General features: G+C 35.2%; 4 protein-coding genes and 1 long non-coding RNA gene across 5 annotated transcripts; 4 read left to right on the top strand and 1 right to left on the bottom strand.

The window, feature by feature from the left end:
• Window positions 1–8,337: 8,337 nt before the first annotated feature.
• Window positions 8,338–10,084, top strand: LOC132624996 (uncharacterized). The gene is made up of 3 exons (XR_009576605.1): window positions 8,338–8,523; window positions 8,879–8,934; window positions 9,802–10,084. It is a non-coding gene; the product is annotated as an uncharacterized LOC132624996 (long non-coding RNA).
• A 7,104-nt stretch (window positions 10,085–17,188) lies between these two features.
• On the top strand, window positions 17,189–18,357 carry LOC132624517 (LRR receptor-like serine/threonine-protein kinase GSO1). The gene is made up of 3 exons (XM_060339284.1): window positions 17,189–17,762; window positions 17,813–18,097; window positions 18,227–18,357. The coding sequence occupies exons 1-3, from the start codon at window positions 17,189–17,191 to the stop codon at window positions 18,355–18,357; spliced, it is 990 nt and encodes a 329-aa protein (XP_060195267.1).
• A 10,095-nt stretch (window positions 18,358–28,452) lies between these two features.
• LOC132624518 (probable leucine-rich repeat receptor-like protein kinase At1g35710) lies at window positions 28,453–34,731 on the top strand. Its single transcript, XM_060339285.1, has 3 exons — window positions 28,453–29,639; window positions 34,162–34,305; window positions 34,439–34,731. Exons 1-3 carry the CDS (start codon window positions 28,739–28,741, stop codon window positions 34,729–34,731), a joined length of 1,338 nt encoding a protein of 445 aa, XP_060195268.1. The 5' UTR covers window positions 28,453–28,738.
• A 2,555-nt stretch (window positions 34,732–37,286) lies between these two features.
• On the top strand, window positions 37,287–40,444 carry LOC132623705 (receptor kinase-like protein Xa21). Its single transcript, XM_060338493.1, has 3 exons — window positions 37,287–39,129; window positions 39,498–39,862; window positions 40,306–40,444. The coding sequence occupies exons 1-2, from the start codon at window positions 37,566–37,568 to the stop codon at window positions 39,839–39,841; spliced, it is 1,908 nt and encodes a 635-aa protein (XP_060194476.1). The 5' UTR covers window positions 37,287–37,565; the 3' UTR covers window positions 39,842–39,862; window positions 40,306–40,444.
• Window positions 40,445–40,702: 258 nt separating this feature from the next.
• LOC132623706 (uncharacterized) lies at window positions 40,703–56,661 on the bottom strand. The gene is made up of 4 exons (XM_060338494.1): window positions 56,088–56,661; window positions 42,572–42,693; window positions 42,047–42,198; window positions 40,703–40,908 (listed from the first exon to the last, which is right to left on the bottom strand). The coding sequence occupies exons 2-4, from the start codon at window positions 42,625–42,627 to the stop codon at window positions 40,703–40,705; spliced, it is 414 nt and encodes a 137-aa protein (XP_060194477.1). The 5' UTR covers window positions 42,628–42,693; window positions 56,088–56,661.
• Window positions 56,662–72,089: the final 15,428 nt, after the last annotated feature.

Below are 72,089 nucleotides of genomic sequence, written 5' to 3' on the forward strand. Positions count from 1 at the left end.
AACACAACAAATAGATATCGAAAGCAGGTTCTTTCAGCTTTTCAAACAATAAAGAAGACTCAGAGAAAGATCACAAGTTCGCCAAGATCTTGTCAAACCTTACTACTGACTAGTAGACTTAAAACTACTTCTTTTTTGAGATGGTTACAGTAGTAGACTTAACTTTAGTCACGACTCTGTAACTTTTTGCCCAAACTATTTTACCTAAACGGATGCTGATTTGCAAAAAGAAAAGGACGTTGTTCTAGAGTTATTTTTGTAGTAATTGGAGTAAAATTAACCATTAGGGCATTTTAGAATTCACTTCGTTAGTGACAGGTAGTGAGGGCAATTTAACCTTCATCACATGTCTTGGGCCAGAATCATTAAATCCTATTAAAGGCTACCCAAGATTCTACTTCTTCAATCTTTGCCCAGTCCCTATAAAAGAGATGCTCTTTAGGGGATTGGATCCCCTCCAGCATTAGTGTGTCCAGTAATCTTCAGTATAGGCTTTGATAAGTAACATCTGTCCACTTTAAATTTTAAGGATTTAGATCTATGCAAGTTAACAACCACTTTAACCATAGTTAGAGAGTCGAAATCCGTTCCATATTTACAACATTAGAGAATCTCCATAGAGAATTTAAAAAGTCTTAAATCCTCCCTCTAATTCACAACGGTCCCACCCACCATCCCAAAAAATTGTCACGTTTTGATCCTCGAGAGTCAAAGTACGTGAACTTTTGATCAACATTTGAGATGTCATTTTGTTCACCGTATTGATAGGAGAAGAATTGCAACTTATATAAATTTTCATATAATTTTTGAATATTTAAAATTAAATTTTAAAATAGTAAATTAATCTAATCCAATTTAACTTAAAAATTTAGTCAGATTGACTCTCTATAAGCAAAATGTGACAAGTATTTCGGGAGAGAGTAATTTATTGTGGATGGGTATCTTGGAATCTTACCATAACTTGATATGAGGTCATTTTCCAATGAAAGAGATTATGATAGGCTAAGGTTTGTATTCTTCTAAGCTTGGAAATAAACGGTATTATAGAAGCAGCAATAATAATTTTTATACGTCGTATGAGTGCAATGCTGCAGTTTAATTACATAAAACAAATATTTTTTCAGCAATATAGAGGAAATGGATTAAGTAAATGAAAGGTGGAATGCATTTTTTTTTTTTGGGTGAATTACGACATATACTGTGAGTGTGAGGTTTAGGAGTAACAAGTGAACAACCAAGGTAAACTTTGGTTAAAGTGGTTGTTAACTTGCACAAATTTGGTTAACGTGGTTGTTAACTTACATAGATCTAAATCCTTAAAATTTATGGGAGAACAACCTATATGTACATAAGAATAGAGTATATTTACGAAATATGACGATATTTTTCAGTTTACAGAACATATCAATAGATTTCTTACAAAAAATATACGAAAATTTTGTGTACGAAAACTGTATGAAATGTGTATATCTCGCTCAAAGCTTAAAATTTTTGCGCATAATTTTGTGTATGAAAACTGTATGAATATGTATATCTCATTCAAGGCTTAAAACTTTTGCTCATTTTTTTGTTTATGAAAACTGTATGAAATATGTATATCTCGCGCAAGGCTTAGAATTCTCATATTTTTCATGTATGAGAACTGTATAAAAAAGATATGAATTTTGTATTTAACTGTATAAATTTTGTAAAAAGTTCATGTTAGGTTTTTGAAATTTAATACAACTACAACAATATTGTATACAACTTTCATACAATATTCATACAATTTTTTTTGTGTATGAGGTTGTTTTCTTGATGACTGTGATTTTGACCTCCATCTTCTTTCATGTGAATTTTTCAGATGCATAAAACTAAATGTTGATTCACTTATTTTCCATCAGGAAAGTCCTGCTAGGGCCAATGGTCATAATTTTAATGTGGGCAACCCTAACAATGAAGTTACCATGCGCCAGCTATCACCCATGTTCCAAAATTCAATTTTGAGCAAAACCCAAATATTTTTCTGCCTAATTATGACTGAAAATCGGCGAAGCAAGACAGTGAAAGCTTGAAATACAATAAATTGCACAAAATCCATAAACTATTTTGCCCAAAAGAAGTAGAAAATCTGCACCCTAAATGGAGTTCCAGGTTCTTGGTATGATTGAAAATGAAAACGCAGATTCATGATATACTATGAAAATCTCACCACAAACACAGATTCACAACTATTGTTTTGAAAAAAAATGGAATGAAATTGGGAAAAGGGGAAGGGAAGGGTGGCGGGAGGGAAAATGGGAAGGGGAGGGGAGGGGAAGGGTGGGCAACAAAAGGGGAAGGGAAAGGTGGGCTTTTATTTTTTTTAGATTCATTATGTTTTGTAATTAAGTTGATATATTTTGTAAATAAGAAAAAGTATCCTTATGTTTTGTAATATAGAGTCTTAAGTAGTCTTATTAGGTCATTTTCCCAAAATTTAAAGTGGACAGATGTTATTTCTCAAAGCCTATACCGGAGATTACTGGACACACTAATACTTGAGGGGATCCAATCCCGCTCTTTAGAGCTCGTGTTCTTGGCATATAAATAAGAGAAGTGAATATTTCAAAGACAATTAAGTCATTCACTTAAAGATGCCTTATTTCGCATTACCTTTTACTTCGTGAACTTGTACTGCATAATTGACTTCCAACAATTTCCAAAGCACAGTAAGCAAACCAAGGCGATTATAAGATTTCAAGACACAAGAAATGAGTTACTCTCATTATTATTTTTCTAAAAGATGAGACATCATCAAATGAAGCCTGAGTTAGTAGCAAAAACTTCCAGCGCACACAGTTGGAATAAGAACTACTCTATTTCTGTGACTTGTATATCGACAAGCACTTAAAGTAAACAGCCACGATTCTATCATAAAACATAAGAGGTCGATTAGTATGCTGGACAAACATAAATAGTTCTGAGATAAAAATTTAGTACTGCCTTATCTCTTGTTTGGTTTACTAATTCTGGGATAAGTTATATACCAGGATTAGAAATAGTACCGGTATAAGTTGGTCGAATAGTAGTACCAAGATTAGTGATAAAACAATGAAAATGATACCCCTAAAGTCCCTCAATCCCTTTTTCTACTAAATAAAGTAGAGGGTATTTCTGTAAACAAATAACTTCTTCTTAAAAATAATACAATAGATGTAATTTTTAATACAACTAACCAAACAGTCAATAAGAAATAATACACGCATAACTAATCTCAACATAATTAATCCCAGTATAACTTGTCTTCAAACCAAACGACCCTTAAGAGAGTTACTCTTCCGTCAGAGATACAACAAAAGGAGGAAACTACATAGAAATAAAATTACTTATTGCTGCAAAATAAGGTGGAGGGTATTTTTGTAAACAAACAACTTCTCAAAAATTATACTACAATAGATATAATTTTCAATACAACAAACTGAACAGGCAATAACAAATAATATCAGAATAACTAATTCCACTGTAACTAATGCCTACATAACTTATCTTCAAACCAAACAACCCCTAAGAAGAGTTACTCTTTCATAAGAGATGCAACAAAAAGAGGAAATTGCTTTCAAAAAATTACTTACTGCTGCATATTCTTAACTATTTGCTTCTAATTATCTCAACTGGCAAGTTTAAAAGCATCAATAAACAGACCATAAGTAAAACCCATCTTAAAATTGTTCAATAGAGCAATAGGAAATGTCACCTTAGGCCTACTATAGTAAAACCGTGTCACGTATTCAGTAGTTAAAACACAAACTACAGCAACAATCACATCATTAACTCCTAATGCTCCAAATGATTAAGAAATTGTCTGTGCCACATAAAATCCACCAAGCAATGATATACCTCCAAACAGTGCTCTTCTTGAAGGGGCTTTAAAGTAATTTCTTGAAGTTTCAGGTACGATACAAATAATGTCAATTAGTCGCCAAGGTCCTCGTTCATTATCTTGTACGGCTTGAATTTTGAATGATCTTGGTGATGATTTTGACCTAGGTAATGCCCTAATTTTTGGAGTTATGGAGTATTGGATTAGGGTTGTAGATGGAAAAGATAGAGAATGGGTCATTTGATATTTATGCGATTAAATGGAAGAGAATATAGGATGGATGATTTAGGAACTATTGGTTGAACAATGTATAAAAGATGGAGGAATAAGAACATGAAAGAAACCCAATCCTCAATGCCCATCTTTTGTTTTCCTTAAATATCCCTGTTACAGCACTAGTAGCAAATAGCAAGGAGCAACACATTTAACTTGGTATTTTTTTGTCCTTTTGGAAATACAATTATTGAAATACCCATTCTGATTTGCGGGTGGGTCGATTGGGGGTAAAAGACTTACCCACATGGAATGTTTATCTCAAACCAATGGATATATGCTATGTGTTTGATTACAACAACATACCCAGTGACATCTCACAATGTAGGATTTGGGGAAAGTGGAGTGTACGCAAACCTCAATCCACCTTAAAAGGTAGGGAAGCTGTTTCCGAAAGCCCTCGTCTCAAGAGAGAACAAGGCAAAAAGGTCAGATAAGGGGACAAGCATATCAAAACAATATGAAAATGAGAAATAACAAAAGCGAGAAAGTCATGATAAAACAGTCCGGAAAAAAAAGGAGCAGTAGCTACCATAGATAAATAATATAATCGAAGTACAAGACCCAACAAATATAAGCAGAAATCAAAGGGCAATAAACGAATGAGTAAAATTACGACTACTAGTACGAAAGAATAAGCGAGACTACCTACTAGCCTTCTATCCTAATCTGAGTTCTTCACAACCTCCTATCTAAGGTAAACTTTTTAGCTTCATACATAGACTATTTATTTATATTATGTTCCGTTTATATTCTACTAGTATAAGTACCCGCGCGATGCGCGCTTAATATTAAAAAGAATTAATCATAATAAACTATTATCTTATCATATGAGAACCTGTCTAACTTAGCTTTCATTTTTGTTCTGTAGATAATTTAAGAATAAACTTTTATGATACAACAACTTGAATAACATGATTCAAAACAAATAACAATATATACTGATTGACTTACAACAATTTAATTCATCCAACTGACAAAGAATATATTCCTTTACGTTATACAATAAATATAGGAAAAGAGAACTTTAATCTCGTTTTAAATTTTGTGATAAATATAATACGCTTTTTGCTATTAAGAAATATTAATGTATTGTGTTCTGATAATAAATAAGCTATAAAATGTCTTTACCAATTGTGCATATCTTGGGTGGTAGTTATTTTATCATAATCCATTGACATATCTAAGAATGCTAAATATATGAAATCATAAAAGTGATAACTATTACAATAGGAAAAGGGTCAAAAATGTCCCTTTACTTTGGAAAAAGGGCTAAAAATATCCTCCGTTATAAATTTGGATAAAAAATAACCCTTCCGTTATTAAAATTTTCAACTATACCTTTGTCTTAACGGAAATCCTCAAATCCCCAAAATAACCCGATTTCATTTTTAAACCCGCTTCATTTAAATCCGATCCATTACATAAAAACCCATATGCAACCAACTTGTTCCGAGTTCTACATCTGGAGCCACTAGGAACAGGAGCGGGTAACCCATATGGATTTTTATTTAGTTGGGTCGGATATAAATGGAGCAGGTTTAAAAATACAATCGGGTTATTTTGGGGATTCCCGTTAAGACAGAGGTATATTTGAGAACTTCAATGACGAGAGGGGTAATTTTTACCCAAATTTGTAATGGAAAATATTTTTAGCCCTTTTCCCAAAGTAGAGGAGTATTTTTGACCATTTTCCCATTAAAATATTAATATAAATTGTTTATTATAATAAGTAACTATCGGTTGTATTAGTTAATAGTTAATTAATTATAAATTATATGTGTCAAAATGTTGTTCTCCCCCTTGGCTGAAGGAGATGGCTTTTTCCTCTCTTTTTAATAATACTACGTGAAAAACTAAAATATTTTTATTAACTCTTATCAAATATCTTTTATGTGGAAAGTGACACTTTTTACATTTTCATTGTCAATGTATATAAACACTGCTGTTAAATGGCATCTTCATTTTGCAAGATGGTGGTATTTATTTTTTATGCGTAGCAAAACACTATAGAGAAATTTAAACAGTTTATTCTTTAGAAACAAAAATTTTGCACGGTTCAAAAGTCAAAGGATGTGCTTTTGAATGGCATCTTAATTTGGTGCAGTTCTCCAAATACCGTAATGGCGTCTTATTTCTACTGCAGTTAAATGTTGCCTTTTGATTGCTGCATCAATTCACGCTTCTTGAATTTCAATTCGCTGAGAAAAACTCAACCACCTAATTCTTAAAAGCATACCGGACACTAAAAATTTACATAAAATAGGAGAGGATACATTGCCAAATGGGCGGAGCCACCTTAGGCAAAGGGTGGTCAGGTGCACACCCTTTGCCGAAAATTACACGGTGTACATAGGTTAAATATTAGTTATTATGAGTATATATTTAATTTGCACAACCTTAACACAAGTGAGAAAATTTGCACACTCTTCGCTAAATTCCTGGCTCCGCCCGTGCATTGCTAGGCACTAGCTTTGACGCTAAAGGCCAAAGAAGATAAATGGACTAGTCATGTATGCTTATTTTCACGAGTATACTTCTAGCAGCTAGTAGATTAGTAAGTAATACATACAGAAGGAATTGCACATGAAATAAACACACTCGTAGAACTATTTCATGTCAGTTTCGAATACTGACTTTGTTAAGACCTGAAGAACACGGAAATAACCTTTTATTTTTATCTGATGAGGCAAGAGAAACATGACTTTGTAATGTAGTACTATATGTGGGGACATGTCAAATTGGCAAAGCACAGGAATAGAAGATAAGTTATGTAGGCTGATGTCAATGATCAAACATGTGCACACACTAAATGACCAAAATATATAATTCATAATAGCAAGCTCCTTTCTACATCTTAATTACTGCCTCATTTGTTTCTTTGCATTTAGAGTAGCGCATATTACAAATTTCAATCCGCATAGTTCAATAATTCCTAATACTATATGAGTTTGAATGAGAATACTCAAATCTTAAGAATAACCCTTTCTGCTAATAATAAAGGCTAAACTGATATGAAAGAATTCTGAAGAAAATTTTGCTTTTGCTCTTTAAATATCGAGGTAGCAAAACAAAAAGTTGAGAAATTAATCCCTTCTTTCTTCTGTTTTTAAGGTCCTAAAGAAGGGAAAAGTTTGTGTATTAGGCCGATGACACACAGTATATCACGATGGTGTAGAATTGATTTGGTAAACTATCTACATATGATTCATTTAGAAGGTTATAAGGTTTTCATCATGGTCCTTTCTATTGTTTCTATTGCTCCAACAGTTCAAATAAAATAATGAACCACCAATTCTTTGAAGGAGGAATTAAGCCATACTTCTCTAACATTTAAAAATTAATAGCCAATCATTCAAGTAAAAGAGTGAGCATATCTCTCTGTGTCTCTCCCAATGAGTGTGTGGAGAGATGTCACAGTGCACCACTACCCCTCCCTTGAAATATATAGGACAGTTTTCAAGTTCATCCAAATCTATAGAATCCTAGTAAATTGAATCACTTACTCCAATTATAGAGAATTTTAGCAACAGAATAGCCAGATGTTTTATCCATGTGAACAAAGGATATCCAAAAAGTTTATCAAAGTGAGCAAGTTTTTCATTTTGTTTTCTATCCTAATACTTTATAAATACATAACAGTTAGAAACGTCCATTACCTGCTTAGAAAAAATATCGATCACAACTATTTGAGAAGGAGCACATCGATTTCTCGTGACAACAAATGCATCCAGAATCTCTCAAACTTACTCATCTCTGGCTCTGAGACAATCGAATAACAATAAAGTGGATGCTCCTTTGTTGTCAAGGGGTATAATAATGTGATATTGTTACACCTCGTGTTTTCGTGCGTTGTCGTATCGTAAGGTTGCTAACATGGTAAGAAGGTATTTTTTTTTTGAGGTATTTAAATAGTATGATAGTTGTACGTTAAGTTTTGAAGTCAAATGAGTTGTGATACGGAAGTCGACAAAGGTCATCGTAAGTTACGTTTGTAAATTTCACTGAAATTTGGGTCAGATGTGAAAGAGCTTTTCTCCCAATATACTTGGAGTTATGGGGTGATCCACCTATCAAATCGAAGGTCTACGAGTCTAGTTTCAGAAATTCGCATTTCCGTACATGGGTGCAAACTGCCACAGGGCAGTGGGCCCAACTTAAGTGATATATATAGAGCCCCCAACGTTTTAGGCCCCCATTTTCATCAATATTAAACCCTAGAACAGCCTTTATACTCTCCCAAATTTGTTCTCCATCAATCACAACTAAGTTCAAAGGCAAATCAAGTGATTACAACATAAGGAATCACATGACAATCATAGAATCGTAGATTTCTCGTTGTTTCGATTTTCGGAAGGAAGCTTCATCTTGAAATAACTTAAGTTGCAGAGTATTATTCAACTTTTGAGGTATGATTTAACCTTCTTTTCATCTCTTTGAGCCTTACAAGCAATTAAACCTAGAAATTAGGTAGAAACTCCCATAGAATAAGCTTTTGCAAATTCTTATGAACTCTTATGGACTTGGCTTGATTGTTGGGATGTTTTATAAAGTTTTAACATGTTGCTTGGAGTTATGGTGATGTGGATAGGATTGTACTGGTGAGGGGGAGTAGGAAAGTAAATTTTTGTAGCATTTTGTGGGAAAATTGAGCTACAAAAGAGCCTACGAACTTATGCCCGCGAGTTGCTTGCTTAAATGTCTAAGTGAAGACTTTCATGAGCTATAAGTTTGATTTGATCTTGAATAGTTCGTTTTGTGTAGGTATCGTTCATAAGGTATTCAAGGACCCGGAAGACGCGTATCGCTCTATCAACGAGGTATGTAGGGTCCTTCTTTATATGTTTCGGCATGACTAGAACTCTAATGATCGTTCATTGGATTGTTTCATCGAATTCGAACTGCTCCACTTCCAATTGATAAATATGATTAAATCTTCCCTTTTCTCATGAGTAACTCACATAGAAGAAGATTTAAGTATTCTCATCCTTCCTTGTTCGTCGCTCAAAGAGAATTAAAATTCTTTTGTTCGTTCTTTTTCCGACGTTCATATTGATCATGGTTACTGATAGCTTGAACATAACGTTTACTTTAAACAAATCCATACTACGTAACTTCCATGTTTCTTGTGCTGGCTGTCTCGTAATTGGAAACCAAAGGACGTAGGGACAATAACGATAGTCGAAGGATAACGACAATAGGTCACTTCGATTCTTGTCATGATATCTCTTCTGAGGTCGGTCTTGCATTGCACTTATTTATATATGTGTTTATTTTCATTACCGAGCCGCGCTATAGTCGGCCGGGTAGGCACTTATATGTGCACCTAGACGTGTTTCTTCTTTACCGAGCCGTGTTATAAGCGGCCGGGTAGGCACGTAGCTGTGCATCGCCACTGATCAGTTGGGCAGAGATGATGTTGTGATGATGAGCTCACCCCACAGAGGGATTTATTATTATTGTTATGTGATATGATATATACCTCCACAGTGAGGAATGATTTTACGGGCACGCATTTACATTTATGTTGTGGTTATGGTCACCCTCAGTGGCTTTGAACAGAGTCTCAGGTTATTTGTAAATCTCTTCTCATATTATTTACATTATTTGTGCTTTTGCTTACCGCCCTACATATTTAGTACATATTTCGTACTGACGCCTTTTGTGCGCTGTGTTCATGCCCACAGGTGCTGATAGACAGGCCGGCGTGCCTCCGTAGTAGGACACCGAGATCAGCGGTTGAGTGTCGCACTCCACTTCTTCGGAGTTGCTGGTTGTGAGTCTATAGGTACAGATGCATATGTATATGTATAGTTTTGGGGTACGTCGGGGCCCTATCCCGACCTTTGATATTATTGTGTTGCTCTTTTAGAGGCTTGCAGACCAGTTGTCAGTGTATATATGTTTTGCATAGCCTTGTCGGCCCCCTGTACAGTTGGCATGACTATATAGTCTTGTTGGCCTTAGCTATATATATAGAGAGAGAGGTTGCTGTTGGGTTCTTCTGCGTGCAGGATTGTACATTTGGTTCTTGTTAGTGTCATATTGCAGCCTTGTCGGCCTACTATTCATATTACATGTCACAGATGCCATGGTTGGTTCGCTCAGGCCTTCGGGTGCCGAGTGCCGGCCACACTCCCCGAGGTTGGGGTGTGACAGATATTCTGCAATCATAAAAAAATCAGCACGGAACAATAATGAAACAACTAAAGAGAAGTATTTTAACTAACATTAATGCCTCCAACATCTTCCAAATATTTGATAATCTCTTTAATTTAGTCAGTCAATCACATAAAGCTATTTCCTTGATCAAAATAAGCACGCAGTATCACCGGTATGAAGCCAATTATATATTGCCAACAATAATGGATTTCATAACCTTTACATTATTCATGTGTCTGAAAATTAAAATGTGAAATATAAATTTGTTTATTTGTTTAGAGAACACAAATAGCAACACCGAAATATTTAGAGAAAAGATTTACCTTCTGGTGGTTGGCCACTACAAAAATAGAGACTAAAAGATGAACGAAATTAAAGATTTATTTTCTGCGCATTGGCTGCTATAGAAGTGGAGACAATGCAAAAAGCAGGCAGCCTGTTGAGCGTTGTTTGCAGATTTGATTCTTTTTCATCATTGCTGGGACATCAACGCTTCACTTTGACATTAAAATTTGGAAATATTTATGTCCATGCTACCAAGTTTTTTCAGCACATTTGCCATATCCTGAACAATTAAGCTTTTGGTAGAAGCACGATACGTGAATGCTTGGTATTATCCAGAAAGATGATGAAGGCTTATCAAAATTCTGAAAAAAGATAGAATGATGAAGATAAACAGAGAAGTAGGATTATCAAGCGAATTTCCTTTGTGTTCACTGGATAAATTAAAAACGCCGTAAATAGAATATGAACCATGTAAATTTCAACAGGAATTTGATAAACTACAATACACAAATTTCAACAAACACAAGCAGTAAAATTATCTATATATACATTTAATAAAAAAATATGAGAGTTGTACATGTTACCCTTTCATCCCGTAAAATCAACTCTATGGAAAAAGAAACATGAAGTCATCTTTGCAAAGTTGTTGTATTTAGGAGAAGTTATTAGCAGAGATTACAGATTGGAAAACTGAAAGAAGAATCCACATAACTAATACGAGAACGTGTTTAAAAAGCACTTATTGAATCAGTTTTTTTTTTTTTTTTTATTGAATCAGTTTAGGATTGTTCTACGATGTGTTTTTTTTTTTTTTTTTACTTATTTCCTGATTACCTTGACGTGTGACCATCAATTTTCTTTTCATTATTTATTCTCTTATTTTTTTTTCTTTTTTAAAATATAAATTTTCTGGTGATGACACTGGTCATCCTATCATGTTTTTCTCTTATATTGATAGATATATAATCATTTATATGCTACCTTAGAGGTGGCAATTTGAACTCATATTTAGAAAATTAGTCCATTTTACCCACATGTTAGTGAGTTGGATCACTCATATTCCAGGTGGTAAATATGGGCTTCAAGTCTCTCTTTAACCCATAAAAATATGGGCAAATATGGATAAAATATGGGTATCCATAGAAGAACACACTAGATCAATAACAACTCATTTTGACAATGAGAAATTTCTTTTTTGCCTCCCACCTCAACCCTTACCCCACCAACCATCCTGCCATGCCCCCCACCCCCACACACTTTTTTTTTTATTTCATACACTTTATTTTTCTTTTATAAAAAGCTTATAAAAAAGGAGAATTTTTTTTTCTTACCTCGCACTCCAATCCCTACCCCAGCCCCCCAAAATTCAATTTCATATATTTTACCTTTATAAAATTTTATAAAAAATGGAAAAAAAATTCTTACCCCCCACCCCACCCCTCCACGACCCCCCCCCCCCACCCTACAAATTTCAATATATTTTACTTTTATAAAAAATGAAAAAAAAATCTTACCCTCACCCCCCCCCCAAAAAAAATCAATTTCAAATATTTTACTTTTATAAAAGTTTTATAAAAAATAAAAAACAAATCTTACACCCCCACCCCCTCCACGACCCCCCCCCCCCCCCCTCCCCCAATCCCAAATTTCAATTTTCATATATATATATTACTTCTATAAAAAAATTATAAATAATGGAAAATAATTTCTGGTCCCCCACCCCACCCCCTTCCCTACCTGCACCCCCCCCCCCCCTAAAAAATCAATTTCATATATTTTAATTTTATAAAAAAATTATAAAAAATGAAAAAAAAAAAAAAATCTTACCCCCACCCCACCCCCTCCACGACCCCCTGAAATTCATATGAAAAAATTAATTTAACTTGACAAAAGAAAAAAGTTATAAACATACACTTGAAAAAATATTACACTGGTATGATATGGGTTAACCCATAACCAACCCAATCATTTATCACCAACCCATATTTACCCACATAAAATATGGACGGTTTGAAACCCAACCCATTTTTGTTCAAACTATTTTCTACCAAACCCACCCATTTGTCACCCCTATGCTACCTGCATAATATCTGCTTTATAAAGGTTTTGTACAATACATTTAATAGCCTTAGAGCCTGTTTGGATGAGCTTATTTTAAGCAGCTTATAAGCTAAAAAAAATAAGTTGGGGTAGCCCAACTTTTTTTTTTTTTTTGGCTTATAAGCTGTTTGCAGCAAACAACTTATAAGCTGCTTTAGATAAGCTAAGTCAAACGGGCCCAATTATTTTTTTGAGCTTATTTTAAGCACAAAATGACTTTAAGTTGGCCAGTCAAACACTCAAAAAAACTGAAAACAGCTTATAAGCAACCTATAAGTCAATCCAAACAGGCTCTTAATCATAAGTTTATTTTTCTCAACTACTATTTATCTTTACTTAAACGTCTCACTTAATTAACTTCAATAATTGGAATAGTAAGGATAGATTTAGAAAAAAGTAATAAATAACTTCATATTTTTATGAAATTTAAAACATTTTAAAATAAATTAAGTTTACTAAAAAGTATAACAGGAGACAAAGTTTAACAATAACACAAAGTAGCAAACATGAAATTCGAAAGGAAAAAAAAGGATTAGTAGAGATTTTTTTCTATAATTGTTACACCTCGTAAATTTTCGCGTCATCGTAAGCAAACTAATGTGACTCCAGAGAGGTTGTGATATCCCAAAAAAGTTAAGGAAAACCTTTAATAAGTGTTAAACAAGTATTTAAAGGTTTCGGGATCAAGCGAATCGAAGAAATTAGGTTCGTTGAAATTTGGAAAAACTTGGCAAAATTTTGGACAGAAATTTTGGTCCAACTTGGGAGGGATATATCTCCTAGAATATGAGGGGTTACGGAATCCATAACCTATGTAAATTGAAGTTCAGCGAGTCTTCTTTTCAATGCAACTGACATATCGTATTTCTGTGAAGTGGGGAGGAAAATACGGCCCGTATAATAAAGTACGTCCCGTACTTTTTGGGCGTATTTTGCAAAAATTTCTAGAAACTTAAAAATTTTGCCCCCAAAGTTCGTGACACTGAAGTACGTGATGAACAGTAACACGTACTATTTCCGGGATTTTCAGAAATTGAGGCAGTGGAATGTTTTTTTCCCAACTTTTAAATACCCATTTCCACGACTTGGATCTCATTTTTCACCCAAAATCAAACCCTAAATTCTCTCTAAGCTCCCCTTAACACCCATAAACACACCAAATCATTCCAAATCAAATCAAGAGAAGATCAACCTTGAAAACCTAGTTTGGTTTATGGAAGTTGGGTGTTCTTGCTTTCACTCGGAGTTGTGGGGATTAAGTATTGGAGCAAGTTGTGTGAGTTAAAATTCTTCAAATACAATGTATGTTCTTCATCTCATCTCTTGTGTTAATTAAGTGGATGTGAAGGTGTAGCAAGTCTTAAAAGTGGAAAGAGTTATGGGAAAAATTTCAAATATGAATATTGATAATATTTTGAGTGTAAATTAACTTGAGCTATAATTGTTAGCATATTATGAGTATAATTTTGTTACGAGGAGTAATAATGATGTTGAGAAAGTGTTGTATACAAGAGTACAAGGGATTGTATTGAATTTGTTGTTATGGATTGTTTATGAAAAGAAGTTTTGGGATGGAATTGAGTATAATTTGAATATAATCTTTTGATTATGGAATTGTTGATATTGTGATTTTGGGAGTTGGTTTTGAGTTGGAGGAAATAGAAGATATAAGGGGAAATGCTGCTCAATTTTCGTTAACTCATTTATTAATTTAGTTTGACCATATGAGCGTTTCAATGACTTACTTTTAGCGCGAATCATATTGAATGTAGATTTACAAGCTTGGAAGGATGAGCGTTGAGTAGTTAAGGAGACGATAAGGTATGTTAAAGCTAGTCCCCTTCTTTCAAAGGCATGACTCCTATCTTATGATTTCTTTTCTATGCTTCCATGACCTTCTTACATTCCAAAGTTGAAAATCTAAGATTTCTAAGAGCATCCTATGAGAAAGAGATGAGATATGTTCTATGATAATGACGATGATTATGATGATTTTATTCATCGAGATTCTAAAGCTTATGAAATGATGCTATAATGAGATTAATGATCCTAATGCATGATTTTCTTGATATGACTCATTGTTTTTATCTCACCTCATGATAATAGTTCCTTCAAGGTGAGACATAGAGATGATGAATGTTTCATAATACAATCGGAGGTCACCGACCTTACGTCACTCCGATATGATTGTAGCTTTGATTATATATATATATATATGATTATACCGGGCCTAGTTGGCCGGGCAGACACCACTACGCTGGGCGTAAGTGGGTGGCTTATGGATGATGATAGTTACACCGGGCCTAATTGGTCGGGCAGTCACCACTAGTGGGCGGCGTGAGGTGACTATCCTGGACGCGGGTTAGTAATGATATATGACTCAGACAGCTTACTTATATACATATATGTTATGATGTAGTTTGAAAAGTAAAAGTTGGCATGCATGGTTTCTACCTTAAGAGGCAATTACATGTGCAGGTTATTTCTTTATCTCATGTCCCTTATCTCTTTATTATGTCATCATTCATGCCTTACATACCCAGTACATTGCTCGTACTGACGTCCTTTCTTTTATGGATGTTGTGTTCATGCCCACATGTAGGCAGGGAGACGGATTGGATACCTAGAAGCTCTATTAGCAGTCTTATAGGAGCACTCCACTTCTCCCGAGTTGCCACTTGTTGGTATATTCTTTTGTGTACATATTTGGGGCATAGCGGGGTCTTGTCTCGTCCTTATGATTCCAGTATACCAGTAGAGGCTCGTAGGTACATGTGTGTGGGCAGTAGCAGGGGCGGAGCCACATTGGCTCCGGGGGGTTCATCCGAACCCCCTCGGTGAAAAATTACAGTGTATTTTCAAAGTTAAAATTATTTTGTTATGTATATATAGTAGATGTTGAACCCCCTGACTTCTTCGTGTATTTACCTTTTAAAATTTTTGAACCCCCTAGATGAAAATCCTGGCTCTGCCACTGGGTATTACATGTCTTATGATCCTATTAGTGCATATTCTGTGCATCATTTTGTAGCCTTGTGGGTCTATGTTTATATGTATATATATGTTTGGGAGGTAAATGAAGGTTGTCTCGTAATGGGTTTTATGTTGAGAACGGTGTATGTTCAGGTTGAATGTGATGATAAGTGAGTTAGGTGGTGCTCGGTAGGGTAGCTCCGAGTACCCGTCATGGCCCTCTAGTCGGGTCATGACAGTAATACTATGTAATATCAGGTTTTTCTTTTTCTATTAGGATCCTATTTATAAATTTGGGCCTGATTGGCTTTATATTATTTTTCCTATTTTTTAATTTATTTTTTTGTTAAAATATTGGGGTAGGGAAAGTGGAAATCCAAGCTCACCAATAAAATGAAAGTTCATTCCCTAAGTTTCTCATTAAATCAATTTTATACTCAAAATTAGTGTTTGGCTCGAGTAACTAACAATTTTTTTGATTAATTCAATCAAATATCTAACTAATAGTAAGAACCATGATACAACGCAAACGTGCGTATTAAGAATCAAAAATACAAACCAAACGTGGCTGGTGGTACTCTATTCGTAGGGTATGGAAGAGCCCACATCTACCGGCCATTGTCATCCCTAAACTCTAAAATAAGTATTCTACCATGAAACAAGCTATCAATTTTTTATTTTGTTTTTGAGTTTAAGTTGAGTGAACTGACATGAGACATAGTATAAAAAAAATTACACCAAGCCTAATTTGGTAATGTAGAGATTAAACTTACAATTTCATGAAGACTTTGTAACTTGATGATGCAGTTTTTTGTAGGGAAAATTTCTTAATCTATTTCAGTAAATTTTTTATTTTGCTCATTACCACTCATTGACATGTTCATATTAGTATCTGATTTTTTAAGGTTCAAAGTCCAAGAATTGATTGTCTGTATCTCAGCTTCTCTATCCAATAATTTGACTTAGTATCTCCTATTCCTTAGCTGTTTCTGTTCATTCCATTAATATCATCTGTAAAATAAGGGAAATTAGATAATAGTAAATCATTGGTTAATTTGTACTCCTCTTTGACAAATTGCTAGGTTTGATTAAAGAATTCTGATGTTCTCGACCGGGGTAGTCTTAGTTATTAAGTTAAACATATGAATATACTGAAGAGTTACCCAGGTATAACCAAGAAATGGGAAAAGCCATGTCATGTTTGTCCAAAAGGGTGACTATAGTCTTACAAATAGTATTAAATTAAGAAGGAATTAACAATCAGTATTGACTATCATTTGGCCTGTTTCTATGCTTTCTATTTTTATATGTTGAGGAATCTTCGAGACAAATGCAAATGAATTCAAGTCCACTATGTTTCAACGATCGAAAAATATGTTAAATTTCAACTCTAACGTCATCATTGTTTGTCAACTTCCTCCATTTCTCTTTATTGACCCTGAAATGATAACTGCTTGAATTCTTTATTCATTTAAAAAAAACATTTAGTGGTAATGGGGGTTTATGCCTTGGTGTTTACTGGAACACACACACTATTCTAACATAAACACAACCATGAAGAGCAAAACCAATTTCCTGTTCCCTCTTGTAGTTTCAATATGGCATCATTGTCTGATATTATCAGCTACTGCAGAAGTCAATCTCAAAACTGATGAAGTTTCTCCTCTTGCTTTGAAATCCTATGTTACTTCTGATACTTTCAATATCTTGACAAGCAACTGGACCTCAACTACTTCTGTTTGCAATTGGATTGGAGTAACATGCAGCTCTCGCCATCAAAGAGTCACAGCCTTGGATATATCCAACATGGGACTAATAGGCACCATCCCTTCTCACTTGGGAAATTTGTCTTTCCTGGTTTCCCTCGATATCAGTAGCAATGTTTTCCATGGAATTCTGCCTCGAGAGTTAGCTAATTTGTGCAGATTAGAGTTTTTAAATGTCACTTCGAATAAGTTCACTGGACATATTCCCTCATGGTTCTCTCTTTTTCCAAAACTCCAGCACTTGCATCTGGCGCTTAACAGTTTCACAGGCATTATTCCACCGGCCATTTATAATGCTTCCAAGCTTGAGAGTTTAGTGTTGGGATTTAATCAATTACAAGGGGAAATTCCGAATGAAATTGGTAACCTTCGGAACTTGACATGTTTGAGCTTGGGATCAATCAGCTAACAGGCTCTGTACCACTTAGCTTGTACAACCACTTAGAACGTTTGGTTCTGACAAACAATAGTTTGTCGGGGAACCTTCCTGTTGATATATGCTCGAATCTCCCAGAACTTACGGTGCTTGCACTTTCTGACAATGAATTTGATGGTCAAATTCCTTTGGGAATTGACAAGTGCTCAAAGCTTCAAATTCTGTCATTGTCATTCAGCAAGTTCAGTGGATTGATACCTAAACAGATTGGGTATTTGAATGATTTGTCTGTTTTATATCTTGATCGCAATGACTTGATTGGTGAGTTATACATATTTGCTTTCTCGTTCCTTCTTTGTGCATACATGAAAACTATTTCTCGAGTCCTGTCTGTACTCCTTAATTGCTCTATTGCAGAAATGGACTTTCTGTTTATGATTTAATTTGCAGGTGAAATTCCAGAAGAGATTGAAAATCTCCGTAATCTAGAGATATTGGATGCACAGAACTGTAGCCTTAGTGGTCCTTTACCATCTTCAACCTTTATGGCAACGAGCTCTTTGGCACAAGTGAGATTCTGAGTAGGGGTTCAAATTATTTCGAAAAGAGCATCCTTCAAAATCCACAAAATATGATTCCCGATTAGACCTGATTTGATTACATGGTTGTGTAAAAATGATTGGTTATTATGTACAAAGAATTATAAAATGTAATATTCGAGCAAAGAATAATGAATGTGAATGTTATGTAGTAATATGTGAATATACGTGCATGTATGAAAATATATACAACAAGATAGAAAAGTAAAGTATAAAAATTATTGTGTTTATGAACAAATATATAAGAATAATCTTTGAGTTTTTAAAAGAATTAGAATTCAAAGTATAGAAGAAAAAACCCGTAAAGAATGACTCAAAGAATGAAAGTTGGTCTATAAAGGATAAGTAGCCACTGAAACATTTAATTGAAAAATAAATAAAGTATAGAAAGAAGGGGAGTAAAATGTGAACAATATTAGCTAATAAAATTAATTATTAATGGACTGAAGAATGAATGTAACATAAAAGATTTAAAAAAAAATGACTGAATGTAATGATTTTTTTTTTGTTGGTTTCAAAGGAAATGAGCGCTTAAAAGATATTTACAAATGTTTAAGAGAATTAATTTAAAAGACTGATTTTAGTAAACAAACATAAGATACGCAATGTCAAGAATATTAACAAATATGCGTAGAATTTTATAAATAAGATGTGATATAAGGAAAGCATATAAGTGAAATAAAATAATGACCTAATGTTTGCCTAAAACACGTAGTGAACTTTAAATAAAAAATGTGTAACATTAATAAATAAATATCACCAACCGGCACCCCAAAAAGTAAAGTTTCACTATATTTTATGCTTTGTATAATTTTAAGAACATAAAAGTAAATACAAATAGAAATCCGAAAAGATCTTCGAGAGTCGTCTTCCGGAAGTAACTCTGGATACTTGCATAAAACTTAATAAAAATATTAGTAATGGATAAATATTTTACTAAATGAATTAAAGAAACGACAATAAATATATATTGCGATTTAAAAAAAAAAACCGTCTTATGTGCAGGGAAGGCCTCGAAAATCGATGAAAATTTCTTCATCGGCCATAGTATTTGTTTAATATTAAAAAATAACAATAACAAAAATAAAATCATTGAGTCATCATCAGCGTACTATCCAACCTAACAAAAGAAAATACTCATAATTCTTTTAGCCATATTTGCAAAACAATGGCATAACCTAAGTAGTAAACAAGCAAGGAATAATGGTGGAGGAAAATGGATGATGGAACAAAGTTCCACAAATGATAACAAATTCCAAATGAAACATTCTCCAACAAATTTATGAGCTGCAAATAAAAAGGGCAAGATAGTCATTCAAGGCAGTGAGGACCACTATAACTGCGGTGAGCATCGGAGCAAGTGAGGTCTGGAATAGTAACAAAATGAGAAGGGAAATTATGAAGAATCTATTGGTGATGTAGTATAAATAATCCACGTATGTATACATATACACACCTTACATATGTATACATATATGGATTATTTATACTACATCACTAAAAGGGTAAGACATCGGATTGGAGTCTCGATGTATCACTATGTTGGGTTCGAGCCTCATCGAATTATGGCGCAACATTCCTATATATGGGTAAGACGTTGAGTTTGAGCCAATGCACCATATTGATGATATAATGATGACTAAAGAAAACTAACGTGCTTTTATTTAAAAGTAATGGCCCGCCCAATTGGGTCTGTTACATTCCGTTATGTGAATTTGGTAGCAGTTCATAATACGTTTGAAAGAAGACAAATGGTTGAATGTATGGACATGCACTTGGAGGGACATAATAATAACAATCATCATTGTGGTAATAATAAGAAGAACATTATGGGTTCTTAAATGGTCCTTCTAGAAGCGAAGGTAATTTTTATCATCAATATGGTATTAAAGATAATTGGGCACGCGGTTGTCATGCGACCTAATTTGTTTTTTTTTTTAAATCCTCCATCAAAAGAAAAGAATACAATTTCAAAATGATGTCGAGATTAGTCTATGAATATGATAAAAACAATGGGCTTATAATACAAAATTTATGAAGCACGTATATATAACTATAGTTCATTCCTTGAAGAGAATGTGACTTTTAAAAAAATATATTTTTATTACATAGGGATAGGAAAAGGGGATTACAATGTGGGGATTCGAACCCTCACTAATAAGGTGAGAGTTCAAGTAGCCAACCAACTGAGTTACTAGATCCCTACAAGAGAATGTGACTTGTGATAAGTGTCACACCCCCCTTTTTTTTCACAAAAATGAGATTTATTTATGTTAAGTTCAAAAGGGTTTTCAAATCGAAAGTGACGAAAATTGTGTTTCGAAAAGAGATTTTATTTAGAAAAAAAAAGTCGCCACGTGGCATCGAGTTTTGGTGTGCCAAGTCACCGTAAAATCAATATCCCTTTCAAAACAAGTTTGATTCTAAAAACTGATCATCGACAAAAATTCCGGTTAAGAAATTCTGTTGACCGAGGGGAAGGTGTGAGGCATCCCTTGAGTCTCGTGATTTTAGCACGATCGCTTTAATTAACTCGTATTGACTTAAATAGAAACTCAACCAGGTAAACTCAAACAATCACAAGAGCACGCGCACAAGAAAAATTTGAAGAATAAAGTCTGAATTATTACAACCCGAAATTAAAAAAAAATGTGAGAAAATTAAACCTAAACTACACTAGGCTAAACTATACTAAGCCATCCCCGACATCCCGGGGTCTTCCCCGCGAACGGCAACCATTTTTTACATTAAATTTTCTTCCGAGACATCCCACCCGGAAAATGTATACATGGAATTTGAAAGTGAATAAAAGCAAACAAACAATTAAACCGGCCTATTAATTTGCCTAGCAACGCACACTTATATGATTCTAACGCATCAAGAGTATTAAAATAAAAACAGTGCAATTACTCAAAAGCCAATTTTAGAATATTCATAGCCCAATTAATAATTGATGAAGCAAAATAAAATGCTAATCACTGCAATCTTGGGATAGGGAACATAATCCATAGCGAGAAGATTCAAGACATTGTAATCATGGAATATGAAGGCATTCAATCCAACTATCATAACACGACAAATTGACCCAGATATTCATTAAAACTATCAAATATGAAATAAAGAGAGAAATGGACCTCAAATGAAACTTCTCGTAAGTCTTCTTGAATATAAAAGTATTCTGGATCAGAACGCCTCAAACCAAAACCTTACCAGTGACATCGACTCGCCGGAAAACGACCAAAACAACAATCTGTTACCCTTTTTCCGTTCAGATCCGAATCAAGCGGACTCAAATTCAACTCAAAAAATTTCAACTAGACTCCATTAATGAAAATTTGCTTAAGAGAAAATGGGTGTTGAAGTGATTTAACGATGGGTGTGGATTAGTGAGCTACGGTGGTGTTTGGTGGTGGTTGGGTTATTGGGTAGAAAAATGGGTGAAGAAGAAAACGAAAATGGGTCTCTTTGTATGTATTATATATATTTTTTTTTTGATCTGTGTATGATATATATTTATGTGCTGGTGGTCTGTGGTGGAGAAGAGGGAAAAGGGAGGCGGTGATGGATGGTTTCCGGTGGGAACAAGAAATGGAGCAGAATCAGATGATGAAAATGCCCTTCTTTTTTCTTCTCCTTGTCCGTGTCTCTATCTCTATAATAGTTATACGAGCTCTGTGCTAAATCCGGGCCCAAACTTAAGATATAAAAGTAGATATTTTAATTAAATAAATATAATTTGTGTTAGTACAAGTGTACAACAATAACAATAATAATCATACACCCATTGTAGTCTCATAAGTGGGTAATTACGTTAATAATAATTAAATTTCATATAAGTATATTTTCAATATATGAAAGCAAAATTTTCATTCTACTCCTTTAATATTTTAACTTCCATTTTGATAAAATTATTTACTTCAAATCAAATGTGGAGTCAGAATTTGACATTTATAAGTTATGTATCCTAATTTTCTGAAGTTATTTGGTTCTAAATAAATAATCTATACATAGTTAATGAACTTTTAAGACAAATACATAATTTAACTTGTGCAGCGGATGGAGCTGCTCCTCTTAGGGATTAGGGGTTCGAACATGGATATGAAAAAAATCTTTGGAGGAAGCGCTTCCCCGAATAGGCGCGATACAGTACGAATTATCTGGATTAATTGGGCTTAAATGCGGATATCGAGCACCAAACAGAAAATTAAAGAACATGAAAAATGAGGAAAGAGGTTCGATAGCTTTTGAAAAGTAGACCTTAAAAACAAAAACAAAAAAAATTAAAAAAATTGACTTAAATAAATAAGATTAGGACCTAAAAATAATTAATTAAAAAAATTTAAAAAAAATTAGAAATTCTTGTAAGGACTACAAAAGTCCCTAAGTTTGCTCTTATATATAGCAGTAATATGATCTGAATGTGAGTGCATTTATTTGTGGGAAAATTGAGTGAAGAAGGAGTGGGCCCCCCAATTTATTTATGTCTTTTTTATGTGAAAGAGCTGTGTGTGTCTATTTCTACTAGTCATGTGAGGCTGGGCTTACTCAAGATATAAAAATATATATTTTAATTAAAAAATATAATTTGTATTAGTATAAGTGTACAACAACAATAATCATATATCAATTGTAGTCCCACAAGTGGGTAATTATGTTAGTAATAATTAAATTTCATATAAGTATATTTTCAATATATGAAAGCAAACTTTTGTTTCACTCCTTTAATATTTTTACTTTCATTTTGATGAAATTATTTACTTCAAATCAAATACGGAGCCAGAATTTGACATTTATAAGTTATGTATCCTAATTTTCTGAAGTTATTTAGTTCTAAATAAATAATGTATACATAGTTAATAAACTTTAAGACAAATACATAATTTAACTTGTGCAGCGGATGGAGCTGCTCCTCCCTTAATTAGGGATTGGGGGTTCGAACATGAATATGAAAAAAATCTTTGGAGGGAGCGCTTTCCCTGAATAGGCGCGATACAGTGCGAATTATCTGGATTAATTGAGCTCAAATGCGGATATCGAGCATCAAACAGAAAATAAAAGAACATGAAAAATGAGGTAGGAGGTTCGATAGTTTTTTAAAATTAGACTTTGAAAACAAAAAAAAATTGACTTAAACAAATAAAATTAGGATTTAAAAGTAATTAATTAAAAAAAATTAAAAAAATTAAAAATTCTTGTGAGGATTACAAAAGTCCCTAAATTTATTTTTATATATAGTAGTAATATGTATGGTATGGTCCCCAAAAATAGAAAAAGATTCCCTTTCTATATTGTGGTGTGCTGTGTGTATTCCCCTAGTCAGGTGTCCCACTTTTCTCTTTTTTTTATTTTTTTTTTATTTTAAGAGAGCTCAAACCTAGAGAAATGTCTTCCCCCTCTTTGTCATCTTATCCACTTTCCCCTTCGTGTTAATGTAAAACAAAAAATATTTAATAACTATTTCTAGATAACTAAAGATATACTATTTAACAAAAAATAACTAGCTAAACAAAAATTAAATCCTTAAAAAAAATTGTAATTTTCATTCTTTTGAACCCCAACTTCTACTCTAGAAATAGCAAATATTTTTATTCTTTTTTATTTTCGCAAATAATCCTACTAAATGAAAAATAGAATAAAATCGACACATCAAAATTAAAATTAAAAGAAATATTTTGACACTATAAGGTGAAACACTCGGGGAGGGTAAAAAATTACGTGTCTACAATAAGCATCGTGAATGCTCGCCGATTTTGAAAGTGAAATGTGAATACATTATGGATAAGACCGTGCTCATCTATATGGTTGAATAAATACAACACAACTCACCCTTACGGAAGGTTTGAGAAAAAAAATACTTTGGCATAAATGGTCATTTGGTCACGTACTTTTAGTACGTCGCAAATATTGTGGTATGCCTTATCATGAATTATCAAAGGGCAAAAGTAAGAAATAAGTCTTACTTAGAAAGGTTTTGACCATGATCATAAAGACAATTACTCCCTAAAAGGAGACGTTCACCATATGGTGGTATTATGAAATGTGTGGTACTACATAATTAATTGGGAGCTCCGAACGGGCTAATTTGTTACTATCCGGAGGAATGAAATTATTTATAATATTGGTGTTGTAGTAAGTCTCAAGCGAAACTTTTTAAGTTTCAAAGGCATTGGCCAAATATGAATTATATTGAGACTATAAATTATGGGAAGGTTTAATATCTTCATATTACTACAACTACAACGGGTAAACAAAATGTATGTGAAAATGTTGCCCGTTTTCCTCCGAATTTGTACCACATAAATACAAGCATGATGGAATCACATGCTAAGGAGGTTGGCATGACCGGTTGGCCATCCTAGTTGAAATGTGATGCGAAAATAATTGAGAATTCATGTGGTTATATATTGAAGAAATAAAAGATTCGTCAAGAATTCTCTTGTGCTGCTTGTTCTCGTGATGACAAATTGATTAATTTACCAACTAAGGTTGGGATTGTATCCCATGATTTTGGAACCTATAAAATGTGATATTTATGGGCCTAGTCACGTGTTATGTGGACCGGTTTACTAATATATGGTTTTAATAGATGGATTTATATTATGGTCACATGTGCATATGATATCAACTTGCAATTATGCAAGGTTGTTTGCTCAATTTTTAAATTATGAGCACGATTTCAAATTAAGAAATGATGTTAATAATATTGGTTTATAGCTAAGTTGGTTTAGCAGAAATTTTATGCCTCCAATTATAGCTAAACAATTGGTTATGAAAACAAACTCCCAAAAATAAATTTGGGATGAGATATATAATTTAATATATAGCAGCACTTGTACGCATCAAGCCAACAAGTTATAAAATTTCCCCTATCACAATTGGTTCAGGGTCAGGAACCAAATAATTCCCATCTAAGAATTTGAATGTGCGGTATATGATTGAATTGCTCCACCATAACGCACAAATATAGGTCCCCAAATGAGGTTGGGAGGTAAATGTTAGATTTCCTAACATTAGGAGGAGAGATGATAAGTGGCTGCAAAAGAAGGTATATGCAATGAATTATCACTGGTATGATCCTCGTTGAAAAGATAACTCACGTTAACTACCAGTCGCATTTATTGACCCAAAAGTGAATATTATATTCCAGCTGCAAATGCTCTAATTCCAATTAGAATTAAACTCCGTGAAGGATAGAGTCTATGGAGATAGACCGACCGGTTCCAAAGATTATACTCCTTGAAGAAGGAGTGGAGCAAATGATCAAGATGGTCTTACTAATGGGGCAGTTGATTTAAAATAGCACCACGATATAATATTTCATACAACCTTTGTATAGGTTCAGTTACCTGAAAATGATGAAAAATAAAGAGGTCTAAATAAGTTATGTCGTATTGGAACCGATATCAAATGACCATAGACGGTATCTTTGAAATAATGTAGCGCTCAACATTATAATGACGATGAGGATCTTGAATTCAAATCTATCAAAGAATGTGGACAGATATAACGATTGGCCAAATAAAAATACGCAGTTCAAGTATATTTTGTTTCACTTGGAAAAGTGATATTTTGGAACTATAATCCGAGGACCTCGAGGTATAACGTCAGTGGGGTACAAATGAATTCTTGTGCGAAAAATAAAATGAGAAATGAAAATCGTAAATATAAAGTACGGCTTGTGCCTTGTGGCATAAAGGTTTTTTGCAAAAGTCCTGACATTATTGTATGGAGATGTATGTATTCTCCTGTGATAGATGCAATGGGTTTTCTTATCAGTCTGGCAATATATAAAATTTTTGAATGCGTGAATTGTTGTCTATATGGCTACATAGACACCGAAAGAAAATCCGTAGGGATTTAAATTGGTTTAAAGCATTTAAGGTTTACGAAAATAAAGCTTCAACAAATCTTTATATAGGTTAAAGCGATTCCATTGAGTTACTCAATGGTTGTGATGTCGCTAAATATAAATGAACATCATTTTGACCTCATGATATGATGAGTATGTTGTATTGCATACTGCAAAAGAAATTATTAATATAGATTTGTTTATCCTAACAAATATTATAAAGGTTTTGTTAGTTATGTAAAATGCAGGGCATTGTTTTTATTATTACATGAAGTTTGTTCTTCAAGCGAGATACCGATTTTCATGTGATAGCTACTTACAAAGCAAGTCAGGCATGTGTCTAGCTGAGATTAATAATTCAACACATTTTGCAATAGTATAATGTTTTTTCGGAAATGAAGATTTCAACAATATTGTACGAAGCTTGCATAGCTTAATTGAAAGAAGGATATAACAAAGGAGACAAAATACATCACATTCCTCAAAGTTCATTTTCAGACATGATCTTCAACAGAAAGGTGAATAAGTTTTCAACAAATACGCTCGATTGATAAGTTGACGAATATGTTCACTAAAGCATTACCAACCTCGACATTTGAGAAGCAGATGTACAAGATTTGGATGTGTTGTCTCCAAGAATTAAGTGATACTTTAATCAGGAGGAGTATAATACGCGTTGTTCTCTTTTTCCCTTAACTGAGGTTTTGTCCCATCGGGTTTTCCTGGCAAGGTTTTTAATGAGACAGCTAACAATTCGTATTACAAGATATGCGTACTCTTTTTCCTTCACTAGGATTTTTTTTCACTGGGTTTTTCCTAGTAAGATTTTAACGTGACACATTATCTATTAAGACATGGACATTCAAGGGGAAGTGTTATGAAATAATAAGTGTGAATGTCCACCACTCTAGAAATAAATTCCCACCTCCTCCATGATCTCAAAGGTTTAATGTAGTGTCTTCCACTTCACCCATGCTCTTCCCCACATTCTCATATGTTGAATGTCATATTTATAGCTACCATTTTATATGCCTCTATGCACCACTATAAATAGAGGCATACGAATTCATATTGTATACACTTGAACATACTTGGGTGAATGAAAAAGCTCTCTTCTCTTGTCTCTCTTTATCTCTTTATTGTTCTTGCTTTCATCTTTTAATATATTATACTAACTCTTTTAGATTGATTTTAGAACAATATGATGGATGTGCCCCAATAAAAGAAATATCCGCTAAATTAAATTTGACATGCGTGGATGAAGTTGTGTGGATTTCTTTCATCCGGCTTGGTGACGTGTCCTCACGAGATTGACTACTAAATCTTTTGACACGGTTTGATCCATATTTAAAATAATTACTTCTTATTTCCTATACTGACGGACTGTATTAAAATATAACTAAATACATATAACAACAAAGATGTAAGTATTATTATGCAATTAAAAAAATTGTTATAGATACTTGAAAAATGTATTGTGCTTTAAAGAATAAAAAATAATTACTTACTAAAATAAAATTATACTTTCATGCTGTGTATGTGTAGATGGCTGTGAACAGTAATGATTATTGAAATTATTTAAATGACAATAAATTGATAAAAATCCTAATATTTGCAGAAATAAGGATGATTATCAATAAATTGTGTTAAAATTGAAAAAACGTGTATTTTGTGTTATCTAACAATCAGGAAGCCTTGAGACGTTAAATTTCAAGAACGCTGAGCCAAAATTGGATATCAACAATAATTAGTTTGTGGACCAAGATTAGTATGCTATTGGATAACCTGAGAGAAATGATCAGCTTCAAGGTAATATGTCAAAGACGGACAGTTTTTTTTATTTTTTATTTTTTATTTTTTTCCCTCCCTCATTTAGGAGGATTTATAGTGTTTTCACACTTCCTCTCCAGTGTGACTCGAACTCATGACCTACCGGTCGTGGGTGGAGGTGCTTAACCACTGAGCCATTGTCCAAAGACGGACAGTCAAGTCACACTTCATAGGAAAATAAGAAAAAGAACGTGTAATAGACTCCGTGGAATATTCTAACCCCTTTTTTAGGGCTAACTCTCAGAAGACTTAGTAGGCGTTTGGCCATAAGAATTATTCATTTTATTCCGAATTTTTTTTTCACTTTTCAGCATTTGGCCATAAGAATTTCGAATACAACTTGAAGTTGTATTCCGGAATATCAAAAAGTGAAATTTGTTACATTTCACCAAAAACTACAATTTTAAAAACTATGACAAAACACAATTTCAATTCCAACTCCAACTCCAAAACTTCAAAAAAAGTGAAATTTATTTTTTGGTTTCTATGGACAAACGGGGCCTTAGTAAGGTCCATAAGACTTCTTCATCTGGAAAATTTACATCCCCTTATTCACGCATTGCTTTGCTCTCTTTCCTTGACAATAAGGTACTCATTGCTTAGCAACCTTTTATCCCTATTATAGCCGAACCCTTCAGTCCTTATTTTTATACTTACTACAAACATCAGTACTCAGTTGTATCCATGGAGAAAGCTAGCTCTTTTCTTCTTTCTTTTGTCTTGCAATTACTCTATTTCTTAGTGGCATGCATTGCCACAAACATAAGCACTGATCAATCTGCTCTTCTAGCCTTCAAAGCCAGAGTTACTCTAAATTCTTCTCATCCCTTATCCCAAAATTGGTCTTCTCAAGCTTCCGTATGTGATTGGTTTGGAGTCACTTGCGGCTCTCGCCACCATAGGGTGACTGCACTAAATGTATCCGACATGGACATTCATGGGTCCATTCCGCCACAGTTGGGAAACCTCTCGTGTCTTGTTTCTGTCGATGTTAGCAGAAATTATTTACATGGAGACCTTCCTCAAGATTTGTCTCGTTTACGTGGATTGAAGGTGATGAATCTCGGGTACAATAATTTCAGTGGCGAGATACCAACATGGTTAGGTTTCTTTTCTGATCTTCAAATGTTAAATCTTGATAACAACAAATTCACGGGTATACCTCCTGCTTCTATTTCTAACCTATCCAAGTTAGAAACTCTCAGTGTTATCCGCAATCGTCTTCAAGGCAGTATCCCAAAGGAGATTGGGAACCTTCAGAGTCTAAAGGAGTTGACTTTATTAGAAAACAACCTTACTGGCTCTATCCCCTTCTCCATTTTCAACATTTCCAAGGTGCAGCTCACACATAATCAATTATCAGGGAGTCTTCCTGTAGATATATGCCGACGCTGTCTTCAAAAAATCAAGAGCATTTCAATAATTTCCAACCAGTTGAGTGGTCACATTCCAGCTGGTTTGTCTAACTGCACGGAACTGTATGAATTGAGATTGTCATACAATAAGTTCAATGGGACCATTCCACCAGAAATAGTAAACTTGGAGAGGCTTGAGTTCTTAAGCCTTGGGGGGAACAACTTGCAAGGTACATACTTGAGGCTTTCTCAATTAGAATAACATTGTATTTTACTACGTCGTGTTGCTCTGACGCTTATAATAATACTAGATGAGGTTTGCCCGTGCATAGCACGGACCCAACATTTTGAATTTGGATATAGTTTAATTTTTGTCTAATCTTTAGTTTAATTTGCGTCTATCTTTAGTTGCACCTATTATTTAAACACTAAAATAATTTTTTCCTGGCCATTAATACTTTAATAAACTGTATAACATAGTGTTATAGAATAAAAAGCAGAGATGATTGGCTTTAATGGAGAGCAATGTATACAAAATACAATAAAAATAGTTGATTCAAGCTATTTAATGGTACACAAAATAATGAATTGCACATCTTGAAGGTATACAACTACATATACTTACCAAATTTTGTAAGTATCTTATTTAAATAAGTATGCAGTGTAGTATCTTTTTAAATAGATATTTTTCGAGTAATATTTAGACCACATGGACAAACAAGGTAAATTTCCCTAGAATAAAGTCATTGAGTAAGTGTTTCTTATGCAGAGGATAATGAAATTTTTTCATGAACGAAAATAATGAAACACATTAAAGAAGTGGGGTCTCCATTTCTTCTAAGCACCAAGAGGTTTTTAGTATATACAACCTATAGATATACTAAATTTTTAGAAAACACTAATATCTTCATAGCGAATTTTCCTATGAGGAGTTTTGGTACATCTGCTTCGAACACTAACTAATTTTTTTTCCTCATAGGTACAAATATAAATATCGAAATTATCCACTATATATCTATTTAAGTTATACTAATTTCTCATTTTATGGCAATCTTTAAGCATATATATTCACATAACATACTTCAAAACTTAATCTAACCAGTAACCATAACCTTGTCCTACATTTTTCAATTATAAGGGAATGATAAATTTCAAAATTTTAGTAAACATGTGATTATTGTTAGAATTAAAGGAAAATAGTAACTTAATTGACTTTCCTTTACCACCATTGAATTACCATTAATTCATATTTGAATGAAAATGAAGTATATAAAGAGCCCTCTAAATATAATATTTTTTTAATGAAAAGCCTTCCTGAGTCTGCAAAATTCCTTAAAACTTCAATAAACAAAAAATAAAGGATTATTATATGCGACAATTTTTTCCAATGCCTTCTCTGTTCAAATTTTCTACAGAAGTTACCAAACAAATAATTCCAAATTGTTTTTATACATTTGTTAGTAGAAGTTCATAACAGTATTTATTGGGCAAAAATTAATAATTTAAGGAACTTGGAGTATTGAAAGTATATATGAATACAGGAACTGCTATATCTAGTCTAATATAAAAAATTTATGATTTTACTTTGTAAACAATGGGGTTGAAAATGTGGGAGTGGAAACTGGAAAAAATTTAACCAAAAAAAAAAAAAAGGAAACTGAAAACAAAGAGTTGTCAGCCACAAAATGGGCCCACTGTGAAATTGCAAAGAGAACACGTAAACTACAAAGAAAGAGGTGGCCAATGAATTGTTTGAAAAGGAGATGCTGACGCTGACTTTACCATTTAATAGTTGAAATTACAAGAATGCCCTTAGTCGTCCTATAGGCATGTCGACGATCCCTACATCATGCAGTTATTACTAGACGGCTTATGTCCGTGCGCATTTTAGATTATAGTGCATCTATGTGTATGTAATTATCTTTGAATAGTGTTTATATATATATATATATATATATATATATATATATATATATATATATATATAGAGAGAGAGAGAGAGAGAGAGAGAGAGAGAGTATATGTTATGTTTAAAACATGATTAATATAACATTGTAGTTTGTGCTCCGTATCTAAAATTTTATTATATTAATGTTTGCTACGAATACAAAATCGGCAAATTTATTAATATTTTTTAAAAGATAAGACTTGTTGTAGAAATTGATTTTCTATCTAAACGAAGAAATACTATTTTTTAATTGTTGGTAAGTATTTTCGGTTTAGCTCATTTTACTTGTCATATTGTCTTTTGCATTAAAATTTATCTTATTTTAAAATATAAATATTTTAAGTATATTTAGTGAACATAATAACTTGATTTTGTCAATATGGGATACTATGTTCAAAACACGATTAATATAACATTGTAGTTTGTGCTCCGTATTTAAAATTTTATTATATTAGTGTTTACTACGAATACGCATGGTGTTTAATATGGGGCCCACATTTTTTTTAACATTGTTTTCTTTTAAATATGGGATTCACTTTTTTTTTTTTTTTTCAATATTGCTTGATTTTATTAATATGGGGTCCACTTTTTTTTCCGTGAGTTTGGATGTGGTGGGTTACACTTTTTTTTTAATACTGGATGGTATTTAATATGGGGCCCACAGTGTGGGATTCATTATTTTTTTTATATATATTGCTTGATTTTGTCAATGTGGGATACTATGTTCAAAACACGATTAATATAACATTATAATTTGTGCTTTAAAACTTTATTATATTAGTGTTTGCTACGAATACGCACGGTGTTTAATATGGGGCCCACATTTTTTTTTAATATTCCTTGATTTTGTTAATATGGGGTTCACTTTTTTTTCCCGTAAGTTTGGATGTGGTGGATTCCACTTTTTTTTTATACTGGATGACGTTTAATATGGAGCCCACATTTTTTTTAATATTAGTTATTGTTTAATATATATAGGGCCCACAATTTTTTTTAATGGGCCTCTTTAATATGGGACTCAATTTTTTTTTTAATATATACTATGTTCAAAACACGATTGATATAACATTGTAATTTGTGCTCCGTATCTAAAACTTTATTATATTAGTGTTTGCTAAGAATACAAAGTCTGCACTTTTTTTTTGACATTGTTTATTTTTTTAATATGGGATTCATTTTTTTTTTTATATATTGCTTGATTTTGTCAATATGAGATACTATGTTCAAAACACGATTAATATAACATTGTAGTTTATGCTCCGTATTTAAAACTTTATTATATTAGTGTTTGCTACAAATACACACGGTATTTAATATGGGGTCCACAATTTTTTTTAACATTGTTTGTTTTTTTAATATGGGATTCACTTTTTTTTTTTTAATATTACTTAATTTTGTTAATATGGGGTTCACTTTTTTTTTCCTGAGAGTTTGGATGTGGTGGGTTTCACCTTTTTTTTTAATACTAGATGATGTTTAATATGGGGCCCACATTTTTTTTAATTTTAGTTGTTGTTTAATATATATGGGGCCAACAATTTTTTTTATGGACCTGTTTAATATGGGGCCCAATTTTTTTTTATATATGTATTAAGTTCAAAACACGATTGATATAACATTGTAATTTGTGCTCCGTATCTAAAAATTTATTATATTAATGTTTGCTACGAATACGCATGGTGTTTAATATGGGGCCCACTTTTTTTTTTTTTAACATTGTTTGTTTTTTAAATATGGGATTCACTTTTTTTTTATATAATACTGGTTGGTATTTAATATGGGGCCCATAATGTTTTTTTAAATATTAGTTGTTGTTTAATATATATGGGATCTACAATTTTTTTTTATAATTTTTTTAGAGCCTGTTTAATATAGGGTCCAAAAGTTTTTTTTTAATGGGGCCCATCAACGGACGACGAAGAGGGACGACCAAACTCCCTCTTCTAAGTAGTAGTAATTAAAAAGTCTTGGTCCCACTCCATTTTTTTTACTCGCATACTTCAATTTATGCGTCTTACTTTCATTTTTAGTATGTTTTAAAAAAAATATTACTTTCTATATTTAATAATAACTATTTTATTCCAACATCTACTTTGCATGTTTAAAACTACAAGATTCAAAGAACATTTTGGTACAATATACAACTTTTAGTTTAAGACCAAAGGTTCAAAAGTTATTCTTATTTGTTTAAATTACATGTCCAATCAAACTAAGACACATAAAAATAAAATGGAATGAGTACATTTTTAGCCCTACTCTATTTACAATACTACTTTCGTCCCATTTTTATGTGTCATTGACATACAAAATTTAAGAAAAAAGAAAGACTTTAAAACTTGCGGTCTAAAACAAGTCCTAAACATTTGTATGACCGCTAATTATCTCACTAAGAGAAAAATAAGAACTTTAAAATTAAATGATCTTTAAGTATAGAAAGATGTTATTCTTTTTAGGACAGGTTAAAACATAAAGTGTATTACATAAATTAGATCGGGCCGGATACTACATAGGCAATTGGAGGTACATATATATGTTTGGTTGGATGAGTGTCTAATCTAAAAATGGAACTCCGATATATTATTTGAAGTTTCCGGAAAAGAATAAAATGTTTTCAATAACCGCTATGGGAATACCTTTTAAGAATAATTTTTTTTTAAAAGATTCTATGGATTAAAACCGAGTCTATCATAGAATATCTGCTTTCTTTGGCTTTGTTAATTGACAATTAACACCTTGAGCAACAGCATAAGTGGACAAGAAGCTAACTTTGCAAGTTGGTTGCCGTTTGTTAAAATAATTTGCAGGCAAAATTCCAGCAAAGATTGGTAATTTACGAAACTTGCAGCAATTGCAACTGGAGAACAATCAAATTGTGGGTTCAATACCGCGCACCATATCCAACTTGTCATTGCTATGGATACTTAATTTCAACACCAACAACTTAACAGGTGATTTTCAAGCAATATTTCTTGTTTGGCCATCCAGATATACTCTTTCTGAGTTGTCTCGTGGAAGTTAGAACAAAAAAACAAAAACTGACATTAATTTGGATCTTTTTGCTCTTTATATATAATGTGGCAGGTGTTATACCTAGAGAGATTGGGAACCTTCACAAATTGGAGAGCCTTTATTTGCAATTTAATAACTTTGGTGGAGTTATACCAAGCTCAATCTCCAATTTATCAAATCTAAAGGGATTATATCTTCATGTTAACAAATTGTGTGGCCCGATTCCTAACTCATTGGGGGATTTGAGACAGCTTGAATATTTGAATTTGGCTAACAATAATTTAACAGGTAATTCACAGCCAAAATATTTTTGTTTGATAATCCAGGCTAGTCTTGCATCATCTATGGAAGTTCTTGATTATTGATTGCACTATTATCTATATATATTGATGCTGGTACATTTGAGCAATCAAATAAACTTATTAAGTTCATAGATACTCTTCTTAGCGGTTGCATAGAAGTTAGAGTAAAATTAAAGGTTAACTACATTAACACCCATATAATATGATACAATTTAGTATATATTTAAAATCAAACAGTTACACCACCTGTACTATCGAAAAAGTATTAAAAGACAAACTGAAATTATAAATTAATTCTTTTTAAGTATTTATATTTAAATAAAATTTAAGAAAGAAGTTAAATATTCTTATTGAAAAATTGTACTCACGCCTTTGATTGAAAAACAACACAAAAGATACATATTTCAATAAATTAGTTATGGGACACGTGCAACTCATAAATTGACATTAGAAAAATTGATATTTAAAGACAATTATGTTTTCACTACATATATATTTTATGAAATAAATTGAGTTATAAAATATAATTAAATCCAAATAAACATGTCGAATTAATATGATATATTGCATTATGAACTTCATCAATACTTTAAAAATATAATAGAAATATAAAAAAAATACTAACATGACGTGAAGAAATACAATATTATAAATGTATTTTGTTTTTCTTATGTCACAAAAAATTCTGATAGGAAAACAGAACCAAAAGAAAGTATAGCAAATATTGCTATCAAAGAGGAATGCTTTTTAAAGCTATCTATTTTAGCTAAATAACAAAGTGCAAAAATAAAAGATACAAAAATATTACGGAGGGGCCGATGAAAATAGAGAAAATTGTTATAGACGACAGGAGGATGGGCGAGGTTAAATTTTTTGTGTGTGATAACACCTCACCCTTCTGTGTCTTGCTACATCTCACTCCGTCTATCATTTGCATTAAAAGCAATCTTATATTCTTCACAATATTTAAGCTAGAATGAACGCACACTGATTGTCAATACAAAATTTATTCAAGAATCTTTGCTCCACCAACATCCTAATGTCATCCTCTCATATCCATGCTTCTATGGTCTTGGTATAGGCGTATAGCATAGCCACCAACTATATGTGCATAGTTCAATGTCTAAAAATATTCAAAAGTAACGTCAAGAGTCAAGACTTAAGCAACACCTCTTGGGTAGTGATGAAGGAGAAGTTTCATCTTGCTTGGGCTTTGATAACAGTAAGAATAATGTGTTTTATTAGATAAATCTGGTTTGTATTAAATTAGTCAAATGAATTTAGTCTCAATTAACTTATTTAATATAACTTTTCAATTCTCTTAATTTATACGAAAAGAAAATTGGTTAGTGCGAGTTTGGTTCATGTACTGCTTTGAATGAATAATTAATTAAATTGTTAAAAGCAACTCTTCAAATTCAACACTAGAAGATGAAAAGAATGCATGAGAATTTAAAGATTCATCTGAAAACGTTACTGCAATAAATTTCTTACAATTAAAGGGTAATATAATGAAGTTTATAAATATTTGAGGATAAAGTTTCTAATATATGAAATTAAAATACTAATGACTTCCTACTTTTTGCAAGAGGTGAATAGATTGGTCTCATAAAAAATAAAAAAAACATATGTTCATCGGAAGCACTTAAAATATTTCAAGTCTATTTTGATCACGTTTGATCAAAATTACATGGAGCATCTAATGGGTTTCTACAATAGATTAATTAATTTCATAATTCATTAGTAACACTTTAATTGTGTATATGTTGGTTTCCCTTGGATTGAAGGGATGATTACGTTTAGTTTGGATAATAAATGCTCTAATTACTACCGTTTATAACGTCTCTAAATATGATATAAAGCCTACCATCGTCACCCATTTCTCAAGAAATAAATTGCTTTAAGCTTAGATTTTTCTTGGGAAAACCAAAAGCCTCCCTAAAGCTGATTGTCTTAATGTACCACATTAGTTGTTTTTTTAAATATTTATTATGATTATAATTATTTGTGTTTGTTTGAAGGAGAAAAGTATCATTCAACTTTACAAGAGCATTTTAACGTGAAAAGTGAATGGGAGCATTAAAATAGAACTGCTTAACATCCTTTTCACTCACACTTAAATATTATTATTTAATTAGAAATTACCTTGCACACGTTTTGATAAGTGAATGTGGAGCATTAAGATAAAACTTATGAGCTTCTTATTCACTCATCTTTTTTAATTAGGATTTCATTCCTTACAGAAAATAACTTACTGCTCCTGAACATGATTGAGCCTTCATGTAATGATAATATTACTATTTAATATTTATTATATTAGAAGTTTTATGTTTTATTACATTTTAATTTACAGCAGGGGCAAAACGGTAATTCAACTTTAATGGTAAGAGCTTCCCTCTTTTAATATAATATAATATAATCTGATGTCTATTTTCTTTTATAATCACAGGCTGAACAAAGATTTTCAACAAACATATATATTCTCTTTTTCAAATTTTATAAAAATTAAACACATAAGAATTGCGTGTATTTGAGACGGAATCATATTACAGACCGTTTAATGTAATTAACCGTAAAATTAAAAATATATCATTAATTTAAATCTTTTTGTTCTCTGTGATGTGGCAGGTGTTATACCTAGAGAGATTGGGAACCTTCGCAAATTGGAGAGACTTTATTTGCACGTTAATAACTTTGGTGGAGTTATACCAAGCTCAATCTCCAATTCCTCAAATCTAAAGACATTATATCTCGATGATAACAAATTGAGTGGCAAAATTCCTAACTCATTGGGGGATTTGAGAGAACTTAAATATCTGGGTTTGTCCAATAATAAATTATGGTCTCCACATCTGAGTATCTTAACTTCATTGGTGAACTGCAGATCTTTGAGAGCTATGGGATTTGGGGATAATCCTCTGAATGGTGTTCTTCCAGATTCCATTGGTAATCTCTCCACTTCTCTTGAACAGTTTTATTTAGATCATTGTGAAATTAGGGGCCAGATACCGTTAGGAATTGGGAATTTAAGTAACTTATTCATTTTGTCCCTACACGGCAATGAATTGACTGGATCAGTGCCAAGAACATTATGTAATTTACACAATCTTCAAATTTTAGGGCTTGATGATAATAGGTTAAGTGGACCCTTGCCGGAGTGCCTTTGCAAATTGCCGGTGTTGGGAGAAGTTGATTTGTCATATAATCAAATTTCGGGTCAGATACCGGATTGCATCGGTAACATTACCTCTTTGAGAGTGATTTATCTAAATTCAAATAGGCTCACTAACATACCCATGAGTCTGTGGAGCCTCAAAGATCTTTTGAAGCTTGACTTGTCAAATAATTCTTTGGTTGGTTCACTGCCTCCTGATTTTGGTAACTTGAACCACATAATACTCATAGATCTGTCAAGGAATCACCTTTCAGGAAGTATTCCCTCCATGGTTGGGGACTTGCAGAGTCTTATTTATCTTTCTTTGGCTTATAATGAGTTACAAGGATCTATTCCGGAGTCACTCGGCAAAATGATAAGTTTGGAATCAGCGAATCTATCCAATAACATTCTTTCAGGTACGATTCCAAAATTACTAGAGTCACTTCGATATCTGAAGGATTTCAATGTATCATTCAATAGATTAGAAGGTGAAATTCCAAGTAAAGGACCTTTTCTTAATTTCACCTCTCAATCTTTTATGGGAAATGAAGAGTTGTGCGGCAATTTGCTTTTCCGGCCTTGTATGACTAGGTCTTTTCATCAGTCAAGGAGAAGCAAATTGCTACTGATTATACTTGTCCCATTAGTTGCTTCACTGATGGCACTTGCCTCAATCGTTGTGTTTATGTTAAGGAGAAGTGGGAATAGAAATGTTCCAACTCAAGCCAAATCCTTACCTGCAAGAACAACACTATCAAGGATTTCATACATTGAAGTTGAAAGGGCAACGCAAGGGTTCGACCAATGCAACTTGCTAGGCTCTGGAGGTTATGGATCTGTTTACAAGGGCATCTTTGCAAATGGGATGGTTTGGGCAATCAAAGTGTTTAATTTACAGATTGAAGGTGCATTCAAGAGTTTTGATTCTGAATGCGAAGTTTTACGCAACCTTCGCCATAGGAATCTTACCAAAGTTATCACCAGTTGTACTAACTTGGATTTTAAAGCTTTACTTTTGGAGTACATGCCCAATGGAAGCCTGGAGCAGTGGTTACATTCTGATGGTTACTTCTTGAATATGATCCAAAGATTAGACATAATGATCGATGTTGCATCTGCTTTGGAATATCTCCATCATGGTTATGCCACAGTCGTTGTACATAGTGACTTGAAGCCTAGCAACGTCTTGTTAGACGAAAGGCTGATTGGACATGTGAGTGACTTTGGCCTGGCCAAGTTATTGGGAGAAGGGGAATCTATTGCTCATACTAGAACACTTGCTACAATGGGCTACATTGCACCAGGTAACTTTCTTTTTGGTCTCTCGTTATCGATTATGAAGTGTTATTGTACATTAACTAGTACTTATGTAAGTTTTGATGTAATATATCACAGATTTTGCATGAAAAATATGGTACTGAAAACATTGAAATATAACTGTCAAACTCTATATTTGTGCATACGACCATAAAGAAAAAGAAACTTGCAGTAATATCGTGTCAGTTAATTTCCTTACTCTTGTTTCATTCCTGTTGTACCCTCATTTATTTTATTTTTATCTACTATTCAAGGTAGATTCAACTGTTTTTATATCTTCCAAATATATACCTATGATTTTCGTTTATTTATTTGGCACATTAAGAAACTAATTACTCTAGTAACATTGGATCAGAGTACGGAACAGTAGGATTAGTTTCTAGAAGATGTGATGTGTATAGCTATGGGATAATGGTCATGGAGACTTTCACAAGAAAAAGGCCATATGATGAAATGTTTAAAGAAAATTTGAGCATGAGGAGTTGGGTCTATAATTCGCTACGTGCAGCACCAGAGGAGATTATTGATGTCACATTAATGGAACCAGAAGAGATTGATTTCCAGAAAAAGTTGCTTTGTGTGTCCTCTATTTTGGAGTTGGCATTGCATTGTACAACTGAAACTCCCAATGAAAGATTGAACATGAAAGAAGTCCTGGCAAATATCAAGAAGATCAAACTGGAATTCCTTCGCAAATGATGTAACAAGGTTCATTTGAAGGTAAATATCCAACTCTCTCAAATATTCAAGGAATTTTTTCCTTATTCAAGAATAGAAAGGATTATTGTCTTGTCTGTACCATATATAAACGTTGAACTGGGTAATTGTTTTCATACAAATATAAACCACTGTAGTAAAAAGAGAAGAAAAAAAGAAGAAGAGAGAAATGGATTGAAGGACAACTTCTTTAAGAGTCTAGTTTAAGAAGGAAAATAAAAAAACAAAGACCAGTGAAATTAAAAAAGAAACTTTAAGTTCAAAAAAATTTAGAGTTCAATATAACAAGGGAAAAATATGAAAAGAAATTGTGGTCTAATGCAAATGGTGTAGGGAAATAGGTATCTTGATAGATTATAAATGATAGACTCAAGTCTTTTCCTATTTCTCAATTGGTCTTCTGCTCAAGGACAACTCAATTTTGATCCCATTTAATATTTTTACAGGTAGTGCCGCCTCTTCCTCCTGGTGTTAGCAAATTTGGATGACCCCAATTGAGATGACAACCACCATTTGGTCCGAGATTTGAACTTTTCTTGTTTCTTGTGCTTTTCTCTTGTGTACTATTTCAAGTTTGAGTGTGTGTGTGTGTCAAATAACTTTTATATATAAGATGTGTACTAATAAAGTTGGTATAGAAGGATGCCTTGTGTAATATGAACGATCGTAATGAAGAGATTTGGAGAAAGCCCATATCAAATCCCCATTTCTGTTTCTAGCAGCTCCCCCAATCCCAGCTGTGTGATTACCACTATTACGACTACCTTCAATGTTGAGCTTAATCCTGTTTTCAGCTCGTTTCAACCATTTACTGGGGTTAAGCTTAAGTGTGGTCTATATTCATCAATAAATTGACATAGCTGGTGCCAAGAATTCTGAATTGTTATGGAAATTGTTTCTAGTAAAATAAACCTTGAGATGAAATAGAACCTCATTGCATATTGTAGTGACAATTGTTCTTTTGTTACCATATCTGAGTGCACACCTAGCCTTCCAAAGTTTCCAACAGATTAAAGCAGGTATAGCTTGAGTAGCAGTCCTTATAGCACCTGGATACAATTAAAAGACCAAAGTTAGTTAATATATCATTTAAAAGACAATTTAAAGCATTACTTCAAGATTTCATGCCCAATGGAAGCCTGGAGCAATGGTTACATTCTGATGATGACTTCTTGAATATGATCCAAGATTAGACATAATGATGGATGTTGCATCTGCCTTGGAATATCTCCATCATGGTTATGCAAAAATTATTGTACATTGTGACTTGAAGCCTAGCAATGTCTTGCTAGATCAAAGGCTGGTTGGACATGTGAGTGACTTTGGTCTGTCCAAGTTATTTGGGGAAAGGGAATCTATTACTCATACTAAAACACTTGCTACTATGGGCTACATTGCACCAGACTTTACTTTTATAACATTTTACTCCCTCCAATCCATTTTACTTGTCATGGGTACTAAAAATAATTAGTCCAAATACTTGTCATTTCAGAATATTAAGATCGAATTAATTAATATATATATTTTTTTACCTTTAATAAATGTGGAGGGAGATTAATGTGGTGAAAGGAAGAGTAGTATTAAAGTGAGATCAAATAATAAATAAGAGTAATTTAGTCAAATTATCCTTTTAGTCAATGTTTTCTTTTGGGGCATGCAGAAGACAAGCACCACAAGTAAAATGGATCGGAGGGAGTGTTGTACATCAAGTATATAACGTAATTTCTTTACTGGATCTATTGTAATATATAAAAGATTTTTCATGAAGAATGAGGAAACAAAAATTCGAAATATGACATATCAAACTTAATGGAAGCTAAAAAATGAAGCAACAGAAACTTGCAGTTACATCGTTTCAGTTGATCGATTGCCTTATTCAATTGATTGATTGCCTTACTCTTTCATTCCTATTGTACCTTCATTTGCTCATTGTGTTGATCTACTCAAAATAGTTTCAAACACCTTTAATGTCTTCCTATAAATAATTTTGGTTTATATATTCTTCCCGTCAAGAAACTAAATATTCCAGTGACATTTGCTTAGAGTATGGATCAGCAGGACTAGTCACTACAAGCTGTGATGTGTACAGCTATGGTATTATGCTCATGGAGACTTTCACAAGAAAAAGGCCATATGATGAAATGTTTCAAGAAAATTTGATGAGAAGTTGGGTATGTAATTCAATACCTGCAGCACCAGAGGATATTATTAACGTCACCTTATTGGAACCTGAAGAGAGTGGTTTTAAGAAAATATCGCATTGTATGGTGTCCATTTTGGTGTTGGCATTGAATTGCACAGCTGAATCTCCTAACGAGAGGTTGAACACGAAAGATGTCCTGACAAATATCAAGAAGATCAAACTGGAATGTTTTCGCAGATGATGTAGCGAGATTTAACTTTTTCAGACATTCTAATGTCATCTGGAGAAATTATTTCCTTATTCAGCACTAGAAATTATTTTGTTTGTCTATACCACATGAATATACAAAAGGGCATTCTGATTCTTCCATAAAAATATATCTCCTTGTAATGAAAAAAGAGAATTGAATTGAAGGACAACTTATTTAAGAGTCTAAGGGAAATTAAAGGAAAACAAAGTCCAGTAAAATTAAAACAGAAATTTTAAGTTCAAAAAATTAGGTTAATGCAACGAAGGAAAATATGAAAAGAAACTGAAAACTAGTGTAATTGGGGTAGCGAAATAGTTACCTTGACAGATTATAAATGAAAGATTTAGGTCTTCTACTATTTCTCATAACTAGCATGGCTGAAAAACTTCATCCAGATCGATTACCTCTATCCAAGGCCAAATATTCCTTTTCCAGGATGTCCTAAGAAAAAAGCAAAACAAGAAAGTAGAAAAGCACTGAAGCTTTGGAAGGAGCTTACTATTGAGTTGGCTATTCTCATAATTACTTTCTGAGTACGAGGAGAACTTCATCAACGAGTAAACTAAATCAAGTAATTCATAAGGAAGGGATCAACATTTTTGTTAATTGATGATGAATGTTGAAAAATATACCCTATGTAGATATTGGAAAAGTGAAAAACTCAAGTCTTCTTGCATTACTCCCTTTGTCCCAATTTATGTGACACACTTTCCTTTTTAGTCTGTCCCAAAAAGAATGTTACGTTTCTATATTTAAAAATAATTTAACTTAAATCATCCCCTTTTACTCTTAATGAAATGATTTACAGCCACTCAAATATCCAGAGATTGTTTTAGACCACAAGTTTCAAAAGTCTTCCTTTATTTCTTAAACTTTGCGCCTAATCAAACTATATCACATAAAACGGGATCGCGGGAGTACTATATTTGTGTGTGTGATATGAGTTCTTATCACATAACGACTGCCAACCCAAGTTTGATCCCGATTCAAGTTCGGTACATGCATCAATTGAGATGACAACCAGCATTTTGTCCGAGATATGAATTTTTCTGGTGCTGTTCTCTTGGGTTTGTATCAAGTTTGAGTGTCTCAAATAACTGTAATATAGTAGTACATAATATTTGTGCTAAAGTTGCATGGAAGAATGCCTTGTATAATATTAATGATCATTACTATTTATGTAGATATCAGCTTCAAGAGTCTATGAAGAGCAGTGTAAAATGTTGAAACTACAAGCTTAGGCTCTGTTGGTTACCAAGTTGAACGAGATTTCCCAATGAACAACTCGACAGTAGATTAACAACAACAAACCCAGTGTAATCTCACAGGTGGTTGTCTTAAACCTCTTATAATAATCTAAAAGGATCTATGCCTACATCAACAGGCGACATGATAAGTTTAGTTGGCTTAGACCTCTCTTATAACAACCTCTCAGGTCCAAATCTAAGTTGCTCGGACTTGAGTACGGGTATTCAATACAGGTACGGATTCAAGTATCGGATTCGGCAAAATCTAAATTTTCGGATTCAAGGGGTGCAAATCCAGGTATGGATGCTTCTTGTTTCAAGCTCTCTGGTTCTTCCCCTCAAAAGAGAAAAAGAAAGCCATTCAAGGCCTTCCACCAATTCTACCTACAGATCGTTGCTACTGTCTACTAGAAGTCAGAACTCAAAACACAACCCCTTGAATTATTGTTTCTCTCTGTTTGGTCTGAAACATGAAGCACCGAATATGAGACAAAAGGACTATAATATTGAAGGTATGTCATTTTTCATATCTTAAATCTCTTTTATCTTTCAATTTGAGAAATCAAAATCTCAATTTCCCCCCCAAATTTGTCCATGGACTCCGATCAAAGTATCTGAAGTTGGTTGACCATATCCGAAACGTATCCCACACCCGTACCATATCGAGACGGGTGTGGCAGCAAAAAGGAAGAGTCTGCGCAACTTACTATCTGTTTGGATGGTTGTTTCCCGTGGTTCATTAATGTGTAATATGGTATGGTACAGTATGGTGTTGTATTGTATTGTACTGTATTAATGAACACAATATTTGGATAGATTGTATCGTTTGTTGTGGTTTAATAATAATTGTATTGTTTGATTTGACTGTATGGTACTGTATAATAACTTGTAAGTTTACTAAAATACCCTTAACTCTTAATTAGAAATTAATTTATATATATTAATAAAACTCAGGTAAAGAATAAAATAGGAACTTTAAAAAATAAGTAGGTAATAGGTGGGGTGTTGGAGGGGTGGGTGGTTGTGGGATGAGAGTGGGGGTAATGGGTGGTAGGGTGGGAGGTGGGTGGTTGTGAGGTTGTGAGGTTGGGGTTGGGTGGTGCTGAGGGGCAGTGGGTGGGGTGGCGAAGGGGTGGGTGGTGTGGGATGAGGGTGTGGGGATGAGTTGTTGTGGGGCGGGATTGAGTGGTGGTGAGGGGTAGTGGGTGGTGGGGTGGAGTGGTAGAGGAGTGGGATAGTTGGGGGTAGGGGTGGGTGGTAGGGTGGGGGTGAGAGGTAGCATGGGGCAGGGGTGGGGGTGAGTGGTAAGGTGGGGGTGGGGTGGGGTGGGGTGGGGTGGATGGTGGATGGTGGATGGTGGAGGGTGGGGTATAATGGAGAAATGAAATACGTAACCACGGAAAAACCACCAAATCCGTAGTTTAAAAAATTGGGACTTTTCATGGTTATATAACCATGAAATGAACAACGGGTTTACAACACTATACCAAATAATTTTAAAAACAATGAAAACAAACATGATTTAATAGAAAACCATACATTAATGAACCACGGAAAACCGCCGTCCAAGCAGGGGGTTAGGGTCCAATCCCAAAATAACTTGAAAGGTCTTCAAATATCTCAAGTATTTCAATGTTTCATTCAATGACTTAACAGGTGAGATTCCTTCATTGGTCCTTTCAAAAGTTTCACTAGTCAATCATTTTTGTCTGATAAAGGTTTGTGTTGCAATGCCAAGTTTCATCTCAGTTTGCAATACTACTCATCCAGCAAGTCAAACAAAAAAAGTCAGCCCGGTACATAAAGTATCCCGAGTTAGCAGAGTTCGGGAAAGGGCCGCACCTCAAGGGGTGATAACTAAAAAACTTATTTTATATTTGAGTAAAGTAAAGATGGGTTTGGCATAGATACCATATTCACAAAATGGACTTTCGGTGTAATTCAACCCCAAAAGCTAACTCATTAAATGAGTATTGCCCAGAACCATATAAGAAAACTAAGAAAACTACTTATATCCTCAACCAAGTTGAGACTCTAACGCAACAAATAGATATCGAAAGCAGGTTCTTTCAGCTTTTCAAACAATAAAGAAGACTCAGAGAAAGATCACAAGTTCGCCAAGATCTTGTCAAACCTTATCTACTGACTAGTAGACTTAAAACTTCTTGTTTTTTGAGATGGTAACAGTAGCAGACTTAACTTTAGTCACGACTCTGTAACTTTTTGCCCAAACTATTTTACCTAAATAGATGCTAATTAGCAAAAAGAAAAGGATGTTGTTCTAGAGTTATTTTCGTAGTAATTGGAGTAAAATTAACCATCGGGGCATTTTAGAATTCACTTCGTTAGTGACAGGGTAGTGAGGGCATTTTAACCTTCATCACATGTCTTGGGCCGAAATCATTAAATCCTATTAAAGGCTACCCAAGATTCTACTATCTTTACCCAGTTCCCTATAAAAGAGATGCTCTTTAGGGGATTGGATCCCCTCCAGCATTAGTGTGTCCAGTAATCTTCAGTATAGGCTTTGATAAGTAACATCTGTCCACTTTAAATTTTAAGGATTTAGATCTATGCAAGTTAACAACCACTTTAACCATAGTTAGAGAGTCGAAATCCGTTCCATATTTACAACATTAGAGAATCTCCCTAGAGAACTTAAAAAGTCTTAAATCCTCCCTCTAATTCACAACGGTCCCACCCACCATCAGTGCCGTACTAAATTCTTATCTTCTCCATCCCAAAAAATTGTCACGTTTTGATCCTCGAGAGTCAAAATACATGAACTTTTGATCAACATTTGAGATGTCTTTTTGTTCACCCTATTGATAGGAGAAGAATTGCAACTTATATAAATTTTCATATAATTTTTGAATATTTGAAACTAAATTTTAAAATAGTAAATTAATTTAATCCAATTTAGTTTAAAAATTTAGTCAGATTGACTCTCGATAAGCAAAATGTGACAAGTATTTCAGGACAGAGAGTAATGTATTGTGGATGGGTATCTTGGAATCTTACCATAACTTGATATGAGGTCATTTTCCAATGAAAGAGATTATGATAGGCTAATGTTTGTATTCTTCTAAGCTTGGAAATAAACGGCATTATAGAAGCAGCAATAATAATTTTTATACGTCGTATGAGTGCAATGGTGCAGTTTAATTACATAAAACAAATATTTTTTTCAGCAATATAGAGGAAATGGATTAAGTAAATGAAAGGTGGAATGCATTTTTTTTTTTGGGTGAATTACGACATATACTGTGAGTGTGAGGTTTAGGAGTAACAAGTGAACAACCAAGGTAAACTTTGGTTAAAGTGGTTGTTAACTTACACAGATTTGGTTAAAGTGGTTGTTAACTTACATAGATCTAAATCCTTAAAATTTAAAGTGGACAGATGTTACTAATCAAAGCCTATACAGGAGATTACTGGACACACTAATACTTGAGGGGATCCAATCCCGCTCTTTAGAGCTCATGTTCTGGGCATATAAATAAGAGAAGGGAATATTTCAAAGATAATTAAAGTCATTCACTTAAAAATGCCTTATTTCGCATTACTTTTTACTTCGTGAACTTGTACTGCATAATTGACTTCCAACAATTTCCAAAGCATAGTAAGCAAACCAAGGCGATTATAAGATTTCAAGACACAAGAAATGAGTTACTCTCATTATTATTTTTCTAAAAGATGAGACATCATCAAATGAAGCCTGAGTTAGTAGCAAAAACTTCCAGCACACACAGTTGGAATAAGAACTTCTCTATTTCTGTGACTTGTATATCGACAAGCACTTAAAGTAAACAGCCACGATTCTATCATAAAACATAAGGGGTCGATTAGTATGCTGGACAAACATAAATAGTTCTGAGATAAAAATTTAGTACTGCCTTATCTCTTGTTTGGTTTACTAATTCTAGGATAAATTATATACCAGGATTAGAAATAGTACCGGTATAAATTGGTCGAATAGTGGTACCAGGATTAGTGATAAAACAATGAAAATGATACCCCTGAAGTCCCTCAATCCCTTTTTCTACTAAATAAGGTAGAGGGTATTTCAATAAACAAATAACTTTTTCTTAAAAATAATACAATAGATGTAATTTTTAATACAACTAACCAAACAGTCAATAAGAAATAATACACGCATAACTAATCTCAACATAATTAATCCAATATAACTTGTCTTCAAACCAAATGACCCTTAAGAGAGTTACTCTTCCGTCAGAGATACAACAAAAGGAGAAAACTACGTAGAAATAAAATTACTTATTGCTGCAAAATAAGGTGGAGGGTATTTTTATAAACAAATAACTTCTCAAAAATTATACTACAATAGATAGTATAATTTTCAATATAACAAACCGAACAGACAATAACAAATAATAGCAGGATAACTAATTCCACTGTAACTAATGCCTACATAACTTATCTTCAAACCAAACAACCCCCGAGAAGAGTTACTCTTTTATAAGAGATGCAACAAAAAGAGGAAACTGCTTTCAAAAATTTACTTACTGCTGCTTATTCTTAACTATTTGCTTCAAATTACCTCAACTGGCAAGTTTAAAAGCATCAATAAACAGACCATAAGTAAAACCCATCTTAAAATTGTTCAAAAGAGCAATAGGAAAAGTCACCTTAGGCCTACTATAGTAAAACCTTGTCACATATTCGGTAATTAAAACACAAACTACAGCAGCACTGACGTCATTAACTCCTAATGCTCCAAATGATAGAGAAATTGTTTGCGCCACATAAAATCCACCAAGCAATGATATACCTCCAAACACTGCCCTTCTTGAAGGCAAACAGGTCCACGTTCATTATCTTGTACAGCTTGAATTTTGAATGATTTTGACCTAGGTAATGCCTTGATTTTTGGAGTTATGGTGTATTGGATTAAGGTTGTAGATGGTAAAGCTAGAGAATGGGTCATTTGATATTTATGTGATTAAATGGAAGAGAATATAGGATGGATGATTTAGGAACTATTGGTTGAACAATGCATAAAAGATGGAGGAATAAGAACATGAATGAAACCCAATCCTCAATGCCCATCTTTTGTTTTCCTTAAATATCCCTGTTACAACACTAGTAGCAAATAGCAAGGAGCAACACATTTAACTTGGTATTTTTTTGTCCTTTTGGAAATACAATTATTGAAATACCCATTCTGATTTGCGGGTGGGTGGCTGGGGGTAAAAAACTTACCCACATGGAATGTTTATCTCAAACCAATGGATATATGCTATGTGTTCGATTACAACAACATACCCAGTGGAATTTCACAATGTAGGATCTGGGGAGGGTAGAATGGACGCAAACCTTACCCCACCTTAAAAGGTAGAGAGGCTGTTTCCGAAAGCTCTCGGCTCAAGAGAGAACAAGGCAAACAGGTCAGATAAGGGGACACGCATATCAAAGCAATATGAAAATGAGAAATAACAAAAGCGAGAAAGTCATGATAAAACAGTCCGGAAAGAAAGAAGCAGTAGCTACCATAGATAAATAATATAATCGAAGTACAAGACCCAACAAATATAAGCAGAAATCAAAGGGCAATAAACGAATGAGCAAAACTACGACTACTAGTACGAAAGAATAAGCGAGACTACATACTGGCCTTCTATCCTAATCTGAGTTCTTCACAACCTCCTATCTAAGGTAAACTTTTTAGCTTCATACATAGACTATTTATTTATATTATGTTCCGTTTATATTCTACTAGTATAAGTACCCGCGCGATGCGCGCTTAATATTAAAAGGAATTAATCATAATAAACTATTATCTTATCATATGAGAACATGTCTAACTTAGCTTTCATTTTTGTTCTGTAAATAATTTAAGAATAAAACTTTTATGATACAACAACTTGAATAACATGATTCGACACAAATAACAATATATATTGATTGACTTACAACAATTTAATTCATCCAACTGACAAAGAATATATTCCTTTACGTTATACAATAAATATAGGAAAAGAGAACTTTAATCTCCTTTTAAATTTTGTGATAAATATAATACGCTTGTTGCTATTAAGAAATACTAATGTATTGTGTTCTGATAATAAATAAGCTATAAAATGTCTTTACCAATTGTGCATATCTTGGGTGGTGGTTATTTTATCATAATCCATTGACATATCTAAGAATGCTAAATATATGAAATCATAAAAGTGATAACTATTACAATAGGAAAATGGTCAAAAATGTCCCTCTACTTTGGAAAAAGGACTAAAAATATCCTCCGTTATAAATTTGGGTAAAAAATAACCCTTCCGTTATTAAAATTTTCAACTATACCCTTGTCTGTCACGACCCAAATCATGGATCATGCGGGCACCCACACTAACCCTCCCTGGTGGGCGAACCCTTCAGGTAATAACCTTAATTAGATACAACATGCGGAATAAATACTTTTAGTATAAGAAATTCCCAAAACCTGATCTAGACTCATACAAGAGCTTCTAAGAAGTTTACAATTTGAAGTAGATAACAGACTCAAATTGGATACGACTTCTGTTTAAGGATAGAGAACAACAGAAATCTAAGGAGAGTTTCTGGGTTGCAAGATCTCAAATAGCTCACCCAAACGCCAATCACGAACGCCTCAAAACGGTCGTGAGACTCCGAACATCACCTGAAAATAACTCTACACTCCACAAGGAGTGTAGCAAGAGTAGTATGAGCACAACACAAGGCTCGTAGGTATGATAGGCCGACAATGGTTAGTTCACGCATATAAACAAGAAGCAACTAACAAGTAAGCAGATAAGTAATCAAACACAGTCCCAACTCTAGCACATATGAAAGTCTAGCGGTACGATAGTCACAAGGGATTTCAAATCTCAGGTTATAAGCCTAGGGGAAAATCTCCAAACCTTGAGTCCATCAAGTCTCTAAAATAATTACTTACAACAACAACTCAATAATTCACAAATTAAAATCAATCAGAGAATGTGCCATGCAATGACATGAATAGCAATTCAAATGGAGTGCCTTGCAATGCAATGTCATGCTATGTAAATGTTATGCAATGCAGTAGTCACCTCTGTTGACACCCAATTTTGTCCCTCCTTTATTTTAATTCACTCGGGCGTCTAACTGACAAGCCAAATACTTTATTTTCACTACTATTATTTTCGCTACTCTATTTTTAACATTACGAGTATTACTTTACCACAAATTTTTTATGATGATTCGTCATCATTTCATTTTTTTTGGGGGTTTGGACTCGTTAAATTAATTACAAGACAACACTTTGCAAAATATTTATTTTTTACATTATTAATTATTTATCATCTTTACCAGTTATTAAATTAGAAGCCCAAGAATAATTAAATAGCGGAGGAATGGTCAACAATTTTCAGCCAATTAATGACTTAAAATACAAATACAATATTATTTTCTACCCAAACAAACAACCCACATTTTTATACCCAACCCACATTTATATCAGCCCATATTTAAATTAATAGACCGGCCCAAACGAATTATTGGCCAGCCCAAAATTACCCGGTCCAGCCCATACCCGAAATTGACCCGGTCCAGCCCATCCATTTCCCCTCCCTTTTTACCTATTTCCGCTTTTTTTTTCTTTTTCTCTCCTTTCTCCTTTCCCTCTCTAACCCTAGCCGCCTCTCTCTTTTCCCTCTTCTTCTTTTCCGCCTCCCTCCTCTCTCCCTCTCTCCCTTTCGCCGCCGCTCCCACCTCCCACCATTTCCGCTCCATCCACTTCTCCTTGTCCCCCCACGCCTCACGCTTCTTCCACTTCTCTTTGTCTCCCACTCCTATCGCTCATACGCTCCTCTCTCTCTATTCTTAAACCAAACAAAGCCCTATAAATTCGGGGCGAAGTTTTCGGTTAAAGGGGGGATTTTTGGAATGGTCGAGAGACGGGAGCCGAAATAAAAAAAAAAAAAAAGGGGATTGAACACGATTTGAAGAATTTCTGGGCTTGGAATTCTGTTTTAGCCACTTAGATTCCTCTGAAAACATTAATATTCTTAAGCCTTAACATTTTCGGGTAGCGATTCAAAATAGCAAACCATATTTTTGCTCCTTTTCTCCCCCCTGCTACTAAATTTCGATTTCAAGCATAGACGAGTTGAGGTTCGCTCGTGTTCGGGTCTATTCATAACGAGAATGTAGATTCGACGACTTCGACGCCTCAGTTCATTGCGCGCGAAACAGGTGAACCTCGATACATTTATTACTTCTAGTCTTTAATTTCTGCTTTTAGTTAAATTTTAGCTGATTCTGCTATTTTCTAGTTATGTAGTTTCTTTGTCATCATGTTATTTCTTTGATGTTTGGATGCTGTTAGGATAGGTTGATTAATTGCTAATTGAACTTAAAAATGTCTGTTGTAATTCGGATGATTAGATGGAATTTCCAGGACTTAGAACCTATTTAAAGTCGAATATACATAGGATATACCTTAGGACATCAAGGCAAAAAGAGGGTATATATTCGATATACGTCTGGTATACACACCGTGGTGTGTATATCTTAGGTATATTGTGTATGTAATTAAAACAGATCGGTACTAATTGTCTTTCCTCGCAAGTTTAAAAGTATTTTTTTTTTGTTTCGATTAATGCTAATATGAAACAGTGACAGTGAGCATGGATTATTTGTTTCTTCTGTGATGTAGAGGTTGCTACTGCATATGTTTTGTACAAATCAGGTGCTGAGATTGTGTTAAGTCACTGAAAGTTTAATTCAATCCTGTCTGGTTGTGCTTGCCCGAGTGCTATTTATCAGCTTAAGCATAATGTTTTACTTTTTAATGGATGATTTGATCCCCGTTATGTCGTTTGAGTAAATACTAGCATATTACTAGCAGTTTTAAGGTTGTGTGTAGCCACTACTTCCTCTGTTTCAGGATGGTTTATATTCCTAATTTGTTTGTAGTTTATTTACATGTGTGCCAATATACTCTATTAACTGTTAAAAGCATGTTTAGCAAGATCAAAGATCAGTTTAAGTTGGATAAAAGCAGATGTTAGTGTGCATTTGATCAAACATCTAATATAGGGATTAGACGAAATATGTTTCCTTGTCTTGCATTTGCTTGCTGATTTTAAAAAATGAATTTGGCCATGTGTGTGTTTGCCTAAGCTATTTGGCATTTGTCCAATTTGGAACTTGAGTCGACTTGAGATGCCATTTGCCTTCACATAAAATGATCGCGTATGTCTTATAGATCTCTATTCTGCCTCTATTTATCAATACTAATATATGTGCACATCTGATTTAAGCTCTGCCCTTTCCTTGATAAGGAATAAGGTTGTGAAGTTGAATATTTGTTTGGAAGATCCTAAGATAGCATGAATCCCTCTTATGAAGTATGTCTAGCATGACTAGCTCTGTTAAGTTTCTTTTTAGTTTGATCTATGTAACATTTAAAATATCTTGGTGTCTTGTTCAGATATGCATAAGTTTACATATGACTCTTTGATCTTGATATAATGTGATAAGCATTTCGGGATATTTGCTTAATCTCAGTGTTGCCTCTGGAGCATTGTACCATTGATGATATAAATACCATTAAACCTGGAGAATATTATTTCTTTAAGACTCAGTCATACTCAACTAGTTTTGAAAATAACTAGCCTTAGAATAGGGCTTATATGCTCATTAAATATACAATTATCTTCCGTCTGCTGTTGTGCCTTCCCACTTTGGAATGTTCCCTCTGTGTGTGCCATAGCGTGATGATGGGTTAGACTGCTATAGTTGGGGTTTGTTTGGATTAAATACCTTGTTCTAGATGATGGGTGCCTTCCCACTTTGGAATGTTCATATTAGCTTGAATATTATTCTATTGCGAATGATCAGTCTCTTTGCTCCTTTAGCCCACATGCAGTTCTTTTGTGGTTTCGAGTCTACTCATTGTTTATTGAGGTATAGTGGGCAATCCCTACCTAAGATTGTTGTGTATGCATCTGTCTTATTATTCTATCTCTAATTTCAAGTTTGTGTTTTTGCCATGTGAATATGCTAGCTGTATCTTATTAATTGCGGGTCATTAAGGGTATTCTTGTTGGTTTGAGATACAGTGCCCAGGGTTCCGTGTGTTAGTTTAGAAATTGGTCGAATAATGCAAAAGAGATTAACAACTTTCCAGGTGTTGGGATGTATATTTTCCAACTTTAATGGTGACAATTGTGTGTGAGTCTAATGGTTTAGTTTTGGTTGAATTGTAGGAGAAGTAAGTTTATTTTATTTTATTTTATTCTTCAGAATCGAATAAACAACTTTAAGTGACCGTTTGGAAGTATGACGTATTGGAGATTTCTATTTTTTGTTTGTTGTTATTTTAAGGAGTCGCCACCTAATTATTTATGCTGAATTAGGACACCTAAATTTTATTAAAGTTAACTCTGTTTAAAAAGTCTGCGAAACTTAAGATTCTAGGTAAGGGTTCAATTAGTCTAAAGGGAATGTATTAGGCACCCTTTAAGACCCATTAATAATGGTTAACCGACCGGACTTATGATTAATTAGGCTAAGTGTAAATATAGTATTGTAGAAAATAACTTTGTAAATATAACTAAAGTTACAGATAGATATAAAAATGTTGTTTAAAAAAATGGGATTTGTGGAAGGTAATAATTTGTATAAAAGAATACTTTTAATGCTATTTTGAAATACGACTTATAAATGTTGTTAAGTTTTTTGAACGAAAGCATAATAGTATTGTTTAAAATAATACTTATAGAAAAAACATAATAATTTGTGTAACAGAAGATTCTAAATGTTAAATGAGGCATGAAAATATTGCTAAAGCCTAAATTGAAAATATAATGATATTATTCCAAAATAAGATTCGTAAAAAAATAGGGTAATTCGCTTATGATTGATGGCCTTTTAAAAGATGATTCGTCAAATATGATCTTTAGATAAAAAATGATGTTATATGAATACGATGGTGTAGAAAAATCTAGACTTATTTTATAAATAGGATGCAAAGAGGTGAGTTTTATTTGTTTATTAACTTATTTAACTAATTCGGCTAAAGGTATGCATAGTTGAATACGTCTTTAAAAATGTTTATAAAGAATACTTGGATTAATATTTACATATTAGTGACGTTTTGAGAATTTTAAGATAGTAAAATAAAGTAAGATTCCTTTGACTTGAAATATATAGTCATGCTATTTGAAAATCCATTACTCGAATAAATGTTATAGATACCATTAATAGTTTAGAACATAACTGAGAAGTGAATATAAATTTGTGGAATTAACTACCCATTATTAAGCTACAACCCTTAATATACTAGAATTTATCTAAGTTGATAAAATAAAATAAGATGTTAGTCATACAAAGCAAATAAAAATACACAACAAAAAAATAAGGAAGAGAGTAAGGAGTGAATGTGTCAAGCCCATTTATTAAGGCTGCTACGACCCTGATCATTATTGGGCTTCGGCCCAACAAATTTTCTTCGTATATTGCTGAGGGTTGTTTCTGTCTGTTGGGCTTCGGCCCAGATTTTATTTTCTTGTTTGGCTGCGGATTGGCTACTGCTATATAGGGCTGACTTGAGAGGAGTTGCGGATTGGCTACTGCTACTGCTATATAGGGCATCTCAAGTCGACTCAAGTTCCAAATTGGACAAATGCCAAATAGCTTAGGCAAACACACACATGGCCAAATTCATTTTTTAAAATCAGCAAGCAAATGCAAGACAAGGAAACATATTTCGTCTAATCCCTATATTAGATGTTTGATCAAATGCACACTAACATCTGCTTTTATCCAACTTAAACTGATCTTTGATCTTGCTAAACATGCTTTTAACAGTTAATAGAGTATATTGGCACACATGTAAATAAACTACAAACAAATTAGGAATATAAACCATCCTGAAACAGAGGAAGTAGTGGCTACACACAACCTTAAAACTGCTAGTAATATGCTAGTATTTACTCAAACGACATAACGGGGATCAAATCATCCATTAAAAAGTAAAACATTATGCTTAAGCTGATAAATAGCACTCGGGCAAGCACAACCAGACAGGATTGAATTAAACTTTCAGTGACTTAACACAATCTCAGCACCTGATTTGTACAAAACATATGCAGTAGCAACCTCTACATCACAGAAGAAACAAATAATCCATGCTCACTGTCACTGTTTCATATTAGCATTAATCGAAACAAAAAAAAAATACTTTTAAACTTGCGAGGAAAGACAATTAGTACCGATCTGTTTTAATTACATACACAATATACCTAAGATATACACACCACGGTGTGTATACCAGACGTATATCGAATATATACCCTCTTTTTGCCTTGATGTCCTAAGGTATATCCTATGTATATTCGACTTTAAATAGGTTCTAAGTCCTGGAAATTCCATCTAATCATCCGAATTACAACAGACATTTTTAAGTTCAATTAGCAATTAATCAACCTATCCTAATAGCATCCAAACATCAAAGAAATAACATGATGACAAAGAAACTACATAACTAGAAAATAGCAGAATCAGCTAAAATTTAACTAAAAGCAGAAATTAAAGACTAGAAGTAATAAATGTATTGAGGTTCACCTGTTTCGCGCGCAATGAACTGAGGCGTCGAAGTCGTCGAATCTACATTCTCGTTATGAATAGACCCGAACACGAGCGAACCTCAACTCGTCTATGCTTGAAATCGAAATTTAGTTGCAGGGGGGAGAAAAGGAGTAAAAATATGGTTTGCTATTTTGAATCGCTACCCGAAAATGTTAAGGCTTAAGAATATTAATGTTTTCAGAGGAATCTAAGTGGCTAAAACAGAATTCCAAGCCCAGAAATTCTTCAAATCGTGTTCAATCCCTTTTTTTTTTTTTTTTTTATTTCGGCTCCCGTCTCTCGACCATTCCAAAAATCCCCCCCTTTAACCGAAAACTTCGCCCTGAATTTATAGGGCTTTGTTTGGTTTAAGAATAGAGAGAGAGGAGCGTATGAGCGATAGGAGTGGGAGACAAAGAGAAGTGGAAGGAGCGTGAGGCGTGGGGGTACAAGGAGAAGTGGATGGAGCGGAAATGGTGGGAGGTGGGAGCGGCGGTGAAAGGGAGAGAGGGAGAGAGGAGGGAGGCGGAAAAGAAGAAGAGGGAAAAGAGAGAGGCGGCTAGGGTTAGAGAGGGAAAGGAGAAAGGAGAGAAAAAAAAAAGCGGAAATAGGTAAAAAGGGAGGGGAAATGGATGGGCTGGACCGGGTCAATTTCGGGTATGGGCTGGACCGGGTAATTTTGGGCTGGCCAATAATTCGTTTGGGCCGGTCTATTAATTTAAATATGGGCTGATATAAATGTGGGTTGGGTATAAAAATGTGGGTTGTTTGTTTGGGTAGAAAATAATATTGTATTTGTATTTTAAGCCATTAATTGGCTGAAAATTGTTGACCATTCCTCCGCTATTTAATTATTCTTGGGCTTCTAATTTAATAACTGGTAAAGACGATAAATAATTAATAATGTAAAAAATAAATATTTTGCAAAGTGTTGTCTTGTAATTAATTTAACGAGTCCAAACCCCCAAAAAAAATGAAATGATGACGAATCATCATAAAAAATTTGTGGTAAAGTAATACTCGTAATGTTAAAAATAGAGTAGCGAAAATAATAGTAGTGAAAATAAAGTATTTGGCTTGTCAGTTAGACGCCCGAGTGAATTAAAATAAAGGAGGGACAAAATTGGGTGTCAACAGATGCCCCTCTTCGATCGGAGACGATGTAAGAGTTTTCGAGCGAAGAAGTTGATGTAGTAGCCAATTTTGCCCCGACCAACAAAATACGAACTTGTAAGGAAACACGGTTTTGGTGGAGAATATTATGAGGGCAGAAGGGATTTAGGATGTTGGGAAGCGAAGATTGACGAAGTATTGAGAGGTGTTAATGATTTGAAAAGATGTTGGATGAGATGTCATTTGTATCCTCGCGGGTCGAAGACAGATGACGACAGTGTTTGAGAATGGACCGTATGTTTATAGCCTCCTAATTATAAATGTGGTGCACATCACACCCATAAGTAGGACTCTATTAGACACGACGTAAATTCTCCAAAAAAATGCCCCAGTGTTGAGTTATGGAGACACTGGGATATGGACAGGCTTACAAGATTGTGAAAGGAGTAGATTTAGTAGAGTTTTAGCGGAGGACGTGAAAGAGAAATTAACCTACGTATCACGTGTTTGTGGACATAGGCGGAATTGAGTTCGAAAGTAGATCCGTGACCTTTGCTTGTGAGTTTGATATTCCTCTTCAGCAAATTTGCCCCAGTTCACTGCGTAAGATAAAGTTCCACGTTGTATTGCGTCTCTGCAGGTTGTACTTTCTGTTAAAACTGAAATTCATGTCAAAATTAGTAATAACGTTGAGAGTGTAAAATTATAAAGAGTTGTAACATGATAGTAAATATGAGTGTGGGAATGAAAATGAAGCCGTGTGGCCAATGTTGTCTCTGGTTGTCTTCAGGGACTAGAATGAATGTGTGATGCGTATGCTGAGGATGTAATAAGGTCTCTAGTTGCTTTTGAAGATGATAGTGATAAGGTCTCCGGCGGTCTTTCGGGACTCGATGATAACTGATATCTGCGAATTTTAAGGTAAATTCACTAAAGTGGTAAAGTAGATGATGAAATAAAGGAATGAAGTAAGGAGTAAAATAAGTGTATAGCCGTTTGGCTTTATGCAGGTGAGGCCGTGTAGCCATGCGATGTCTCCGGTTGTCTTCGGGGACTTGATGATATGTCTCCGGTTGTCTTCGGGGACTTGATGATATGTCTCCGGTTGTCTTCGGGGACTTGATGGTAATTCTCCGGTTGTCTTCGGGGACTTGATGCTATGTCTCCGGTTGTTTTCGGGGACTTGATGCTATGTCTCCGGTTGTTTTCGGGGACTTGATGCTATGTCTCCGGTTGTCTTCGGGGACTTGATGTTATGTCTCCGGTTGTCTTCGGAGGCTTAATGATAATTTCTGTAAGGTTCAATGTAAAATCGTTAGCATTGGTAAAGTGAATGATAAGGTAGAGAGTAGTGTCATAGTGTAGCCGTCTGGCTTATGCATATGAGACTGTATAGTCGAATGATGCCCCCGGTTGTCTTCGGAGACTCGACGCCAATCCTATAAAATTCAAGATAAATATGTGAATTCTTATTTTAGGGTAGAATGACCCAATATGTCCTATTTTAGGGTGAACGGACCCAAGTATCCTATTTTAGGGTGGACGAACCCACATATGCTATTTTAGGGTGGAAGAACCCGATATGTCCTATTTTAGGGTGGACGAACCCAAGTATCCTATTTTAGGGTGGACGGACCCAAGTATCTTATTTTAGGGTGGAAGAACCCGATATGTCCTATTTTAGGGTGGACGAACCCAGGTATCCTATTTTAGGGCGGACGAACCCAAGTATGTCTCCGGTTGTTTTCGAGGATATGATGCATATGCCGTGTGAGGCATTTAAAGAAATGATATCCTATTAAAGGCGGACGAGCCTAAAATGTCATATTTTAGGGTGGACGAACCCAAGCATGTCTCCGGTTGTTTTCGAGGACATGATGCATATGCCGTGTGAGGCATTTAAAGAAATGATATCCTATTAAAGGCGGACGAGCCTAAAATGTCCTATTTTAGGGTGGACGAACCCAAGTATCCTATTTTAGGGTAGAAGAACCCAATATGTCCTATTTTAGGGTGGACGAACCCAAGTATGTCTCCGGTTGTTTTCGAGGACATGATGCATATGTCGTGTGAGGCATTTTAAAGAAATGATATCCAATTAAAGGCGGACGAGCCTTAAATGTCCTATTAAAGGCGGACAAGCCTAAAGTGTCCTATTAAAGGCGGACAATCCTAAAGTGTCCTATTAAAGGCGGACGAGCCTAAAGTGTCCTATTAAAGGCGGACAATCCTAGAGTGTCCTATTAAAGGCGGACGAGCCTAAATGCTGTGCGTTTGCGAACAATGATGTTGTCCCTTTGTCGGACATTTGAAAGTAATAATGCAATGCGATGCGGTGCCTTTGCAGTGCGATGCTTTTGAAGAAATGATGTCCTATTAAAGGCGGACGAGTCTAAAATGTATAGTTATCCTCGGGGTGTGATATTGATGCCTCCAGCGGTCTTGGGAGATGCCTTCAGCTGTCTTTGGAAACTTAACAATGATTCCTGCAAAGTTCAGAGTAAAATGGTTAAAGCTGGTAAAGTATATGATAAAATAATTGATAAAGTATGGAGTAAAGTGGTGGAATAGCCGTCTGGCTCATGATGTTGATGGTATCGTGACAGGCCCAATTTAGGACACGTAATCCTGATTTGATTCGCCTTCAATCTCGTCAACCTACAAAAACAGGTGTATAAAGTTATAAAATTATTTTGATAAAAATAAATTAAAAGATAAGGTTGGAAGTAAAGCTGTATGGTTTTTGAGGCGAGGCCACAATGGCCCTGATTGATAGACTTGACTGTTGATCTCGCGATTTTAAGTTCCTGCACTCAAAGAAAAATTCTTAGTTTGGGAGGGGGAAGTTGATTCGTGTTGACTCGAAGCTTGACGTTGTTGGCTGCTCCATTCGTCTTGTTTGTTTGGATCTTGTGACCTCCGTTCAACCTCGGTAGATGAACAGTAGCGAAAATGATTGAAAGAAAGTGTTTCATTTAAAAAGTGTATATGTAAGTGTATATATAAGGAAAGATATATATGTAAGTATATGTATATAAGGAAATATATATGTGTAAATATATGTATGTAAGTTGTAAAATATTTCTGCCAACTTCAGATTGTGACACTTCTAAAGTAATTGGTCTATAATACTTCCTATCTGGTAGCCTCAATCTTGTCGATGTCCAACCGTTCTTTTGTCTATATATTTTCAAAATATGCCCCAATTTTGGGTTCAGAAGGGTATGTTAAATTTATGTTGTGGTGTGACCGAACCTTGTATAGGTTGCCTACGTATCCCTCCAAGGGAATCAGGTCAGAACGTAGTTCGTAAGTACATAAAAAAATGGTTTGAAATTTTGATAAAGGAACCGACCCCAATGTGGATTGCCTACGTATCCCGCCAAGGGAATCAGGTCAGCGTAGTTCTGTTATGTAACTGGCTACAGGTTGGTAGGATTTCTATCTAAATATGATTGACCTGTATGTTGATAGTCTACGAATCCTGTCGACGGAATCAGGTCATGTGTAATTCTCCTTACATAAGGATTTCTGATTTTATGTTATAATGCAACCGAACCCTATGTGGGCTGCCTACGTATCCCACCACGGGAATCAGGTCGGAACGTAGTTCGTACCGTTTGTTAAAGGATTTTTTATTTTCTGTTATAGTGCAACCGAACCCTATGTGGGCTGCCTACGTATCTCACCATGAGAATCAGGTCAGAACGTAGTTCGTATGCATAAGATATTTTGGACTTTTTGTTCTAAATGCAACCGAACCCTATGTGGGCTGCCTACGTATCTCTCCATGAGAATCAGGTCAGAACGTAGTTCGTACATAAGATATTTTGGATTTTTTTTTTGTTCTAAATGCAACCGAACCCTATGTGGGCTGCCTACGTATCTCACCATGAGAATCAGGTCAGAACGTAGTTCGTACATAAGATATTTTGGATTTTTTTTGTTCTAAATGCAACCGAACCCTATGTGGGCTGCCTACGTATCTCACCATGAGAATCAGGTCAGAACGTAGTTCGTACAGTTGTTAAAGGAAAGGTTGCAAATTAGGTTGTCTTACCTAATGTCGTCTTTTGATTTCTTCTTGGATTGCTAGCTCTCAGGCTTATGTCATCACCTATTGGCTATTCGAGTTCTTTTGAGTGAAATCTTGTCTTGTTCCCTAGTTTCTTTGTATGTCGTCTTATTCGTACATTTTATGTCACAATCGTAGAGTTGGCAGTCTTGATAAATAAAGTAGAAAATAGATGATTAAGGAAAATCAGAAATGCATTCATGGTTTTTGCAATTCAAGCTTCCACAGGATGAAGCAAAACAAACAAACTTTGGGTACGGTTCAAACATCAATAAAAGAAAACAAGTTCACTACATGTTCATGCTACCAAGACTCCCGGCGAATCGAGGACGGAGTACAAATCCAATTCTTCAGAATTTCCCTGGTTTGGCACTTCATGCGATAGGTGTCTCGGCGTTGTGAGTAGCTGTAGCAGGAATCTTCATGAGTGTTTGTCTTTGGATTGTTTATGGGAATGACAAAAATTGATGTCATGTCTCTTTTCCACCCTCCAATCGACATACTGGATTCATTTAAATCTTGTTATCTTCGTGAGTAGGCAAAGGATTGTTGACCACATTGGGCTTAGCTTCAGCGAGCTGGATTACTCCTTCTTTAATCAGGGCTTCGATTTTGTTTTTAAACCCATAGCAATCTTCAATGGCGTGCCCAGCAACTCCAGAATGGTATGCACAGCGCTTGGAACCATCAAACCATTTTGGGATAGGATCGGGAATTTTTCCTTCAATCGGTTGTATTATGCCCGCTGCTTTCATTCTTTCAAACAATTGAGCCAAGGGTTCAGCGATCGGAGTGTAGTTACGGGTGTTTTTGGTATCAAGGTTTGGACGAGCTCTAGGTGCAGCATGTGGTCGACTTTGGTAAGTTGGAGCTTGGACGGGTTGATATGGACGTGGGTTTTGATGTGGAGGTGCTCGGGGTTGGTAGTAGTTAGCTTGGGTGTTGTAGACAGGGTGAGGAGATAGTGGAGCTTGGTAGGGTTCAGGGTAGTGGTAAGGGTAGAAAGGTTGTTGTGGGTGGTTAAAGTATGGAATGGCTTGGTTCAGCTCATGTCCTTGGGCGTTCATGACTGCAGCGACATCTTCCTTCTTCTTTTAACCCCGTTGATAGAACCAGATTGTATAGCTTTGTTCATTGCTTGTAAAGCAATAAGATCCTGAATTTTCCCTGGTTTGATTCCTTCTTCCAAGGCTTCTCCCATTCGAACAACTTCTGTGAATTTTTGTCCCATCATACCTATCATTTTCTCGTAAAATATGCCAGCCTGGCATTCAATGAAGGTAGCAGTCATTTCTCTATCATTCATCGGAGGTTGAACCCTGGCCGCTTCTGACCTCCAACGTAACGCATACTCGCGGAATGTCTCAGCTGATTTCCTGGTTAACTTAGTCATGTAAACTCTATCTGGCGTGATATCGGTGTTAAAACTGAACCTGCCCATAAAGTTTTGCGCCATGTCACTCCAACCACGCCATTTACGGACGTCTTGTTGTGTATACCAAGTAAGTGCTTCGCCAGATAAGCTTCTTATGAAGAGTTTCATCCTTATGCTCTGGTCTCTGCCCACTCCAACCAGTTTGTCACAATAAGCCCTTAAGTGTGTATGAGGGTCGCCTGTTCCATTGAATGTATCAAATTTTAGCGGTTTGTAGCCTACGGGTAAATCAACGTCAGGTTGAACACAGAGATCCTCGTATTCTACACTCTTAGTTCCCCTAGCAACTTGAAGGTTTCTCATTGCTTCTTTGAGACTGTGGATCTCTTTTAGCAATATGTTATCTGCCCCTGCTTTTGCATCCTTTTCCATTTCTTCGTATTGATCCACCTCGGGTTGGAACCTGACCGTTACTGGGTTGGTAAAGGCTTGTGTTTCTGCGGCATATACCGGAGGAACATATTGTGCATTAGGGGTGACAAAGTGTGCCCCGTGTATATGCTGGGTTGGATAAGTTTGGACGATGGGGGTGTTTTGGACAAGAGGTGGTGTGTTATGATTTGTGTTTATAGGTGGTTGATTTGGTGGGTTTAGAGGAGTGGTCGTGGATAGTGAATTAATGTTGGTGAGTAAAGGAACATAGGGAGTGTGAACTAGCGGTTGACTTGGTGGGTTGACGGGTGGTGTATTATGAGTAGCATAGGTAGTGTAGGTGGGTGGTTGATTTTGTGGAGGAGTATAGTTAGTGCAAGTGGGTGGTTGACTTTGTGGGGGAGTATAGGCGGATGATGGATTTGGGGGATTTGCGGGGGTGATTGGAGGTAAGTTGTTGTTGGTAGGTGCATTATTTTGGGGAGGAAAATGCTCAGGAACTGGGGATTTGAGTGATGGGAAACGAGGTGGGTCTGGTGCAGTATTTCTAGGTTCAAGAGGTGAATTTTGGAGTGTGATGGATAAATTGGTCAAGTCCCTAACCCGATTTAGTTCTCCACGTAGATTCTCAATTTCTTGAGTCAGGCGGGCGATATGTTCATCCCGTTGAATAGTAGTTCCGTGTTCGGAAGTCTCGGGCGGATCGCTAGAGATCACGATGTTTTCCACACCAGTCGAAATAGATGCGGCCGGATCAGACATAGTAATTTCATTTCCTTGAACAACCCAATTACGTTCGGGTAACGATGACGTCTTTGACCTTGTGATGTAAGGATGGTCGGCCATCGAGTGTCAACACGAATCAACTCTCTTTTGGGGAATAAGAAAAAAAGAAACATAAAGTATAAACGATGTTAGTCTCATGAACATATCTAGGTGAAGTCACGATCACGTAAAGTCAAGTAAGGCATGTAGCAAATAATTCATCAAGTAGAGTCGAACAAGTTGTCAAACAAATGTAAACGATTATATCAAAACAAATAACGCGTCCTAATATGCATGTGACCTCTTTGTGCCAGAGGTGGGCCTAACGTTATTTGAAGGGTAAAATGTGACATAATATGTCATCCCGTTGCTTTGATTAATTAAACAGATTCTATTTCTCAAAAAATAAAGTACAAAATAATGTAATATTTATTACATGTCCAATGAATACAACATAAAGTGTTTCCTAAAATAAAGTAAATAAAATTTCCTATGTTTAACTTCTGGTTCCATTTGTGATGTCCTTGATCTTCGTCATTTGTTGTACTCCAATGCAAATCCATACCTGTCATAGAATGTTAGTCATTCCTTCCCTCCTAAAGTTTAATTAATTTAGAGCAAATAGTCAATATTTAGGCACAATTATCCTTCAAACATGCACATAAAGTATGATTAGTGTCACTTGGGGTCGTGAACCCGCTTGGACGTTTGGGTAAAGTTGTCTAATGGGTTTAATACACCAAGGGTATTAAACCTCCTAGGTTATAAAATGTATGCTCTTAATAAAGGGTGTTGGTTCAGCTCTATCTTAGGCTGACTAAGAGTGGGTTTACTAGACGCAAGGTTCCCGAGCGGACAACTCGAGTGAGAAGGCTACGCGGTCCCCGTTACTCGGGCACCCCGCGCATACGCCAACTCTCCTAAAATTTGGATTCTATGAAACAATTTTGCGGGTGCGCAAAACACACCTCGCGTGTACGTGTGATAGTGTGAGTTTCCAGAAGTGGAAGAAATATGAATGGAATGACAGTTTATCAAAGCAGTAACACATAAACAGTTTATATCAAACAAACAGTTTATATCAACAAACAATTAATAGCATGTAAAAAACAGTTAACAAATAAATAAAGTAATTTCAAATAAGCACACAAAGCCTATTAGACTAAGTCCGTTATGGTTAGAACCTAAGTGATTCCCCAGCAGAGTCGCCAAGCTGTCATACCCTTTTTTACATGCTATTAATTGTTTGCTTGATATAAACTGTTTATGTGTTACTGCTTTGATAAAACTGTCATTCCGTTCATATTTCCTCCACTTCTGAAAAACTCACACATATTCACACACTTAAAACGGTTTCGCGGTTCGCGCCCGTTCACTATCAAATTACCTTTTAGTTGGATCGATCTTGTGGATTTAGTCGATCGGCGGTGCAGTTGACGGCCACAGACTTTCCACTCCCAAGTTGTCCGCTTGGGGGAACCTTGTGTCATAGGAAAACAACTCTTAGTCAGCCTAAGATAGAGCTAAACCAACACCCTTTATTAAGAACATACATTTCATATCCTAGGATATTTAATACCCTTGGTGTATTAAATCCATTAGATGACTTTACCCAAACGTCCAAGCGGGTTCACGACCCCGAGTGACACCAATCATACTCTATGTGCATGTTTGAAGGATAATCGTGCCTAAATATTGACTATTTGCTCTAATTAATTAAACTTTATGAAGGAGGGGATGACTAACGTTTCTATGACAGGTATGGATTTGCATTGGAGTACAGCAAATGACGAAGATCAAGGACATAAAAAACGGAGCTAGAAGTTAGACATAGGAAATTGTATTTACTTTACTTAGATTAGGAAACACTTCATGTTGTATTCATTTGATATGTAATAAATGTTACACAATTTTTTGTACTTTATTTTGGGGAAATAGAATCTGTTTAATTAATCAAAGCAACAGGATGACATATTATGGCACACTTTACCCTTCAAACAACGTTAGGCCCACCTCTGGCACAAAGAGGTCAAATGCATATTAGGACGCGTTATTATCTTTTAATATAATCGTTTACATCTGTTTGACAATTTGTTTGACTCTATTTGACGAATTATTTGCTACATGCCTTACTCGACTTTGCGTGACCATGACTTTACCTAGATATGTCCATGAAATTAACATCGTTTATACTGTATGTCTATTTTATCTTATTCCCAAACAGAGAGTTGATTCGTGTTGACACTCGATGGCCGACCATCCTTACATCACGAGGTCAAAGACGTCATCGTTACCTGAACGTAGTTGGGTTGTCCAAGGAAATGAAATTACTATGTCTGATCCGGCCGCAGCTATTCCAATTGGTGTAGAAAACATCGTGACCTCTAGCGATCCGCCCGAGACTTCCCAACACGGAACTACTATTCAACGGGATGAACATATCGCCCGCCTGACTCAAGAAATTGAGAATCTAAATGGAGAACTAAATCAGGTTAGGGACTTGACCAATTTATCCATCACACTCTAAAATTCACCTTCTGAACCTAGCAATACTGCACCAGAACCACCTCGTTTCCCATCACTCGAATCCCCAGTTCCTGAGCATTTTCCTCCCAAAAACAATGCACCTACCAACAACAACTTACCTCCGATCACCCCCGCAAATCCACCAAATCCATCATCCGCCTATACTCCCCCACAAAGTCAACCACCCACTTACACTAACTATACTCCTCCACAAAATCAACCACCCAACTACACTACCTACACTACTCCTAATCCACCACCCGTCAACCCACCAAATAAATCGCTAGTTCACACTCCCTATGTTCCGTTACCCACCAACACTAATCCACTACACACAACCACTCCTCTAAACCCACCAAATCAACCATCTATAAACACCAATTATAACACACCACCTCTTGTCCAAAACACCCCCGTCGTCCAAACTTATCCAACCCAGCATATGCACGGGGCACACTTGGTCACCCCAAATGCACAATATGTTCCTCCGGTATATGCCACAGAAACACAAGCCTTTACGAACCCAGTAACGGTCAGGTTCCAACCCGAGGTAGATCAGTACGAAGAAATGGAAAAGGATGCAAAGGCAGGGGCAGATAACATATTGCTAAAAGAGATCCACAGTCTCAAAGAAGCAATGAGAAACCTTCAAGTCGCTAGGGGAACTAAGAGTGTGGAATACGAAGATCTTTGTGTTCAACCTGACGTCGATTTACCCGTAGGCTACAAACCGCCGAAATTTGATACATTCAATGGAACAGGCGACCCTCATACACACTTAAGGGCGTATTGTGACAAACTGGTTGGAGTGGGCAGAGACCAGAACATAAGGATGAAGCTCTTCATAAGAAGTTTATCTGGCGAAGCGCTTACTTGGTATACACAACAGGACGTCCGTAAATAGCGTGGTTGGAGTGACATGGCCCAAGACTTTATGGACCGATTCAGTTTCAACACCGACATCACACCGGATAGAGTCTACATGACTAAGTTAACCAAGAAAGTAGCTAAGACATTCCGCGAGTATGCGTTACGTTGGAGGTCAGAAGCGGCCAGGGTTCAACCTCCGATGAATGATAGAGAAATGACTGCTACCTTCATTGAATGCCAGGCTGGCATATTTTACGAGAAAATGATAGGTATGATGGGACAAAAATTCACAGAAGTTGTCCGAATGGGAGAAGCTTTAGAAGAAGGAATCAAATCGGGGAAAATTCAGGATCTTATTGCTTTACAAGCAATAAACAAAGCTATTCAATCTGGTTCTATCAACGGGGTTAAAAAGAGGAAAGAAGATGTCGCTGCAGTCATGAACGCCCGAGGGCATGAGTCGAGCCAAGCCATTCCATACTTTAACCACCCACAACAAACTTTCTACCCTTACCACTATCCTGAACCCTACCAAGCTCCACTATCTCCTTACCCTGTTTACAACACCCAAGCAAACTACTACCAACCCCGAGCGCCTCCACATCAAAACCCACGCCCGTATCAACCCAACCAAGCTCCAACTTACCAAAATCGACCACATACTATACGTAGAGCCCATCCGAACCCTGACACCAAAAACATCCGTAATTACACTCGGATCGCTGAACCCTTGGCTCAATTGTTCGAAAGAATGAAAGCAGCAGGCATAATACAACCGATTGAAGGGAAAATTCCCGAGCCTATCCCAAAATGGTTTGATGGTTCCAAACGCTGTGCTACCACTCTGGAGTTGTTGGGCACGCCACTGAAGATTGCTATGGGCTTAAAAACAAAATCGAAGCCCTGATTAAGGAAGGAGTAATCCAGCTCGCTGAAGCTAAACCCAATGTGGTCAACAATCCTTTACCTGCTCACGAAGATGCTAAGATTTGAAAGAATCCAGTGTGTCAATCAGAAGGTTGGAAATGGCCAGATCATCAACTTTGTCGCTCCCGTGGTAGACTGAACATGTAGTGAACTTTTATCATGCTCAAAACTTTTGTTGCTTTGCTTCATCTTTTGGATTGCAAATCTATGAATGCATTTCTGATTTTCTTTAATCATCTACTATTATTATTTTCTACTATAATTATCAAATCCGTCAATTCTACGATTGTGACATGAAATGAACGAATAGACAACATACATCTCGAGAGAGTAACAAAGAAACTAGGGGACAAGACAAGATTCCACTAAAAAAAATGAAATAGCCGATAGGTGATAACATAAGCTTGAAAGCTAGCAATCCAAGAAGCAATCAAAGTACGACATTAGGTAAGACAACCTAGTTCGCAACCTTTCCTTAACAGCATGGGTACGAACTACGTTCCGACCTGATTCCCGTGGTGGGATACGTAGGCAGCCCACATAGGGTTCGGTTGCGCTATAACAGGAAATCAAAAAAATCCTTACGCAAAGAAAACCACACAGGGCCTGATTCCCTCGGAGGGATTCGTAGACTATCAACATACAGATCCGTCGCACCTAGATAAAATCCAACAAACCTTTTACCTTTTATATAACAGAACTACGCTGACCTGATTCCCATGGCGGGATACGTAGGCAATCCAGATCGGGTTCGGTCCCTTATTAAAAAATTTAAACCGTTCTTATATACCTTACGAACTACGTTCTGACCTGATTCCCTGGAAGGATACGTAGGCAACCTATATAAGGTTCGGTCACACCACAACATAAATTTAGCATATTCTTCTGAACCCAAAACTGGGGCATATTTTGAAAAAATATAGATAAAAGAACAATTGTGCCTCGACAATATTAAGGCTACCAGACAAGAAATAGTATAAACAAATGACTTTTCAACTGTTTCAGAAGTGTCACAATCTGAAGTTGGCAGAATATTTTATAACTTACGTATATATACATTTACATATATATCTTTTCTTATATACATATACTTGCGTATATATCTTTCCTTATACATATACTTACATACCTACCTTTCAAATTAAACACTTTCCTGCAATTGTTTCACTACTGTTCACCTACCGAGGCTTGAACTGAGATCACAAGAAACAAGACGAATGGAGCACCAACAACGTCAAGCTTCGAGTCAACACGAATCAACTTCCCCCTCCAAACTAAGAATTTTTCTTTGAGTGCAGGAACTTAAACTCGCGAGATCAACAGTCAAGTCTATCAATCAGGGCCATTGTGGCCTCGCCTCAAAAGCCATACGGCTTTACTTCCAACCTTATCTTTTAATTTATTTTTATCAAAATACTTTTATAACTTTATACACCTGTTTTTGTAGGTTGACGAGATTGAAGGCGAATTAAATCAGGATTACGTGTCCTAAATTTGGCCTGTCACGATACCATCAACATCATGAGCCAGACGACTATTCCACCACTTTACTCCATACTTTATCAATTATTTTATCATATACTTTACCAGCTTTAACCATTTTACTCTGAACTTTGCAGGAATCATTGTTGAGTTTCCAAAGACAGCTGAAGGCATCTCCCAAGACCGCTGGAGGCATCAATATCACACCCCGAGGATAACTATACATTTTAGGCTCATCCGCCTTTAATAGGGCATCATTTCTTCAAAAGCATCGCACTGCATATGCACTACTGCTTTCAAATGCCCACACTGCAAAGGCACCGCATCGCATTGCATTATTACTTTCAAACGCCCGACAAAGGGACAACATCATTGTTCGTAAACGCACAGCATTTAGGCTCGTCCGCCTTTAATAGGACACTTTAGGCTCGTCCGCCTTTAATAGGACACTTTAGCCTCGTCCGCCTTTAATAGGACACTTTAGCCTCGTCCGCCTTTAATAGGATATCATTTCTTTAAATGCCTCACACGGCATATGCATCATGTCCTCGAAAACAACCGGAGACATACTTGTGTTCGTCCGCCCTAAAATAGGATACCTGGGTTCGTCCACCCTAAAATAGGACATATCGGGTTCTTCCACCCTAAAATAGGATACTTGGGTCCGTCCACCCTAAAATAGGATACTTGGGTTCGTCCACCCTAAAATAGGACATATCGGGTTCTTCCACCCTAAAATAGGATATGTGGGTTCGTCCACCCTAAAATAGGATACTTGGGTCCGTCCACCCTAAAATAGGACATATTGGGTCATTCTACCCTAAAATAAGAATTCACATATTTATCTTGAATTTTACAGGATTGGCGTCGAGTCTCCGAAGACAACCGGGGGCATCATTCGACTATACAGTCTCATATGCATAAGCCTGACGGCTACACTATGACACTACTCTCTACCTTATCATTCACTTTACCAATGCTAACGATTTTACATTGAACCTTACAGAAATTATCATTAAGCCTCCGAAGACAACCGGAGACATAACATCAAGTCCCCGAAGACAACCGGAGACATAGCATCAAGTCCCCGAAAACAACCGGAGACATAGCATCAAGTCCCCGAAAACAACCGGAGACATAGCATCAAGTCCCCGAAAACAATCGAAGACATAGCATCAAGTCCCTGAAAACAACCGGAGACATAGCATCAAGTCCCCGAAGACAACCGGAGAATTACCATCAAGTCCCCGAAGACAACCGGAGACATATCATCAAGTCCCCGAAGACAACCGGAGACATCGCATGGCGACACGGCCTCACCTACATAAAGCCAAACGGCTATACACTTATTTTACTCCTTACTTCATTCCTTTATTTCATCATCTACTTTACCACTTTAGTGAATTTACCTTAAAATTCGCAGATATCAGTTATCATTGAGTCCCGGAAGACCGCCGGAGACCTTATCACTATCATCTTCAAAAGCAACTAGAGACCTTATTACATCCTCAGCATACGCATCACACATTCATTCAAGTCCCTAAAGACAACCAGAGACAACATTGGCCACACGGCTTCATTTTCATTCCCACACTCATATTTACTATCATGTTACAACTCTTTATAATTTTACACTCTCAACATTATTACTAATTTTGACATGAATTTCAGTTTTAACAGAAAGTACAACCTGCAGAGACGCAATACAACGTGGAACTTTATCTTACGCAGTGGACTGGGGCAAATTTGCTAAAGAGGAATATCAAACTCACAAGCAAAGGTCACGGATCTACTCTCGAACTTAATTCCGCCTATGTCCACAAACACGTGATACGTAGGTTAATTTCTCTTTCACGTCCTCCGCTAAAACTCTACTAAATCTACTCCTTTCACAATCATGTAAGCCTGTCCATATCCCAGTGTCTCCATAACTCAACACTGGGGCATTTTTTTGGAGAATTTACATCGTGTCTAATAGAGTCCTACTTATGGGTGTGATGTGCACCACATTTATAATTAGGAGGCTATAAACATACGGTCCATTCTCAAACACTGTCGTCATCTGTCTTCGACCCGCGAGGATACAAATGACATCTCATCCAACATCTTTTCAAATCATTAACACCTCTCAATACTTCGTCAATCTTCGCATCCCAACATCCAAAATCCCTTCTGCCCTCATAATATTCTTCACTACTATTATTTTCGCTACTCTATTTTTAACATTACGAGTATTACTTTACCACAAATTTTTTATGATGATTCGTCATCATTTCATTTTTTGGGGGGGTTTGGACTCGTTAAATTAATTACAAGACAACACTTTGCAAAATATTTATTTTTTACATTATTAATTATTTATCGTCTTTACCAGTTATTAAATTAGAAGCCCAAGAATAATTAAATAGCGGAGGAATGGTCAACAATTTTCAGC

This window comes from Lycium barbarum, chromosome 12 (assembly GCF_019175385.1).
Source record: "Lycium barbarum isolate Lr01 chromosome 12, ASM1917538v2, whole genome shotgun sequence".
NCBI lineage: Eukaryota > Viridiplantae > Streptophyta > Magnoliopsida > Solanales > Solanaceae > Lycium > Lycium barbarum.

What these genes read in the sequence shown, in the direction of transcription:
- LOC132623706 (XM_060338494.1), bottom strand. Translation starts at nt 42,627, where the DNA reads ATGCTAGTTATGAGAAATAGTAGAAGACCTAAATCTTTCATTTATAAT. An exon ending in TTCATTTATAATCTGTCAAG is followed by an intron (nt 42,199 to 42,571) that starts GTAACTATTTCG and finishes GATATTTGTCAG; the next exon opens with GACATCTTTCGTGTTCAACC. An exon ending in AATATCCTCTGGTGCTGCAG is followed by an intron (nt 40,909 to 42,046) that starts GTATTGAATTAC and finishes AATTGTATCCAG; the next exon opens with GTGCTATAAGGACTGCTACT.
- LOC132624518 (XM_060339285.1), top strand. Translation starts at nt 28,739, where the DNA reads ATGGAGAAAGCTAGCTCTTTTCTTCTTTCTTTTGTCTTGCAATTACTC. An exon ending in TGGGGGGAACAACTTGCAAG is followed by an intron (nt 29,640 to 34,161) that starts GTACATACTTGA and finishes AATAATTTGCAG; the next exon opens with GCAAAATTCCAGCAAAGATT. An exon ending in CAACACCAACAACTTAACAG is followed by an intron (nt 34,306 to 34,438) that starts GTGATTTTCAAG and finishes ATAATGTGGCAG; the next exon opens with GTGTTATACCTAGAGAGATT.
- LOC132624517 (XM_060339284.1), top strand. Translation starts at nt 17,189, where the DNA reads ATGAAGAGCAAAACCAATTTCCTGTTCCCTCTTGTAGTTTCAATATGG. An exon ending in GGAAATTCCGAATGAAATTG is followed by an intron (nt 17,763 to 17,812) that starts GTAACCTTCGGA and finishes ATCAGCTAACAG; the next exon opens with GCTCTGTACCACTTAGCTTG. An exon ending in TGATCGCAATGACTTGATTG is followed by an intron (nt 18,098 to 18,226) that starts GTGAGTTATACA and finishes TTTAATTTGCAG; the next exon opens with GTGAAATTCCAGAAGAGATT.
- LOC132623705 (XM_060338493.1), top strand. Translation starts at nt 37,566, where the DNA reads ATGGGATTTGGGGATAATCCTCTGAATGGTGTTCTTCCAGATTCCATT. An exon ending in AATGGGCTACATTGCACCAG is followed by an intron (nt 39,130 to 39,497) that starts GTAACTTTCTTT and finishes ACATTGGATCAG; the next exon opens with AGTACGGAACAGTAGGATTA.